Source organism: Elephas maximus, chromosome 5 (genome assembly GCF_024166365.1).
Source record: "Elephas maximus indicus isolate mEleMax1 chromosome 5, mEleMax1 primary haplotype, whole genome shotgun sequence".
Classification (NCBI taxonomy): domain Eukaryota; kingdom Metazoa; phylum Chordata; class Mammalia; order Proboscidea; family Elephantidae; genus Elephas; species Elephas maximus.
Window position 1 is genome coordinate 158670186 of NC_064823.1, and position 57852 is coordinate 158728037.

Here is a 57852-nt window from a genome sequence, read left to right on the forward strand (position 1 = left end):
AAATGATGAAGTAAAAGAGCTGAACGGAAGACTTCAAAGGGTGGCTCAAGAAGACAAAGTAAAGTATTATAATGACACGTGCAAAGACCTGGAGTTAGAAAGCCAAAAGGGAAGAACACACTCAGCATTTCTCAAGCTGAAAGAACTGAAGAAAAAATTCAAGGCTCAAGTTGCAATGTTCAAGGATTCTATTGGCAAAATATTGAACAATGAAGGAAGCATGAAAAGAAGATGGAAGGAATACACAAATTCACTGTACCAAAGAGAATTGGTTGACAATCATTTCAGAAGGTACCATATGATCAAGAACCGATGGTGTTGAAGGAAGAAGTCCAAGCTACACTGAAGGCATGAGAGAAAAACAAGGCTCCAGGAATTGACAGAATGTATCAATTGAGATGTTTCAACAAACGGATGCAGTGCTGGAAGCTCTCACTTATCTATGCCAAGAAATTTGGATGACAGCTAACTGACTGACTGGAAGAGATCCACGTTTGTACCCATTCCAAAGATAGGTGACCCAACAGGATTCGGAAATTATCAAAGAATATCATTAACATCACACCCAGGTAAAATTTTGCTGAAGATCATTCAAAAATGATTGCAGCAGTACATTGACAGGGAACTGACAGAAGTGAAAGCCAGGTGCAGAAGAGGATGTGGAATGAGGGATATCATTGCTGATGTCAGATGGATCCTGGCTGAAAACAGAGAATACCACAAAGATATTGACTATGCAAGGGCATTTGACTGTGTGGATCATAACAAATTATAGATAACATTGGGAAGAATGGGAATTCCAGAACACTTAATTGTGCCCATGAAGAAGTTGTACAAAGACCAAGACACAATCATTCAAACAGAGCAAGGGAATATGCATGGTTTAAAATCAGGAAAGATGAGCATCAGGGCTGTGTCCTTTTGCCGTACTTATTCAACCTGTACGCTGTGCCAATAGTCCAAAAAGCTGGGCTATATGAAGAGATACTCCACATCAGTATTGCAGGAAGACTTATTAACAACCTGCAATATGCAGGTGACACAACCTGGGTTGCTGGAAATGAAGAGAACTTGAAGTACTTATTGATGAAGATCGAAAACTTCAGTCTTCAGTATGGATTACAACTCAACATGAAGAAAGCAAAAATTCTCACAACTGGACCAATAACATAGGATAAATAGAGAAAATATTAAAGTTGTCAAGGATTTCATTTTACTTGGATCGACAATCAATGGCCCTGGAAGCAGCAGTCCAGAAATCAAACAACATGTTGCATTGGGCAAATCTGCAAAAATTCTCTTTAAAGTGTTAAAAAGCAAAGATGTCACTTTGGGGACTAAGGTGGGCCTGACCTGGGTCATGATATTTTCAGTCTTCTCATATGCATGGGAAAGCTGGATGATGAATAAGGAAGACCGAAGAATTGATGGCTTACATTATGGTATTGGCGAAGAATATTGAATTTACCATGGACTGCCAAAAGAATGAACAAATCTGACTTGGAAGAAGTACAGCCGAAGTGCTCCATAGAAGCAAGGATGGCGAGACTTTGTCTCATATACTTTGAACATATTATCAGGAGAGACCAGTCCCTGGAGAAGGACATCATGCTTAGTAGAGGGTCAGGGAAACAGAAGATGACCCTTAATGAGAAGGATTGACACAGTGGCTGCAGCAGTGGGCTCAAACATAGCAAGAATTGTGAGGATGGCACAGTACCAGGCAGTGTTTCGTTCTGTTGTACATAGGGTCGCTATGAGTCTGAATCAACAAGATGTCACCTAACAACCACAACGACAGATTTACTGGCCTTTCTCCCAAGGTGCCTCTCTGGGTGGACTCAAACCACCAACTTTTCAGTTGGCAGCTGAGCATGTTAACTGCTTGCACCATCCAGAGACAGTCCACTTACTCAGCCAAACACCCCCGATCCATATTTGGCTGGTCTCTGCATCTGCCTCCCTCTGGCCAAGAGCTCTCTGCTTTCCCATCACCCACTGGCACCTGGCCAGGATTCCGACGATTTGGGCTTTATTAAATACACTTAGTGTATTCCTCCCTAACAAATTGCCCAGTGTTAATCGCACTTGAAAAAAATAGGTTTCATTCCAGCCATTTTATTGGTTGTTGACACCTTCCTTGAGAAATTACACTTCCTTGATTCTGAAAATCTGATATGTCGTAATAATTTTTCCTTGTTTCATTGACTTTTTCTTTTAACTCTGAGATCTTGCCAATTCATGAATGACTGCTGCTTTTAGCATGTAGACATTGCTGTGTTTGAATGAAACTACAAGACTGGCATTGTAACGACAGCTACTTCTCAGCTGTGGGAGTAGGCCCCAGGGCTTCCAAATTCTTGTCTTTAAGATAAAGCAACCACGTGTTGTTTTTCATTAGCTGCTGGCCGAATTTGTAAAATTCTCTTGTTTTCATTGATTAGTACTGATATGGTGGTTTTGTTATTTTTTAAACCGTGAAAGAAACGCAAGGTCATTAAAAAAATTTTTTTCCAAGAAATATAAATGTATATAAGAGCAAAAAGTAAAAATTCCTTTTCCCATCCCTTCCTTCCCTATCCAACTCGTCTTCTCCCAGCAGAGAAGCACAGACAGCTGCACGTGTTTAACAGGACAAAGGACAGATTGTGCTCTACTGTCAAGGTTCATCCAGGTTGCAGCAGGTAACAGGACTTCATTTCTCTTTGTTGCTGAATAGCATTCTGTTGTGTGGATGGGGAAACCCTGGTGGCCTAGTGGTTAAGTCCTACGGCTGCTTACCAAAAGGTCGGCGGTTCGAATCCGCCAGGCGCTCCTTGGAAACTCTATGGGGCAGTTCTACTCTGTTCTATAGGGTCACTATGAGTCGGAATTGACTGGACAGCAGCACATTGTGGTTATCCATTCGTCTGTTGATGGACACTCGGGTTGCTTCTACCTTCTGGTTATTGCGGAAAGTGCTACAATGAACATGGGCACCTGTTTGCCACTCTGCTTCAAGTCTTTTGGGTATACATGCAGGAGTGGACTTGTGGTGTCATGTGGTAATTTGGGGTACAACTTTTGGGGGATCTACCAGGCTGTTTTCCACAGTCACTGCCTGTTTTTTAATCTTTTTTATCCACATTCAATGTGATTAGTTCTAGCCTTTTCTCCAAGTCTGCATTATTTTCAGCAGTCTTCTGTCCTATTGTATTTGTCTTAAATGATGCTGTTAACAATTATTAATGATGTTAATTATAACGATGTTAATAATTATATTGCTTCTTTGGGTTTGACATCTCCTCTTCTAATTGCCGTTTCATTATTTCCTCTTGAGCTCTTGTTCTCATTAAGTCTGTTTCTTGAGTGATTTTTCTTCAAGGCTGGGCTCTGTCCCTGTTTGCACTTAGCATTGGGGCGAGGACGGGGGCAGGGCTGGGGTGGGGAGGGGAGGGGCGGGGCCACCGGAGAGGGGCGGAGCCACCAGGAAGGGAGGGGCGGGGCGGGGCCACCAGAAGGGGCGGGGCGGCCGGGAGAAGAGGAGAACGGCGGGGCGGGCATCCTAGGGGTCCTCCCTCCGCTCTCCAGCTCCGGGCCGGCACCGGACTTTTTCTGGCTCTGATTGGCCAGACCCGGGCCACGTGGCCTTCTTGGAGCCAATCGTTGAGGCCGGCCCTGGCATGCGCTGATTGGCTCAGCTGGCGTGGGCTGGCCCGAGAGGTGAAGTCCGAGGTGGTTGCCGGGCGGGACAGGAGCAAAGTGGTGCCTGGACCCCGTCTCCTCCTGACCCGCCTAGGTTCAAGCTCTGAGATCCGACGTCCTTCCCTCCGGGTCCAGGGCTGGCTGCTGCTTATCTGACGCTGCCGTCCGTGGCGGAGTTTCGATAGGCAAGTTTGTCCAGATACTCACATGGGCGCCAAGGTCCACGGGCACAGAGCCCTGCCCTGATCCTCCCATCCTGGGGGCCGCACAGACTAGTTGTCACCTGGCCCGGCACTGGCTGCAGCCCGACACCTGGCTCCCTCTCTACCCTCAGCTCTGCCCCAACAAGATCCCCAGCCCGACCTCCATCCTGTCTCTGCGGGCAGCCTGGCTGCCCCTTCTGTCCCCAGCCGGCCCCCTCTTTGCCCTCAGCCCCGCCACCTCCCTGCCCCGGCCCCGCCCCCATCCATAGCCCCGCCCCTCTCCCCGGCCCCGCCCCTCCCTGCCCCGGCCCGCCCCCTCTCTAGCCCTAGCCCCGCCCCTCTCTAGCCCTAGCCCCGGCTCCCTAGCTCAGCCCCGCCCCTCTGTCCCAGCCCCGCCCCTCTGTCCCAGCCCCGCCCTCACCCTTCAGCATCCCAAGGACTTTCTCTCTTCACCCAGATCGCGTCCCCTTCCTTTCAGACCTAAAGGGGTGGAAAGGGCGGCTGACGACGGGAGTGAAGGCCATCTCCAAAATGTGCGGGCAGGTGGCTCAGACTCAGGCCTCACGACTCCTGGCTGCCTTCGATTTTGAACAGCAGGATTTGTGAAGCTGTGGCTTAATAACGGGGCTGGACAAAAGGGCCCTTAATTCCTGGACTTTAAGAAATTTCTCCTGATACCCTTGAAGGTTAGTGGCTTGTGGTTAAGATGTGAGTTTTGCTGGCTGCCTGCAAGTCACTGGCGCAAGCCTAGAACCGGTCTGCAGCTCGCTGGTGCTGGCAGCTCAGGCAGGAGCTGCAGGAGCGCCCGAGGCCCACGCCTCTCTGGCTTCGGGCGGCCGGCGTAGTTTCCCCGCAGGGAGAGAAACTGCCCAGAAGACCTTTGCGCTTGCGGAGCGGAAGGACGCCTCTGGGCCATGCTGAGCATAAAAGTGTGCTCTACTTTGTTCAACATGTCCAGAAAGGAGAGAGACTCCGCTAAAAGGTAGTGGGGTCCTAAAGCAGACGTTTGGGGCAAGACTGGGCAGCAGAGGCGGTCGGAGCACCCACCTCTTCACCCGTCCCAAACGGTGAGCAGCTCCTGCGTCAAGGCCTTTGCACTCTGCACCTCCTCCTCGGAGGCCTCCCTGACCACTCAGGAGAAGGCAAGCCCTCACCGGCACCCTCGGCCTCCTCATCCTGCTCAAGCCTCCTCCAAAGCAGAAACCACCCCTTGACTTACAGCATATTTGCTTACCATCTGTCTCCTCAACTGGAGAGGGTGCGGGTCCTCATTTATCCCCAGTGCCTAGAACTGAGCTCAGCACATCACATGGAGGGCCTGAGTGCATTTCCCTGGAGTCCCCAGGCCTGGCTGTGCAGGCTCAGGGCGAGAGGTCGGTCCGGGTTCTGATCCACCAATCACTGGAGGATGGGCTAGTCTTTGTGAGGGAAGGCATGAGGGACCCGAGGCCACTTTTCCTGCAGCCTGAGAGGGATCCAGACCGGGCTGTGGTGTGTGGGGTGGAGGCTGAGTGGTGGGTGGACTTTGGGTGTCTTCTAATTAGTAGCCATGCTGGGCTGACATGCGGGGGCTGAAGCCCCCGGAGTTGGCTGCAAAGACTTCTGTCCAAGTTTGGGGCCCAGGGAAAGAAGCACAGACAGCCGCTGCCTCCCTACCAGGTGGAAAGGTGCAATGGCTGGGAAAGGGTCAGGGGAGGCAATCCGGTGTGCATGGTCAAAAGCACGTTCTCTCCCAGGCCCTACCCAGCCTCAGAACCCAGGCAAGATGCTGAGCAGTCGTCAAGGTCAAGCACAGGGTGTTAGCTGAGACTGGGCAGGTTTGGCTAGGAGCTTCCCTGTGCATTCCCACCCAGCAGCATGGGAGGGTCACAGATGGCCCAGACTTGTTGCTTCCCTGGAGAGAGGCTCCCAGAAGCAGAGCTGCACAAGGCTTTCTGGGGACACAAGTGGCCACGGCACCTGGGGCTAGGGCTGTGCTATAGACAGAGGGAAGAAATGGCCAGGGTGGAGGCTCTGGGGATGGGAAGGACCAGGGTGTGCCCCTCCCCACAAAGAGACGCAGACTGTTCTCTGGGCCAGGCCAGGGTGCCCATCCCAGGCCAGAGACCCACGGGCACCTCCACTGGCCTCAGCTCAGAGCTGCAGACGTGCCCTGCAGAGGAACCAGGGCCAAGTGCACCCTGCCAGCCTGTTGGAGCCTGGCAGGTTGGGGGTGATGAGCAGGAAGACTCTTGCTGGCCCAAGGTATGGCCAACAGTGGGATCTGGGAACCAGGGCAGCTATAGCTGTGAGGAAGGAGAGGCCCCTGTTTGGGGGTAGGGTTGGGGGCACAGGACATGAATCTGTGCAGGTCGGTGCCTTGGAGACTCACCTGGGGAACCCTGAAGGGGCTGGTCTGTGTTTTCGAAGGTTACTCTGGCTGGGGCTGCCCTAGGGAGAATGCCTGGAGGGGGCTGAGTCTGGGGAGTGAGGTGGTGGGGAAATCCTCACAGTCGTGCCACAGAGGAAGGTGCTTCCCACCTGGCAGGGCACGGAGGGGAGTGAGCAGTGCCCTCATGCCCTGAGAGCCAGAGAGAGAGAAGATGCGGCTCCTCGTGGGCTCCGTCCCTTCCCACCAGGATCCCCCCCATCTCCAGCCGCCCAGACTCTGGAGAGAACGCGGTGTGAAATCACTGTGATGTTTATTGGCTGTGATTCCATCCAAGAGAACACACGTGAGGGCCCCCGTCATGCAGGAGGAGGCGCAGGAGCAAGGACAGACGGACGACGGACAGACAACATCCACGGTCTACGCTAGACTCGGCTGCCCCGGGACGCCCCATGCCCTGGGAACGGGATGCGAAGTTCCTACGAGAAACCGCCCTGTCTGCTTGGAGCTGGCTTTTAGTAATTGTGAAAACAGGCATTTAAAAAAGACGAGGACCGAGGGGAGTCAGAGGGTACGCGAGACTAGAAACACGGGCGCGGGGCGTGGCGCGCGCACACACGGGGCGCGGGCGGGTACACGGGGCCGGGCGCACACACCGGCCGAGCGGGCGGAACGGGTCGGGGCACCAGCTGGGGGCTCGCGGCAGCTCTCTCTGAACAGAGGAGCGTCTGTAGTTAGTATTGCAGTCTGTTATGGCTTCTCTAAAGAGCTATGTAAGGTCATGAAGGTCAATGTCAAGCCAAGCCCCTGCCTGCAACACTTGGAGACTGTGGACCAATCTTTTACGTGGGCAGAAAGGGCCCCAGGGGGACCGAGGCCTGGCCTTTCCGTCCAGATAAAAATCCTCAAATACAGAAGACCTCATTTACCTGAGATTCAACATATTGTAATGCAAATTAAACAAGGGGTGGGAGGATGGAGGGCCTCCGGAGGCTCAAGCGAGGAGGAAGGGACGCCTTCCCCGGGGGGAGTGTGACCAGGTCAAACTCCACCTAGGCTGTGCCCAAAAACACCTCAAAGGCCCCCAGCCCTGTGGCTGCACCCCTGCCCGGCACTGCCCACAGGCCTGCTGAGTCCCCAGGGCTCCAAGGAGGAGATGGGCTGAGTGATTTTTCTCCCTCCGTGCACACGTTCAAACGCAGGGCACCTGGGGCCCGAGGGCTCCTGTTGACCACGTGGGTGTTCCCAGGATGAGGGCAGGGGTCCCAGGCAAAGAGGGGTACCAACAGCCAGCCCTGGGACAGGACCGGAGGTGCCAGCCAGGGAGGGGAGTGGGCCGGGCTGGGGGTCCACTTGGTGCTGGGCCAGTGTTTTCCAGGGAGAGGGCAGAGGATGTGGGTGTGAGCTGTAGGAGGGGTTTGTGTGTGAGAGAGAAACTCCAAATGAGAGAAAGAGGGACTGTGTGTGCAGTCGCGGGGGGACTCTGTGTGTGTGTATGAGAGACAAGACTGTGTGTACCACACTTGAGGTATGTGTGTGACTCCGTGTTTGAGAGGGACTCCGTGTGTGTGTGACTCCATGTGTGTGTACATGTGTATGTCAGAAGGAATCTGTGGGTATGCGGAACTCCATGTGTGTGTGACTCCATGTTTGTGTGAGAGGGACTCCGTGTGTGTGTGTGTGTGACTCCGTATGTGTGAGGGGGACCCTGGGCATAACTCCATACGTGTGTGTGCGTGCACTTGCATGTGCCACACTCAGGTGTGTGTCTGAGAATTTCCCCCCTAAACTTATTGCTCCGTTCCTGTTTCCTCTTCGTCTGGCGAGAGCACGGCCACATTGGAAACCCTGGTGGTGTAATAGTTAAGTGCTATGGCTGCTAACCAAAGGGTCGGCAGTTCAAATCCACCAAGCGCTCCTTGGAAACTCTATTGGGCAGTTCTACTCTGTCCTATAGGGTCACTAGGAGTCTACGGCACTGGGTTGGGTGGGGCTGGGTGGGGCACGGCAGCCACAGCACCGCATTCCTAAGAAGCAAAGCCTTCGGGGGCGGAGGGAAGAAGAGAGGGAGCAAAGGACAGAGAGATTCAAGTGGACAAACAGGATATGAACATGGCACAGATGGACGGGCCTCAAGTGGACACAAAGACAGAGAACACAAAGAGAACACTCCAGAACAGGCAGATGCTGTCCGGCCAACTAGGTGTCGGTGTCGCTGGCGGGAAGAGAGTTGGGGCCCAGGCTGACCCAGAGGGGGAGGGGCTTCACACACCTGCCCCAGGGTGGGGCCCCTGCCAGGAGCTGCTCCCCCTCCCCCAGCCACATGATGCCCCTCCCCCTATGGCTGTGCTCCTGAGTTTGGGCCTGGACCAGCACCCACCAATGCAGGGGTGGTGCACTGAGGGGTGGTCAAGGGGCCGGTCCTTTCCATGACCCTGGCCTTGGGCGCTGCTGGGTGGGTAGTGAAAGGCCAAGCAGGAGGGGAGTCCGGGCTGTGGGGGAGAGGCCGATTCCCTTGGCCAGAGGAGTAGATGGGTTCCTCCTGGGCCTCCCGACACACTGCAGGTGGCCAGGGGCGCTGGGAGTCGGCTGCCCCTGGCCCAGAGGAGGTGTTGATGGCAGTGGCTGGGGGGTTGGGGACGGAGGCTCCCAAGGCGTGAGGGGGCAGGGCGGAGAGACCTAGGGCTATGGCTTATATTGGCATTGGGGGGGGTGCACTCTGCTCCCAAAATCCCTTCAGGGGCCTCCGTGAAGTGGTATGTACGGGGCTGGGGGCGGCGAGCAGGGCAGTGGGGCAGTGGGGGTCCACGCCCAGGGCATTACTTCCTGAACATGTCCTGGAGCGGCCCTGGCAGGTACTTGATGACCGTGTCCAGGATGCTCTCGTCCTCCTCCTCTGGCTCGTCCCCGCAGCCCGGCGGGATGGCCTTCTTGGGCCGTGTCAGGCTGCCCTCCGAGTTGGCCTCCATGGCGGCCTGGGCCTCGGCCTCACGCTCCTCCTTCTTCTTGATGCCATACTGTGAGGGGAGAAGGTGGGGTCAGGTGGGGAACTGAGCGCACCCCACAAAGGGCAAGACCCCCATGTCCTGGAACCCCAATACCCATCCTTGGCTCAGGGTGCACCCCGTACTAGGGAGGGCTTGGCGTGGGTTCCTGTATTTGGGGGACTTACTAAGGAGGCATGGAGCAGTGGGGAGAATAGCCCAGTGGCTCCCTGGCTGACCCACCTCGCCCAGCCCGGCCCAACTCCTAGCTGGGTGCACCCACACATGGCCAAGGCCCCCCCAGTCCCTGGCAGGAACACTCTGCACTCGGTCGGCACGTCAAAACTGGTGGACATCTGGAAACCCTTCCAAGCTGTGGCCTTGGGCTAACACACCTTGTTTTAGACTGAATTGTGTCACCCAAAAAGATGTGTCAAAGTCCTCCACCTCCGTGAACAAGTGACCCTGTTTGAAAATATGGCCTTTGAAGATGCTATCAGGTAAGTTAATACAAGGCCTGACCAGAGCAGGGTGAGTCCTATCCTATACATAAAAAAAAATACCAAATCCATTGTTGAGTCAATTTCTACTCATGGAGACCCCATCTGTTAGAACTGCCCATAGGGTTTTCTTGGGAAGATGGCCACATGAATACAGAGGCAGGGACTGGAGTGATACAAGCCAAGGAAAGCCAAGGATTACCGGCAACCTCCTGAAGCTAGGAGAGTCTCCCCTAGAGCTCCAGAAGGAACCAGTCCTGCCCACACCTTGATTTTGAACTTCAGGCCCAAGAGAGGAGGAGGCTTGGGGTTTGTCTGTACTTCCTCAGCAGGGATCCCAGGCGACCTTTGGCCCTGCTCTGCACCCTCAACAAGAGCTGAGAGGGTCCCGACGAGCCCGTGATGTGGTTACCAGGAGCATCATTGAGCATGCCACCTGCATGTCACAGCACAGTGGGGACACAGCACTCCAGCTGCGGAGGGTCCTGCAGATCCCGAGGGCAGGAGGGCTGACGAGAGGCTCACCAGTGTCCCCAACACCGAAGCGGGCATGTCTGGCACTGCAGGCCTCTTCCCGGGACTACCTCCCCTCCTGTTGGGCAGCAGCCCCTGGGCCCAGAATGGGGACAAAATGCAGCCTGTGTCCTATGGGGCTGGTGGGGCTGTGCATGGGCAGGAGGCAGACACCACCAGAAACTAGGTCAGACAGAGCTTCCCTGCAGCCAGAGCCGAGGAGGGGGAGGCTCCCTGGGCAGGGAGGGCTGTCTGTACACAGAGAACAAGCAAAGGATGTGGGCAGGTCCAGGAGGCACGCGTGGGTAACAGCGGGAACAGGTGCTGGTGGGAACATGTGTGTAATAGCAGGAACACATGCTGGCACATGACCGAGCAGGGCACCTCCCTGACCTGCCGGCCTCCGGAGGTCCAGGAAAGAGACCCCAGTTCCCCCTCAGCAGGTCACTCTGAGCTTGACCTGAAACACCTGTCACTCCACTGACATTCAAGGTCATGCTGAGGTTAAGTCCACCCTGGGCTGTACCTAAAGATCATGGTTACTGTGCCTGGGGCTAGAGGTTCCTGAGTGGGGAACCACCAGAGGCATCTAAGCTCTAGAGACAAATGCCCCTCAGCCCTGCTGTATCAGCCATTGCCCCTTGGGGTGACTTGTTGGCTTTTCACCAGTGTTATGGATTGAATTGTGTCCCCCGAAAACATCTGTCAACTTGGCTAGGCTATGATTCCCAGTATTGTGTGGTTGTCTACCATTTTGTGATCTGATGTGATTACCCTATGTGTTGTCAGTCCTAACCTCTATGAGTCACAATCGACTCAGTGGCAACGGGCCGGGTCTAATGATGTTAATGAGGCAGGATTAAAGGCAGTTATGTTAATGAGGCAGGACTCAATCTATAGGATAAGGTTGTATCTTGAGTCAATCTCTTTTGCAATATAAAAAGAGAAACGAGCCAAGAGGAGAGGGACCTCATTACCGCCAAGCAAGAAGAGCCAGGAGCATTACTCATCCTATGGACTCAGGGTCCCTCTGCTGAGAAGCTCCTAGACCGATGGAATATTGATGGCAAGGACCTTCCCCCAGAGCCGACAGAGAGAGAAAGCCTTCCCCTGGAGCTGGCGCCCTGAATTCAGACTTCTAGCCTCCTAGACTGTGAAAGAATAAACTTCTGTTTGTTAAAGCCATCCACTTGTGGTATTTCTGTTACAGCAGTGCTGGATATCTAAGACAACCAGAACACTGGCCACAGGAAGCGCCCAGCCATCCTCACCAACCACTAGACGTTACTTGGAGGAGCCAGCCTGAGACAGCAGGGACCCCCACCCCACCCCAGAAGCCACTGCTGGGAGGGGAGCCCAGGGCAGCCAGCGCCAGATGCCCTGAGAACTTGACATTCATGAGGGAAATACTAAGTCCTGACAACAGGGCATTCAGAAAAGAAGGGCATCAGAAGCAATCAATGGTGAACATCAACAGCGGCTGTCATCATTCTACAAACCTCAGCCCGAGCCCCAGGTGATCTTAGGGGAGTGTGGGGAGAGCCAGGAGGCTGGGTGGTGCTCAGGCCCACAGCTCTGTGCCTGGAGGAGGTGACTGGGCCTCAGCCCCTCCCCAAACGCGGTTCTGGCTCAGAAGCTATAGACCGTGGGTGGCTGGAAGCATGGAAACCAGGTGGCGCATATGCAAACCAGGTGGTGGATATGCAAATTTGGCGATGCGTATGCAAATGAGGCAGTGAACATGCAAATCAAGCACAGGTGGGCCGAGTCTCCCCTCCCCTAGCCTGGACCTGCCTAGATGGCCTTGTGATGGGGCAGAGGAGGGAAGACACCTCTTCCTCCTTTCCGGCACTGCCCGCTAGCCCCCAGCACCCACCTTCTGAGATGGGAAGTCATGCCTGCCCACTTCCCTCAGATAAGGATGTCTGCTTCCCTGGGTACCCCGAGTGGATGCATGACCTCAGCAGGGCCCCATGGCCCTTCTGCAGAGGAGGGCATCGGAGCAGGTGGCGTGGCCCCCTCCACCTGTCTGACCAGCAGTGCCAAGCTGCCGGGGAGGGGACCCCCAGAGCAGGGCCGGGCAGGAGGCAGGAAGTGGTGGTGAGGGGGCACCCCGCAGAGAGCAGCGGAGCAGCCCAGGAGGAAGGTGTCTTTGGAAAACAGGGAGAGACAGTGTCGGGAGGTTGGGGTGCCCAGGGTAACTGGGGCTTCCATGAAGCGGAGGCTGGTACTTTTAGGACATGGGGCTCTGGCAGCTGTGTGGAGCCTGGTGGGCTGATGGAGGAAGTTTCCAGCATCTTCAAATGGTTTTGTGAGCAGCTGTGAGGCTTGGGAGCTCCCTGCTGGGCCCAGATCAAGTCAGGAAAGGAGGCTGGGGCCGGGATGCCAGTTCCTGCTGGGTCGCTGTGGGACCCTGGCAATGGCTCCCTCCCTCCCCCGGCTTCCCCTCCTTACCTTTGCCATGGTTCCCAAGGAGCCCTGTTTTGTTGTTTTAACTTGTATATTTCCTGTCTTTATATTTTCCCATTTCTCTTCCCCACATCAAGTCCATCACAGACTTGTTGAATTTGCTGATAAGATCAATTTCTTCCCAATTTCCAGGAAAATAAATGAAAACAGGGTGGTGGAGAAGGTGAACTTCAGGGCCTTTCCTTGGACTCTGAAGTCCAAGGCTGGGAGGCAGGGCGGGCACCTGGCCGGTGTCCAGAACCTTCCCCCCTGGGCAATGAGACCCCAGACAGAGGCAGCCAGGCCAGGCCCCCTTCTGAAGCCTGCCTCAGTGATTGCAGACTGCGGGTGCCGGAGTCCTTCGTCCGACTGGGGACTGAGCTCATGGGGCCCTCAGAGTCTGTGCCTCTGACCCCTGTGTGAATGACCTTGAGAGCAGGACCCTTTCACCAAGCCCAAAGGCCATGGCTGTCTCACAGTGACCCTCACTGCCTGAGCCCCTCGGTCCCCTGGCCCTGATGCCAGGCACAGCCCTCATCACTGTTCTGCCCACCCTGAGCTGAGGACGCAGCTCCTGGGACAGGGACTGCATGGGGCTAAAGCAGCCTCTCCCCCACATGGCGGACCTCAGGGGGCTGGGCAGGAACCGAACTGAGCGTGGCCACTAGGGGGTGCCCTGCTCTCGCTGGTCACTGGGCTGCTGAGGTGGTCAGTAGGGTGGCTCTGCCTCTGCTTCCCCTGCACCCCCCCACTGTAAGGCCCACCCACCAGCCTCCCCCACCACTAGGACCGCTACCCCGTTCTATGGGGTGGGCGGAGGCACCTCCCTGAAGAGCTGGAGACTCCTTAGAGGGAGGGGCAGAACCAAATTCTGGAAGGGTCCAAGACATGCTTGGGTCCAGAGTGAGGCCTGCAGAGGCATCCCCTACCTGGGATTCCGACATCCAGGACACCCCCTCCCTCAGCTTCCTCAGACCCACACGCCAGGAAGGGGGCTCACCATCATACCCATCTCCCTGCACCCTCCACACCTGGCTCCCCCACCACCAACGGCCACCATGGATGCCTGCAGGGGCCATCAGTATCCACCCACAGACAGCTGAGGGGTGGGCACGGCGTTCAGGGCACTCAGGTAGCCCCACCTGAGCCTGGAGCTGCATGGGGCTCCCCCAGGGTGGGGGCCCAGGAAAGGCCTGTTCCTCCTGTCCTCCCCTACTCCCCAACCCCACCCACTGGACCCCACCACACGGCTGGCTCCGACTGGGTGGTCTCACAGGTCAGATGAGGTGCCCTGAGCTTGGACTAGGTCTCGAGGACCCCGGGGCCCACTTCCTTTCCCTCAACCACCTTCTCAATAAGGCTGTAATGTGGGGGCCCTTCCCTTCCACCTGCCTGTGTTTTGCCCTGGGGCTTGTCTGCTGCAGCTCTGCACGCCAGAGGGACACCCTACCGTCTGAGTCTGCCCATCCGTGGTGCGCCGGGGGTTCAGATCCCGAGGGACACCTTGGCCACACAGGGACCTGGGAGGTGACGGGATCGGCACATCCCCGTCCCTTCCCAACACTAACATCTCTGTCGCCTGGCACAGCGGCCAAGAGTCCGCAGTCTCACTCACTGCAGCCAGAGTCCTGGGCGCGGGGGCCTGTCCCAGTTTCTACAAGCCCTTCCAGAAACCATGTCCAGTGAACGTGCTGGTCAGGGTGCTACCCCACTGCTCCCACCCAACCATCTGCACCCTGGTCCACAATGGGAGGGGAACCAGTAGGCGGCTGGCACCGCCCAGCTAACCACTGGCCACACCATTCTTATCTCTGACTGTGCCCAATAGCAGGTGTGATGAGGGGGGCTGCCGCACTATAGACACCCAGTCAGGCTGCTCTGAACCAGCGTCTGCCTCCCCCACCTGCAGGGAGCCCCTCCCAAGGAGGGCCGTGCTAATGTGATCTGTCCACAGCTGGCACCCAGCCGCACCCCTATGAGCTGGGGGAAGGGGTCCCCTGGTGCTGCCCCCTAGCTGCAGTTGAGACACTTGGTGATGGCTGCCGACCCCCTTTGCCCATCAGCATGGGGCGGGGGCAGACTTCTGTCTAGCCTTCAGCCCAGCTAACCCATCTGCCTGACCAACCACCCATCCATCTGTCTTTGCAGAACTAGTCCATGGAGACTGAGTGGGGAGAGGGGGGCCTGGCCCCTGGAGGCCCCTGACTGGTGGCCACGGGGAGGGGGTGGGGGGGTGGGGAGACGGGACAGCAGAAAGAAGGCCCAGGGCAGCTCCTGAGCACTAAAGGCTCAGCTCAGCACCTGCCTCTCTCACCTCAGGCCTGGGTCAGCGCTATTCAACCCCAGCAGCCAGGCTCACCGATGCTCACCATCTCTGCACGGAGCACTTTCCTTGGGGGTCAAGGCCGTGAGCTCCCCTGGCCAGCAGCCCTTGTAGTGAACTCCCCAAGTGTGCCCTACACGCCCACCTTGTCCTAGACGCCCAGGTGTGCTCACATACTCGCCTTCTCAAGGACGCCCCGGGTGTGCCCCACGCCCACCTTCCCAAGGATGCGCCGGATGTGCCCCACGCCCACCTTGTCGCGGATACCCTGTCGCATGACCTCGCGCTCGGCCTCCATCTTTGCGTACTTGGCCTTGCGCTCCTCCTCCTCCTGCCGCAGAGCCTCCTGACGCTCCTCCTCCTTCTTGGCCGCATCTGGGTCCTTCTCCTCGTCACCCCCAAGCATCTTCCCCATGTCTTTGGTGGCCCCTGGAGACGAAAGGCTGGTGAGTTGGGACAGCCCCCACGAGGTCGGGGCCCAGAACAAGCCGTTTCCCGTCTGCGGGTGCGGAATTTCTGCAGCTGAGCACAGCCCTACTCATCCGGGGAGACAGCAAGCCCCATGTCCAGGGCCCCTCCGCTAAAGTGTCTCTGGGTCACTCACTCCCTACCCTCCCAGGCCCTTCTGCCCTCCCCAGGTTCTAGCATTTTCTATTCCATCAAGGCATGTGCGACAGGCACTTGGTGTGTGTCAAGGGGTGGGAAGAGGTGTGAGTGTGCAGAGATGTTGGTTTGCGAGTGAGTCAGAGAAGTGTGGTTGTGTGTTTTGTATGTGTTTGTGTTGCGGTTCTTTCGTGATTGTGTTTGTGTGTGTATTTTGTGCGTATTTTTGTTGTGATTGTGTGTTGTGCGCATGTGTGGTTGCATGTGCCTTTGTGTGTGGCTGCATGTTTGTTTTGTGGTTGCATGTTTCTGTGTGTGGTTTCATGTGTGTGGGTGGGGTTCTGTTTGGTTGTGTGTGTGGTTGTGTGCACGTATAGTTGCACGTGTGTGGCTGTGATCTAGTTGTGTGTGTGTGGTTGCATGTGTGTATAGCTATGTACAGTGCACGTGTGGTTGTATGTGTATCTGTGTAGTTGTATGTATGTGTGGTTGTGTCTGTGTGTGGTTGTGCGTGTAGCTGTGTGTGTGTGGTTGTGTGCATATGTGGTTGCATGTGTGTGGCTGTGTGTGGTTGTGTGTGCAACTGTGTGTGTGTGGTTGTGTGCATGTGTGTGTAGTGTGTTTTTGTTGTGGCTGTACAGGTGCATGTCTGTGTGTGGTTGCATGTGTGTATGTTGTGGTTGGATGTGTGTGTGGCTGTGTGCATGGCTGTGTGTGGTTGCAAGTTTGTGTGTGTTGTGGTTGTGTGTGTGTGTAGCTGTGTGTGGTTTGTGTGTGTAGCTGTGTGTGTGTGGTTGTGTCTGTGTTGTTTGGCTGTGTGTAGTTGTGTGGGGGGGTTGTGTGTGTGTAGCTGTGTGTGTGTGTGGCTGTGTTGTGCGGCTGTTTGTAGCTGTGTGTGTGGTTTGTGTGTGGTTGTGTGTGTTCGTGGCTGTGTTATGTGGCTGTGTGTAGTTGTGTGGGGGGTTGTATGTGTAGCTGTGTGTGGTTGCGTGTGTGTGGCCGTGTGTGGTTGCATGTGAGCTCCTGGGGGCTCTGTGTGTCTTCTCTGTGTCCCACGTCTGGCAGAGGGTCAGTCTCCTGAATGGCAGTGGAAGGTGTGGATTGAGGGGCAGAGTGTGGGGAACGTGTCTGGTGGGCAGGCCTGCTGGGTTCTGACTACTAGCCTTCCTTGGCCCTGACGTGGATGCCGGTGGGCAGGGGCTGGGCGGTGGCCATGCCCTGGGCTGCCAGCTGCTGCGTGCCACCAACACCAAGGCTCCAATTTCTCTGCCGTGCCAGCCACCACTTTTCTCATGAGCTCTTGATTCACAGGCCCCACAAACCTCCCCGACCGCCCTCTGACTCCGCGAGCAGGACAGAGACGTGTAATTACAGCTCGGGGCACGCCAGCACCACAGCCAGCCTGGCCCTGGTGACTACAGGGCGCGGAGAGGCGCAGCTGTGTCCAGCTCCTTCTGGGCCACCTTCGTGAGGGGACTCAGCGCCAGGGTCTCTCCCTGTCTGTCCTCCACCCCAGCGATCCTGCAGGCAGGGACTGGTGCCCACCCCACCCTGGTCTGATCCATGCCCTCCAGCCATTAACTCCCTGGTCTCTCCAGGTACTGGCCACTCACCCCTCCTTGACAGCCCTAACTCTGTCCTCTGACCCCTGGATGCCAGACCTCAAAAAGTCTGCCCAACTGACCCATAGAGGCTGACTGGGTTCACACCTCGGGATAAACCATGACACATAACCCCCCAAATACATCTGTGTGGGTATGGTGCTGACACCACCCCTCACCCACCATGTCCAGAAGTCCCCCCAACCCACCCCTGGCTTGCAGGCCTGGCTCTGCGCTGGCCCCTTTGGTCCCCCTGAATTCAGTGACCCCATGTGCTGAGTCTCCATTCTATGTCCCTGGAGCTCCCAGGCTACCGTTGCTACTCTGATACTGCACAAGCCTAAGCAGCACTGAACCTTGGGGAGAACGCCTCCTGCAGGAGTCTGTGCCAAACGCTGCCTTTTCAGGCTCCTCAGTAGCCACCTCCCTCTTCCTGTGGGCAGAGAGTTGTTTGGAAGGCTACCAGCTGTTGGTGGGAAGGGAACAACTTTTTTGTTGGTTGTTCTGGGCTGAATACCGGATGTCCCTCAGGCTGGGCCATGCCTACACCACGTGCTTCTCTGCCCTGGATCACCCGGCTGCCTGAGACTCTACCACAGAGGTGTGGGGTGTGGGGGGACCAGGGCCAGTGGACCCGTTGTCACTGTGGGGACAGGAGCAGCCTTGAACCGGGTACTTGGCTGATGCTGCACAAATGCTCTTTACCAGAAAAACATTTTGCAAAGCCAATTTCAGGCCAATGACTCCAGGGAAACTAGGTCACTGAGTAGATGCTTAGACATTTCTGCTAACAGTCCCCCAGATAATGAGGCCGGAATCACGCTGCCTTCAGGTGAGAGGGGGAGGCAGGGACAAACCCCGCAATCCCAGGAGTGGTTAGAGTTAAGGTCTCCTCAACTATCCTTGGCCTGTTTGCAACTCACCGTGTAAACTAATTCACACTGAAGTGAGAGTGGCCACTAGGTCTTTCTCCTTGCTGGAAGTGCTGGCATCGTATAGAGCATGAAAGCTGAGTCAGTCTCTTACCCACCTCTCTCTCCTGAGAGAGAAGGAGTGTGGAATGGTTACAGGGGGAGCTGGAGACAGCACCCTGACCTGGGAGCTGTGCCTCTAAGCCTGCCCCTTCCAATGTATCACATGGACTTTAGGTGGTAGCCTAGCGGTTAAGAGCTACAGCTGCTAATCAAAAGGTCGGTAGTTTGAATCCACCAGGCGCACCTTGGAAACTCTATGCAGCAGTTCTTCTCTGTCTTGTAGGGTCGCTATACGTCAGAATCGAGTCGATGGCAATGGGTATAGGTCTAGTAAGGAGTCCTGGCGGCACAAACGTGAAGTGCTTGGCTGCTAACCGGAAGGTTGACAGTTTGAACCCACCCAGCAGTTCCAAGGGGGAAAGGCCTTCTGTAAAGATTTACAGCCTTGGAAACCCTATGGGGCGGTTCTACCCTGTCCCATGGGTTGCTATGAGTCAGAATCAACTTAATGGCACCCAACGACAACATAAGCCTAGTAACTAAAATAAGCATATATTGAGCACTGACTGTATGCTGAACCCTGCTGCAACTGGTGCCTGCCAGGGGCCTTACCTGGAGTCCCACTGGCTCTGCAGCTATAAACCCCAAGGCCTTCTTGAGCCCTGGGCTGACCCACTTGGCCAAAGGGGGGGATGAGAAGGACCCCCTATAAGAAGGGGCAAGCCAACCAGCTGACCGTGGAGCCATGGGGATTAGAGGTCATTTCACCTCAACATGGATTCCTGCTCACAGGCAGGCCCAAAGCTGCTAAACGTCCAAATGGGGCCCTTCTTAGGACACCCACTGAGTAACTGCGGCAGGGTGCTGAGAACCCGCCACGAGGTCCCCATTACTGCACGCGTCATGCCTAGAGAAGGTCCTTGGGACTGGCAGTTAGAAGGCACAGCCAGGAACGCGGCAGAGACTAGGAGAAGCTTGCTGCTGACACAGAACCCTGAACGGGCCATTTGCTCTCCTGGCACAGACCCTGAGCAGCTGGGTGGCCACAGCGTCTGGGTGCTACCGCAGGTAGGGTGGAGGTGCACAGATCCACGCCTGGGGGTCCCGCCCCACACCCCCCACCCAACACCCCATATCCTCTCCTGGAACCGCCACCGGCCTCCCCTCTCTGGAGTTCCTCCTTCCACCCCACGTCCCAGGGAGGGAGCACTACCATCCTCACCCCATTTACAATGAGGAAACTGAGTCACAGAGTGGTTCTACATGTTGTCTAAGGTCAGGACATCCCACCCACCGCATTGGCTACTGTCATTAAGAAGCTACAAACAGAGATGGGGACAGTATCCCACTCACAATAATGCTAAAAATATAAAACCCCTAGGAAGAAATTTAAGAGGAAAGGTACAGAGCCTATATGAAGAAAATACTATCAGCTTTTTAAGTTTTATGGTTTTGGTAAGATACACCAGACTCATGACCCAAACCCACTGCTGTCAAGTTGATGTTGACTCATAGCGACCCTATAGGACAGAGTAGAACTGCCCCATAACATTTCAAAGGCTGTAAGTCTTTAGGGAAGCAGACTGACACACCTCTCTCCCATGGAGACCTTTCGAACCAACGACCTTTTGGTTAGCAGCTGAGTGCTTTAACCAATGCCCCATCAGGGCTCACGACAGACAGGCTTAATATCATAACAGTGTCAGTTATACCAAAATTAATATGGAATTGTACATTGGTTGGCACTTCTTATTCAAAACATCAGCGTTTTTTTTTTCTTTTTGGATTTGGCTAAACTTATCTGAAAGTTTATATGGCAGGATAAATGTAAAAAGCGATGCAATCCAATTGTCCGGTGTTGCTGTTGTTAGCTACTGTCCAGTCAGCCCCTGGCTCATGTCAACCCCACGAACAATGGGACAAAACGCTGCCTCTTCCTGCGTCATCCCCGTGATCAGTTGTGGATTGGACTGTTGTGATTTTCATTGGCTAATTTTCAGATTTTTTTTTTTTAATTTTCAGAAGCAGACCGCCGGGCCTTTCTTCCTAGTCTGTCTTAGTCTGGAAGCTCCGCTGAAACCTGTTCAGCACCCTAGCAACACACAGGCCTCCACTGACAGATGGGTGGTGATCACGCATGAGGTATGTTGGCCAGGAATCGAACCCAGGTTTCTTGCATGAAAAGGAGCCAAGTGGTTAAGCACTTGGGTGCTAACCAAAAGGTCAGCAGTTCAAACCCACCAGCCGCTCCTTGGGAGAAAGATGTGGCAGTCTGCTTCCGTAAAGACTTACAGCCTTGGAAATCCTATGGGGCATTTCTCCTCTGTCCTAAAGGCTTGATATGGGTTGGAATCTACTCAACAGCAATGGGTTTGGTTTTTTGGTTTGGTTCCTGAATGGAAGGTGACAATTCCATTACTGACCCACCAATGCCATAAAGGTATGGAAATGTGTCCCTCGCTGGGAGTGCCAGAAATGCCCCTAGAGTAACACAGCCAGCCTTGGGGGCCGTCAGATTGGAGACATTTTAAACGTGTTAAAGTCTGTTGCTGGAGAAAAGGGCACTCTCGTGTTCTGTGGTGAAAGGTGAACGCTGACAGCTGTTTTGGAAAACAATCTGACGTCATTGGCCACATTTAGAATCCACCCAAGCCAGCCATCCTACCCCTAGAATTTCATCCCGTGAAAATAAACGAAGTCCGTGTACAGGTGTGCGCCCACAGAAGCTGCTGCAGCCTGCTCGTTTTGCCTGGAAATGAGGTGAGAGTCATCTTGGGGACGGCTGTCATACGGCCACGTGTACCCACAGCGTGGAATCCCAAGTAATGGTGAAGGGATGGCTGTGACATGAGCGTAGAGTCGATTAAGGCTCATGGCGACCCCATGTTGCCATGGCGATGAAAACAGAATGCCATCAAGTCAATTCCAATTCATGGTGACCCCATGAGTTAGAGAATGGAACTGCCCCATAGGGTTTTCTTGGCTGTAATCTTTATGGAAGCAGACCATCAGGTCTTTTTTCCGTGGCACTGCTGGGTGGGCTCGAACCCCCAGTCAGGCGTAGATATGTGTGTATGTATGTGTATATCTGTATATCATGGATCCCAGTTTTTGAAAACAAGGAGGGGAAAAAACCTATATGTGAATATACTCCAATTAATAAAGAAGACCAAAAAAGAATTGGTGCCTTTGAATTGTGGTGCTGGTGAAGAATATTAAATATACCATGAACTGCCCGAAGAATGAACAAATCTATCTTGGCAGAAGTACAGCCAGAATGCTCCTTAGAAGAAAGGATGGCGAGACTGCGTGTTCCATACTTTGGACATGTTGTCAGGAGGGACCAGTCGCTGGAGAAGGACATCATGTTGGTGAAGCAGAGGGTCAGTGAAAAAGAGGAAGACCCTCAACGAGATGGATTGACACAGTGGCTGCAACAATGGGCTCAAACATAGCAACAATTGTGGGGATGGCGCAGGACCGGGCAGTGTTTCTTTCTGTTGTGCACAGGGTTGCAATAGCACCTAACAACAACGTGAATATACTCATGTTTTTATGATTATCCAAATATATATTTTTTTAATGATCAGAGGAATACATGCCAGGTTAACATTAAATCTAAACACTAAAAAAAGAGCCTGCTCCTTTTCAAGCACTCATGGAATATTTATAAAGATGAATCAAACGTTAGGTGCAGAGATAGCCTCAATATGCCTTTCAAAGTAGAAATAAGGTCACATTCTCTGGCGTAGTCTAACAACACTGGGTACAATGTAACAAATGACTCAAGTAGGAATTTTTTAAAATCTACTTCCAAGGTCCTTGTGGGAGCCCGAGTGACACAAAGGGTTAAGTACTCGACTACTAGCTGTAAGGTTAGCAGTTCAAATCCACCCGGAGGCGTGTTGGGAGACAGGCCCTGCGATCTGCTTCCGAACGTCACAGCCTTGAAAACCCTACGGAGCAGTTTTACTCTGCACACATGGGGTCACCATGAGTCAGAATCAACTTGACAGCAACAGGTTTGGTTTTTGGGGTGGGGGGGTGGATTTTGATTAAGGCCCTTGTAAATTTAAAAGATCTTTTTACCAACTAATGAGCTAAAAAATATTCTTAAAACCACAGTTACCAAGAGGGCAGTGGTGGTTCGGTGGTAGAATTCTGGCCTCCCAGGCAGGAGACCCGAGCTCAATTCCCAGCCAACGCGGCCCATGCCCAGCCGCCACCTGCCTGTCACTGGAAGCGCTCGCGTTGCCGTGATGCTGAACAGGCTTCAGCGGAGCTCCCAGACTGAGATAGACTAGGAAGAAAGGCCGGGTGATCTCCTCCCAAAAGGCAGCCAGTGAAAACCCTATGGGTCACAATGGCCCAATCCACGAGTGATCATGGGAACGGTGCGGGACTGGGCAGCGTTTTTTCTGTTGTGCCTGGGGTCGCCATGAGTCGGGGGCTGACTTGACAGCAGACGACAACAGCACTCAGGCAAAATGGCAAAAATAAGACGTCATCTAACAGTGGGAGGATTGAGGAGAAGGAGAAACAAACACAGCCACAATTAACAAATATATAGGAACTAGAGATAATGAGACTTTGATACGGCAAAATTTAAAGGGGGCGGCCAATGTGGTAAATTACCTTAAACATTTACATTCTTTTTTTTTTTTTTTTTTTGAGATTACGCACAGTAAAGCATACACCAATTCAACGTTTTCTATATGTGCAGTTCAAAGACGCTGACAGAGTTCTTTAGGTTGTGCAGCCATTCTCACTCTCCTTGTTGTTCCTCCCCATTAACATCAACTCACTGTCCCCTAAGGTTCCTATCTGATCTTTTGAGTTGCTGCTGTCAGTTTGATCCCATATGGATAGCCCTTCAAAGAGCATAATGCTCAAGGCAGACATTTTTTACTAGCTAAGCTAAACTATTGTTTGGTTTTAAGAAGATCTCAGGGGATGTTTTTGGTTTAAGGTTTAAAGATTATCTCAGGGCAGTAGTTTCAGGGGTTCATCGAGCCTCCATGGTTCCAGAAAGTCTGGATTCTATGAGAATTTGAAATTCTGTTCTGCGTTTTACCCCTTTCAATCAGGATTCTTTTATAGCATCTTTGATCAAAACCTTTAGTAATGTGTCTTGGTCCTCTAGGGCTGCTATAACAGAAATACCACGGGTGGATGGCTTTAACAAAGAGAAGTTCATTCTCTCACAGCCTAGTAGGCTTCAAGTCCAGATTCAGGGTGCTGGCTCCAGGGGAGGGCTTTCTCTCTCTGTCGACTGTGGAGGAAGGCCCTCATCATCAGTCTTCCCCTGGTCTGGGAGCATCTCAGCACAAGAACCTCAGGTCCAAAGGACACGCTCTGCTCTTGGTGCTGCTTTCTTGGTGGTATGAGGTCCCCATGTCTCTCTGCTCACTTCTCTCTTTTATATCTCAAAAGAGATTGGCTTAAGACACTATCAAATCTTGTAGATCTCATCAATATAACTGCCACTAATCCGTCTCATTACATCATAGTGATAGGATTTACAACACATAGGGAAATTACATCAGATGATAAAGTTGTAGACAGTCATACAAGGGAAACATGATCTAGCCAAGTGGACAGATATTTTGGGGGACATAATTCAATCCACCACATAATAGTAGCCAGACACCATCCAGTTCTTCTGGTTTCATGGAGGCAATTAGCCACACATTCCATTTCCTTCTCCTATTCCTGACTCTCTTTCTTCCTCTGTTGCTCCAGGCAAATAGAAACCAACTGTTGAGCCTTGAATGGACTCTTGCAAGTTTTTAGGACCCCAGGTACTGCACAGTGAACTAGGAGGTAGAACAAAAGCACTGAACACGTTATTAGGACAATTAATTAAGGGGAGAGTGGCACAGCTGATTACTGGAAGTGCTGTCAATAAGTGTTACACCTATGAAAAGTTGAAATGGCAAAAGTTGTGTGATAGGCATATTTACAACAATGGCAATAAAAAAAAAGAGTAGCAGCTGAGGCTGCTTATGTACAGCTAAACACCTCATGGGATTTGGTTCCTTGGTTTGGAGGTTTAAACACATTCTTAAGCAAGTGAGAACGTACACCTCTACTTTCAAGGGAAAGAACAACAAAACAAACCAAGGGAAGCAGAAGGAAGGAACACATGAAGCTAACAGCAAAATTCATACATGAAGAGAGAAAGCAATTGTCAACAGAATCAAGAACCCAGAAGAGAAGCCCTGAAACATCCATAAAATAAGCACTTGCCGGTCTGCTCAAGACGAGAAGATAGAAAGAAAGCATCAAAACATGCAAAACTGGGGAAAATGATTGAGAAATAGCCTCAGATCAAAAGGAAATTAAAATGATCAAGTAACATATTCCACACTCTATTCTAATACATTTGAAAACTTGAGTCGAGTAGATTTTCTTAAGAAATGATGTGAGAAACAGAGAAATATGTCAAAGAATTCGCAGATGGGCTCTTCTAGACGTGCAAGAAGCAGACAATTCCAGTGGTATTTAGAAAGTCTTTGGAAACGGAGGAAATGAAGGAAATCCTCTGGGTTATTCTGGGACGTGAGCATAACAGTGATGCCAGAAACCAGCCGAGACAGACAGCGGTAGCTGCGCTCCGCTGTGAATATCGGTGCGGATTGCTAGACCCGAGAAGGGGAAGTGGAGTTTGGCATTTGTTTCAGAATTGCCTAAGAAAACAGAACGTGTGCTCAGTGGGGATCATTTTAGGGAAGGAAAGATGGCTCAATATTAGGAAATTAAGATGCCCACCGTAAGCCCAGCTGGTAGTTCCAGAGCGCATCTCAGAGGTGGGGCTGGGCCGGGCGCACTGTGTCACCTTGCCGAGGCCTGCCTCCCAGCACCATGCTGGGTCTTCCTTCCTGCCACCACCTCCAGCTGACCTTGCACAAGCCAGGTGGAAAAACCCGTTGCCGAGCAGTCAGTCCTACTCGTGGCAGCCCCGTGTGTGTCAGAGCCAAACTGTGAGCCACAGGGTTTTCAGTGTTTGATTTTTGGAAGCGGATCACTAGGACTTTCTTCCGAGACGCCTCTGGATGGCCTCGAACCACGAACCTTTTGGTTAGCAGCTGAGTACATTAATCATTTGCACCACCCAGAGACTCAATAAAGGCAGAGGCTGGAAAGTAATGATTCTTCCCCACCCTCGCAGTCCCAGGAGGACGAGACCGTCCTGGCCAACGGGGTAGGGCAGACGTTGCTGTGTAGGGCTGTGCTAAAGATGTTTATTCTCCTGTAGAAGGGGGACTCCTGTGGCTGCTGAGAGGGTCCTACGCGTACCCGTTGCCGTTGAGTCAATTACGATTCATAGCCACTCTATAAGACACAGTAGACCTGCCCCATAGAGTTTCCAAGGAGCAGCTGGTGGATTTGAACTGCCGACCTTCGCCACCAGAGCTCCGAGAGGGTGCTGGGTGGTGCAAACGTTTTGTGCACGACTACTGACTGAAATGTTGGTGGTTTGAACCCATCCAGCAGCGCTGCCACGGGAGAAAAGCCTGGCGACCTTCTTCCATAAAGAGTACAGCCAAGGAAATTCTATAGAGCAGTTCTACTCCGCACACCTGGGGTCACCATGAGTCAGAATTGACTCGATGGCAACGAGTTTGCTGCTGACACCCTCTGCCTTCCCCCTGTTCACTCCCCAGCGCTGGAGTGAAGGGTGGGCTGTGGGGGGTAGGGCAGCTGCCCTAAACACCAGGCTTAATGGGGCACCGAACTTGATAGGTGTCAAAAAATAATCTGGGTGGTTTCAAACCACCAACCTTTTGGTTAACAGTCAAGTGTTTAACAGTTTGCACCACCCGGGGACACCTGCCTAACACAAGGCACCCTAATACTGGGTGTCCTACAAGCGATGGTGTACTGAGTTCTGGTTAATCATTGCAGATTGAACGTGTGTGCTTATTTACACCCTTTCCCAAAGCCCCATTACGATGAGTGTATAATGGCGTGGTGGTTAAGCGCTCGGCTGCTAACCGAAAGGTCAGTGGTTCTGTGGCAGTCTGCTTCCGGAGGGATTGCTTACTCATCCAGCTGTGAGAATTTTTGTTCTCTTTATGTTGAGGCGTAATCCATACTGAAGGCTATAGTCTTTGTAAAGATTACACCCTTGGAAACCCTATGGGGCAGTTCTACTATAGGATCACCAAGAGTCACTAAGGCTGGAATCGACTTGATGGCGATGGGTTTGAGTTTTTTTGGTTGTTGTTGTTTCGTTTGTTTTTTGTTCCACAAGGACAAATAGAACAGGAGAGGAGAGAACACTAAGATATCAAATTTGGGAAACATGTAAAGTAGATGTGGGTGAAATAGAAGAAAAGGAACCTGAGTAGCTGCAGAGGGAGATGCTGCCAAGAAGCTGATTTGCGTGGCAAACCCCAGGAAGACTCTGGAATTGGAGGCACTGGGTGCTGTGGGAGGCGGGTGTAATGATGACGAGGTGGATGGAAGGTCTATGTAAGCGGGTGGCGGGGGGCTGGACTTCCTGCCCTGGAACTCACCTCTACCCCAAGCAGTAGCCAAGAATCAAGAAGTCATCTCTCTGGAGAAACTATACCAGAGACACTCCTGACAGAGGATTACCAGGTGTTATGGAGAGCAGGGTGAAATGTCCAGCTGAAAACAGGGGAGTGAGTGAAATGGTTGTATTCTAAAAGATGAGACCTCAGCCAAGCCCTTTCCCACTGCCCTGCTGCCTGATGCCATCATCCGGACATGTAGGTTCCATTTCTGAAGGAATACAACTACCCTCCAAAGAAGACTTAAAAGGGGGTGGGCGGGGGGAGAATGTAAAACAGAATTTCAAACTCTAATGGACTCTAGACTTTCTGGAACCATGGAGGCCGGATAAACCCCTGAAACTATTGCCCTGAGATAATCTTTAAACCTTAAGCCAAAAATATCCCCTGAAGTCTTTTTAAAACCAAACTACAGTTTAGCTTAACTAGTAAAAAATGTCTGCCTTGAACATTATGCTCTTTGAAGAGCTATCTATGTGGGATCAAATGGACAACAGCAATTTGAAAGATTAGATGGGAACCTTAGGGGACAGTGAGTTTATGTTAATGGGGGAGGAACAACTCAAAGAAGGAGGCTGATAATTGGTTGCACAACTTGAAGAATATAATCAGTGTCACTGAGTTGTACATGGAGAAACTGACGAATTGGCGTATGTTTTGCTATGTATGTCCTCAACAACAACAAGATAAATAATAAAAAAGATGTAAAAATCCTGACATTTGGGTGCAGGAGAACAGTGGGATGCAGATCTCGAATTCTCGTAAAAAGACCAGGCTTAATGGTCTGACTGAGACTAGAGGGGCCCTGGAGGTCATTGTCCCAGACCCTTTGTTAGTCCAAGACTGGAACCATTCCCAAAACCAACTTTTCAGACAGGGATTGGACTGGCCTATAAGATAGAAAACGATACTGGTGAGGAGTGAGCTTCTGGGCTCAAGTAGACACATGAGACTATATGGGCAGCTCCTGTCTGGAGGCAAAATGAGAAGGAAAGGGGGACAGGAGCTGGTTGAATGGACACGGGGAATACAAGGTAGAGAGGAGGAATGTGCTGTCTCATTAGGGGGAGAGCAGCTAGGAGTACATAGCCAGGTGTGTATAACTTTTTGTATGAGAGACTGACTTGGTTTGTAAACTTTCCCTAAAGCACAATAAATTAATTAATCAATTTTTTAAAAAATCCTGACATTTGGGAATCTGCAATGTTTATCCCACAGTCCCACCCATATACACAGGACTTCAAACTTATTTTTTCATTACTCTGAAATATGAATGTGCATCCAAGAAAAGCCTCCAACGTGAAGGAAAAAACAAAATAGGCAAGAAAAGGAACTCAGAGGAAAAAGATAATACAAAGAACAGCAAAAAACTTTTAAAAAGAAGGGAAGTTTAGAGAAGACAAAAAAAAAAAAAGACCTTATAAATTAAAAACTATAAAGGCAGAAATTAAAAAATAAATAAATTGAATGGCTAGAAAATAAAACTAAGGAAATATTCCAGAAAGAAGAACAGAAGATATAAGATGGACAATAGGAGATTAAATACAAGGGAACGGAGAATCAGTGCAGGGATCCCAACAGCTGAATAGCAGGAGTTCCAGAGAGAGAGGGGAAGGAAGAGGGAAGAGACGGAATTACCAAAGAAACAATACAAGAAAATTTCCTAGAACTGAATAACACACACCAGCAAGGTGGATAAAAGAATACCCACAGAAAGGTCTTAAAATCTTAAATTTTCAGAATTCCAGGGTTAAAGACAGAACATTAAAAGCTTCCAGAGAGAAAAAATAGTTCATTTAAAGATCGTTGGAAATAATGGCATTCGACTTTTCGACAGCAACATTAGACCGTGGGAGACAACAGAAAAAGGCCATGATTCACAGTATTGTGTGGTTGACCACTATTTCGTGATCTGATGGAATTATCCTATGTAGTGTAAATCCTAACCTCTATGATATTAAAGAGGCAGGATTAGAGGCAGTTATGTTAATGAGGCAGGACTCAATCTACAGGATTAGGTTGTATCTTGAGTCAATCTCTTTTAAGATATAAAAGAGAGCAGTGAGCAGAGAGAGAGGGACTTCCTACCACCAAGAAAGAAGAGCCGGGAGCAGAGGGTGTCTTTTGGACCCAGAGTCCCTGCACTGAGAAACTCCTAGACCCAGGGGAAGACTGATGACAAGGACGCTCCCCTAGAGCTGACAGAGAGAGAAAGCCTTCCCCTGGAACTGGTGCCCTGAATTTGGACTTCTAGCCTCCTAAACTGTGAGAGAATATATTTCTGTTTGTTAAAACCATCTACTTGTGGTAATTCTGTTATAGCAGCACTAGATAACTAAGACACCACCTAGCTATCAGTCATGCACGAGGGCAGAAAAAAGATAGAAGCAGTCCCCGGCTGACAAACGAGATCCCTTCCTGTGTGTGTCTTTAAGAATTTGTAGTTAAGTGGGAATAGGTGCATACAGTTCTTATTTAGCCTTGCTTTAGTGCAAGGGGAAACCCTGGTAGCCTAGTGGTTAAGTGCTACGGGTGCTAAACAAAAGGTCAGCAGTTCGAATCCGCCAGGCGCTCCTTGGAAACTCTATGGGGCAGTTCTACCCTGTCCTATAGGGTCGCTATGAGTTGGACTCGACGGCAATGAGTTTGGTTTTTGTGTTTTTTTGTGAGTTATCAGTAAGCGGAATGTTCATAACCAGGACTGCGTGTATCCATGTACCTCCCAGTACCGGGGGGTCTAACCCAGGAGAGAAGAGAAGGCAAATTCCGGGGCAATGATGAAGAACTGCCTAAAGAGCAACCAGTTAGTTCCAGGCAGGAGTAGAAGGTGCTGGAGTCTTGGAAGATCTTCTCCAGAGGAGAAAAACGCTTCATCTGGTATAACTGACCACATGAAATATTGTATTGAGGGGCTCCTGGAGGGCGTGGAAAGGATCAGGGCTTGTCGTTGTCGGTTGCTGTCGAGTCAGTTCTGACTCACAGCGACCCCATGTGCGCAGAGTAGAACTGCTCCCTAGGGTTTTCAAGGCTGGGAAAAAGCAGATCGCCAAGCCTGTCTCCCGAGGCACCGCTCGGCGGACTCAAATCTCCTACCTTTTGGAAAACTAAGCAAATGAAAAACAAGATATATGTTAACTATAAGACAAACAAAACGTCGTATAAGAAAGAAACATAATTATAGTGCACTGGTTGACTCCTCAGTTTCCTGAGCGGCACAAGTCGTTTGCACTTGGCTGCTAACGTAAAGGTTGGCGGTTTGAATCCCCGAAGCGGCTCCGTGGAAGAAACGCCTGGTGTGCTTCTGTAAAGATCACAGCCAAGAAAACCCTCCGGAGCGGTTCTACTCTGTAACGCATGGGGTTGCCACTGACCTAACAGCAACAGTTTTGGTTGGTTTATCAATGAACACTATTTACATAGTTATAATAATAAGGCACCAGTGATTGGTATAGCCATTGCCATGGATTGAATTTTGTCCCCCCAAAAATGTGTGTTATCAACTTGGTTAGGCCATAATTCCCAGTATTGTGTGGTCGTCCTCCATTTTGTGATTGTAATTTTATTTTGAGAGAATTAGGGTAGGACTGTAACACCACCCTTACTGAGGTCACCTCCCTGACCCAAGGAGTTTCCCTGGGGCGTGGCCTGCACCACCTTTTATCTCTCAAGAGATAAAAGGAAAGGGAAGCAAGCAGAGAGTTGGGGGCCTCATACCATCAAGAAAGCAGCACCAAGAGCAGAGCGTGTCCTTTGGACATGGGGTCCCTGTGCCTGAGAAGCTCCTCAACCAGGGGGAGACTGAGGGCAAGGACCTCCCTCCAGAGCCAACAGAGAGAGAAAGCCTCCCCCTGGAGCCGAGACCCTGAATTTGGACTTGTAACCTACTACACTGTGAGAGAGGAAATTTCTCTTTGTTAAAGCCATCCACTTGTGGTATTTCTGTTATGGCGGCACTGGAGGACTAAGACAGCCATGTAGGGAGCATGGAGAGGGAGTCTATAAGGAGCTAAACCCTTGTAGGCTATTGTAGTAAATTACCAGATAATGTTTGAAATGATCCCGTACAGGCATGTTACTTCAAAATATAAAGGGACGCATGAACACCAAGACTTTCCTGAGTGCAGCGATTTGAGGAAGAAATTATTTTAAACTCTATATTATTTTACTCAGTCTCGATTAAAAGTACGACTGATTTCATAGGTCATAAATCTCAATAAAAATCTCAATGGCACTTAATAAAATACAATAAGAGGCTGCTGACACAAGGGTTTTGCAATTGCAAAACCTTTCCCTCACCCCCAACCTTTGTTAGGACGGATGGGGAAGAAGTTTAGCAAATATTTATTTACATAGCACCCCTGTCAACTTGGAGTTAAGTCTATGCTCATTCTGTATTTCATGACCTAAACATTGAGTTTCCATCTAAATCTGTCTGCAAAATTGCCGAAGTCTTCCCTGGAATATCAACGGTTCAAAGATCTGTCAACGTCTGTCCTTGAGACTGTAAACACCTGTTAAAGGAAATTACATTTGTTATAATGTTTATTGTTGAAGGTTATTTTCAACCACATGAGCCTTGGGAGGCTGATTCTTTTCACCAAACTTGTACGGTCAACCTGCTGACTGTGACTCACTGAACTAGTTCTAACAGATCGACAACATAAAAGACGTTGCAGATACTCTTAAAATTAGAAATGCATCTAAAGGCATTCCTCCTTGAAAAAATATTTTCAAGTAAAATAAGTGATTCTAGCAGATGAATTTTAAAACAACGCAGTATCTCATTTTTTTCGTATCACTTCGTTATACTTCCCTGTATTGTTTCAATTCTCTATAATCAACACTTGCTATTTTAATGATGTAGGTCCCTGGGTGGTGCAAACCATTTGCACTCAGCTGTTAACTGGAAGATTGACAGCTCAAATCCACCCAATGGTGCTGTGAAAGAAAGTCCTGGTGACCTTGTTCTGTAAGATTATAGCCATTAAAAGCCCTATCAAGTGCAATTCTACACTGGGGTTGCCATGAGTAGGAATCAACTTGACAGCAATGGGTTTGGTTTGGTTATTTTAATTATAAGAAAAAAAATTCACTTTCTTATTAAAAAGTAAATGTCTATAAATATTGTTTGTAAAATGTAATGAAGATATAAAAATATTTTTTATAGAAAATGAAAACATAGACTGTAATATTAATCACCCAGATCTAAATCACGACAAAGACCAAAAGATGGGAGGGAGTGTGGGAAGAATATAAAAGTGCAGAGAACTCGAGTTGTCAAGGACTCAAAATACGTTGCATCATTCTTGGCACTGAACTATGCAAATAAGATAAATTTTATTTTTTGGAACATGTAGGTTCTGAAACACTGGGGAAAGTTTTTAGAAAGAAAATTTAGTCTATACATTAAGAAAAAATAAATGAAACAAAAAGGAAGTATTTTTAAAAAGACAAAAGTTAAAATGGCAAAAGTTAAATGGAATATGTTAATTATAATGATACATTTTAAATGACTTACATGTTCTTGCTAAAACAGAAGTCTCAGATTAGATAAAAAAGTGAAATCCGCTGTACGTGCTTTCTGAATGACTATCCCAATAACTAGTCGATGTTCAACCATTTCAAGAGGTGGCATATGATCAGGAACCAATGGTACTGAAGGAAGAAGTCCAAGCTGCTCTGAAGGCATTGGAGAAAAACAAGGCTCCAGGAATTGATGGAATATCAAGTGAGATGTTTCAACAGACAGGTGCACTGCTGGAAGTGCTCACTCATCTATGCCAAGAAATATGGAAGACAGCTTCCTGGCCAACTGACTGCAAGAGATCCATATTTATGCCTATTCCCAAGAAAGGTGATCCAACCAAATGTGGAAATTATAGAACAATATCATTAATATCACACGCAAACAAAATTTTGTTGAAGATCATTCAAAAACGGCTGCAGCAGTATATCGACAGGGAACTGTCAGAAATTCAAGCCGGTTTCAGAAGAGGATGTGGAACCAGGGATATCATTGCTGATGTCAGATGGATCCTGGCTGAAAGCAGAGACTACCAGAAGGATGTTTACCTGTGTTTTATTGACTATGCAAAGGCATTTGACTATGTGGATCATAACAAGCTATGGATAACATTGCGAAGAATGGGAATTCCAGAACACTTAATTGTGCTCATGAGGAACCTTTACATAGATCAAAAGGCAGTTGTTCAGATAGAACAAGGGGATACTGATTGGTTTAAAGTCAGGAAGGTGTGCGTCAGGGTTGTATTCTTTCACCATACCTACTCAATCTGTATGCTGAGCAAATAATCCGAGAAGCTGGACTATATGAAGAAGAACAGGGCATCAGGATTGGAGAAAGACTCATTAACAACCTGTGTTATGCACATGACACAACCTTGCTTGCTGAAAGTGAAGAGGACTTGAAGCACTTACTAATGAAGATCAAAGACCACAGCCCTCACTATGGATTACACCTCAACATAAAGAAAACAAAAATCCTCACAACAGGACCAATGAACAATATCATGGTAAATGGAGAAAAGATTGAAGTTGTCAAGGCTTTCATTTTACTTGGATCCACAATCAACAGCCATGGAAGCAGCAGTCAAAAAATCAAAAGACACGTTGCATTGGGCAAATCTGCTGCAAACGACCTCTTTAAAGTGTTGAAGAGCAAAGATGTCACTTTGAGGACTAAGGTAAGCCTGATCCAAGCCATGGTATTTTCAATCGCATCATATGCATGTGAAAGCTGGACAATGAATAAGGAAGACTGAAGAAGACTTGACGCCTTTTAATTGTGGTGTTGGCGAAGAACATTGAATATACCACGGACTGCCAAAAGAACGGACGAATCTGTCTTAGAAGAAGTGCGGCCAGAATGCTCCTTAGAGGCAAGGATGGCCAGACTGCGTCTTACATACTTTGGACATGTTGTCAGGAGGGATCAGTCCCTGGAAAAGGACACCATGCTTGGCAGAGTACAGGGTCAGCGGAAAAGAGGGAAACCCTCAACGAGCTGGATTGACACAGTGGCTGCAACGATGAGCTCAAGCATAACAACGATTGTAAGGATGGCTCAGGACCGGGCAGCGTTTCGTTCTGTTATGCATAGGGTCGCTATGAGTCGGAACTGACTCGACGGCACCTAAGAAGAACAACAACAACATCCCAATAAAGTGACACAGAAGATTTCAAGTAAAGGTGTGAAAACAAAAAAAATAAAAAGAAGCAAGTTCACAATATCAGTCAAGGTAGAATTCTAGGCAAAACTAAAATTACATCAGCACAATTGGGGTAATTTTAATTAAGAAACAAATTGTAAATAAACATAAAAAGATCGTGAATTTCCACGCATTGGATGCCACCAGACTAAAACCCAAACCCGTTGCCATGAAGTCGATTCTGACTCATGCAATCCTGCATGTTATGGAGTGGGACTGCTCTACAGGGTTTTCTTGGCCGTAATCTTTATGGGAGCAGCTTGTCAGGAGTTTCTTCCATGGCACCGCTAGGTGGGTCTGAACTGACAACCAGTTGTGCCACTGTCTTAGTTGTCTAGTGCTGCTATAACAGAAATACCACAAGTAAATGGTTTTAACAAACAAATTTATTATTTCACAGTTTAGGAGCCTAGAAGTCTAAATTCAGGGTCCAAGCTCCAGGGGAAGGTGTTTTCTCTCTGTCAGCTCTGGGTGATAGTTCTTGTCATCAGTCTTCCCCCCAGCCTAGGAGTTTCTCAGCACAGGGATCCTGGGTCCAAAGGATGCGTTCTGCTCCTGGCTCATCTTGCTTGGTTGTAATGAGGCCCTCCTCTTCTCTGCACTTTTCTCTCTTTTGTATCTCCAAAGAGATTGACTAAGATACATCCTAATCCTGTAGGTTGAGTCCTGCCTCATTAACATAACTGCCTCCAATTCTGCCTTATTAATATTATACAGATTAGGATTTACAACACATAGGTAATTACATCAGATCACAAAGTGGTGGACAACCACACAATACTGGGGATTATGGTCTAGCCAAGTCGACACACATTTTTGGGGGATACAATTCAATCCATAACAGCCACTCAGGGACCTTTTGAATAGTAGAAGATTGCCTATAAATATGGCCAATAGCCCCTCTCATCCCTTCATTCATGGCCCTTTGAATGTGACTTTGCCACTCCTCCCATCATAGGTGGAGTCCATTTCCCCACCCCCTGAATTTAGACTGGTCTTGTAACTTGCTTTGACCACAGAAGTGACATTGTGCAGCTCCCAAGACCAGGCCTTGAAAGACCTTGCAGCTTCTGCTTTTGCCCTTCCAGGATACTGTCTTGAGACTGCCATCTAATGACACCCCAGAGAGCCTATTGCAGGACAAGAGGCCACATGAGGCAGATACAAGGATGTGAGCAGAGTCATCTGAGACCATCCAGCCCCAATAGTTGAGCCAGATGATGGCAGCCACATGATAGATTCCAGGCAAGACTAGCAGATAGCCACACTGCTGAGCTCAGGCTGAACTGCTGATCTATAAAATTGTGGGCAAAAAAAAAAAAAAAGTTTTGCTTAAGCCATTAAGTTTTATGGTGGCTTGTTACGTAGCAATAGATAACTGAGATGTATTAAAAAAAATGTTAGAAATTCAGGAAGAAATCAATAGAATTTTATGTCAATGTATCCCGTCATCTTTCACAGCAGATGGAGAATAAATAAGGATATAGAGAATATAAACAATGTAACTAATAAGGTTAGCTTACTAGATATATAATTAAACTTCACAGGGAAAATTATACCTCATAGGGAATACTTTATTTTTCAGCATGGAATACCTATAAAAACTGAACAGGAATTAAGCCGCAATGAAAATTTCAATAATGTTTAAGTAAATACTGAATAGACTGAATTCTTTGACAACAGTGCATAAAAATGAAAAGCTGAGGTTTAAATTCAACAAATCTCGAGTGAATAGGAATGAAAAACGTTTCTTTGAATAACCCTGGAGTTAAAAAAAAATCAAGACTCCAGTCTCACACTATGTATAAAATAATGACAATTAGAGCCTATATATTGGAAACAATGGAATAGAGCCTGTCATGGATTGAATTACGTCCCCCCAAAAATGTGTGTATCAGTTGGGCTAGGCCATGATTTCCAGTATTGTGTGATTTTCCTATATGCTATAAATCCTGCCTCTATGATATTAATGAGGAAGGATGGGTGGCAGTTGTGTTAGTGAGGCAGGACTCAATCTACAAGATTGGATTGTGCCTTGAGGCAATCTCTTGAGATATAAAAGAAAGAAGTGAGCAGAGGGACATGAGGACCTCATACCACCAAGAAAACAGCACTGGGAGCAAAGCACGTGTATTGGACCTGGGGTCCCTGCTCCTGAGAAGCTCCTTGACCAGGGGAAGTTTGAGGATAGGGAATCTTCCTCCAGAGCCAACAGAGAGAAAGCCTTCCCCTGGAGGTGACACTCTGAATTTGGACTTAAACCTACTAGACTGTGAGACGATAAATTTCTCTTTGTTAAAGGCATCCACTTGTGGTATTTCTGTTATAGCAGCACGAGATGACTAAGACAGAGCCAATGATGTACTCAGAGGAAAATTCATGGCCTTGAATGCTTTCATTATACACACAATAATGAAAATAAAGAAATGGAAGTAAATGAAATTGTCAAAGTACTTCTGTATAAAGTACTTGTCTTTGGGGGAGAGTTTCCGAATGTATTTTCTCATTCTTTTAAGAAACAGAAAAGTCCTGACATTTAAACAGTTTCATAGGAGAATGCCTTGTGTCCCCATTTTCCTGGACCCAAGACTGGATCACCCTCCCCAGGTTGCTCTCCTATACTGACACACCTCCCCAGCTGTATTCCTCTACACCCATACACCTCCACAGCTGTATTCTCCTACACCTGTACCACTCCCCAGATGTATTCTCCTTCCCCCTCACCCCTTCCCAGCTGTACTCTCCTACACCCACATCTCTGCCCGTGTTGCTCTCTACACCAGCCCTCTCCCAAGGTGGCCTTCCTCCCCAGGTGCCCTGTGTGCCTTCTTCTCCCCACTGAGAACCTGGGCTTCTCCTTCCCTTCCTGGATTTCCTTAACCCTTTTCAGTCCTCTGTTCATGCCCCTTAGTCAGGCTCCCTGGATTGCCCACTAGGTGCTGTACGGCCCTGCCTGGCCCCGTAATAGGGGACCATCCTCTCCATCCTGGGCCCATGAACAAATTGCTTCCACAGAGAATTACAGCTTCCCTGCATTGTGGAATCTATGTTTTTCCCTAAAGCAAGAAGGGAGACACATGCGAAGGCCAGGGCCCCAGGCAGCTGACCTTGATCTCTGGGGATGCCACTGTGCTTGGGGCCTGGCTTCCAGTATGGAAAGCTGAAATGGTGTCTCTCCTCCTGTCCGCTGACCTCCATCCCAATTGGCCAATCCCAGCAGGAGCTGGAAGGCACAGGATGCTAAGACGTGCCCCCTCCCTCCAGCAGAGCTTGTTGGTCAAAGTCAGAAAAGCGATCAAGGGTGAATTCAGTATTTAAAAAATGTTTTTTCCTGGTATAGACAAAGCCCACTCACTTCCTGAGTGTCTGGGCCTGGCCTGGTGCCCGCCCAGCTATGCCCTCAGGAAGGGGAGAACACAAAGGTACCAGGGGAGGGGGGCACTTTGCAGGACTGACCTCACTTTGCGCTGCTGACTGGGCTGGCTCTAGTCACTGTCTTGTCTGGGAAGCTGGCATCAGAGGGGCCCCAGGATCTGGCCTGGAGGATGGCTGGCTCCTGGCCACTCTCTGCCCTATCCCTCCCCTCAGGCCCACCACTTGGTGGCCCTATGACTGCCCCCTCAACTCCAAAGCCAGGGAGTCTCTGCCTCAAACATCTTTTGTCGCCGGCTCAGCCTGGATCCTAACTGAATACATTTTCCTGATGTCTGTGAGGCTTTCCTTGCTCTTTCAATGATGCTGAAGTGACAAAAACTACCTCATCTCGGCTCATCCACTCCTTTTGTTACTCTGCAAACCTTTACTAGGTTGTCTGGGAATTTTCCTCCCACAGTGAACAAAGCCTACCCCCTTGCCCGGGAATGATCAGATGCTCCACACCCCACTGGGCGGGCTGGGGGCGGGCAGGGCCTTGGGGACAGTGGCTGTGGCCTCTGTCAGGCTGCTGCTGGTCCAAGACAGGTGGACGGTGTCTGATCTTGGCTTTCGAGAGAGGACAAACAGAGACAGACACAAGATGAAAGCGCCAATTAGTAAGCCCAACAGAGCAGGTGCAGTGGCAGATGGCACGCTGGCCCAGCTTCCAGGATGATTGTAGTCTCTACACCTCCATCCCCCAGTCATCCGTCCTGCCACTCACACAGCTGCCCATTCACTGGGCATCAAGGACGGGGGCTCTAGACACAGCCACATAGGCCATGAGAGGGAGCACCTGGCAAAAGCTTTCACGTGGTCCATCTCACATGGTCCATCTCAGGAGTTCCAAATCGGGGATCCGATTTGGGGGTCCATCTGAGGGGGGTCCATCTTGGTGGTCTATCTCATGTGGTCCATCTCAGGGGTCCATTTTGGGGTTCTACCTTGGGGGTTCCATCTCAGGGGTCCATCTGAGGGGGGTCCATCTCAAGAAGTCCTTCTTGGGGAGTCCATCTTGGAGGCCCATCTTGATAGGTCCATCTCTGGGGGTCCATCTCAGATGGTTCATCTCAGGAGATCCATCTTGGTGCATCTTAGGGGGTTCATCTTGTGTACTCATCTTGGGTGGTTCATCTTGGTGGCCCATCTTGGGAGACGATCCCCAGACCATGGTCCAGCTCTAGGAAATGGCCTGGTGTGGCAGTGGACATCATTCCCATGATGGAGGCAGCAGCCTTACTGGGTGCAACCGCCATCAACCAGAGAACAGGCCTGTTGCCCAGAGGCCAGCAGCACCCAACAGGCCTTTAGCTGGGGGGGGGGGTGGGTGAAAGCCTCTGAAGGACAAGGATGAGGGCCTTGCTGATCCCCAGTGCTGCTCCAGGTTCCAACAGATCCACAGTGTCATAGAAGTAAGACTGGGCCCCGGGGAAGGAGCAGGGGCTCCTCCACCCACCTGTGAGCCAGCTTCCTTGGTAGTAATGCCAGGGGCTACAGGTGGGAGGACAGTGATGCTACAGATGTAGCATTGTAATGTTACAGGCAGGAAGATGATGATGATACAGGGGGAAGATGGCGATGCTACAGGAGGGAAGGTGGTAATGCTACAGGCACAAGGATGATGATATAGGAGGAGGGACTATTGATGCTACAGGTGAGAGAACAGTGATGCTACAGGCAGGAGGATGGTGATAGTACAGGAGGAGGACATTGATGCTACAGGAGGGAAGGTGGTAATGCTACAGGCAAAAGGACGATGATACAGGAGGGAGGACCATTGATGCTACAGGTGGGAGAAAATAATAGTACAGGTGGGAGGATGGTGATGCTACAGGAAGAATGATGGTCATGCTACAGGCAGGAGGATAGTGACGCTACAGGCAGGAGGTTGGTGATGCTACGGGTGGAAAGATGGTGATGGTACAGGCAGGAGGATGGTGACGCTACAGGAAGGATGATGGTCATGCTACCGGTGGGAGTATAGTGATGCTACAGGCAGGAGGACAGTGATGCTACAGGCAGGAGGACAGTGATGCTACAGGCAGGAAGATGGTGATGCTACAGGCAGGAGGATGGTGATGCTACAGGCAGGAGGATGGTGATGCTACAGGCAGGAGGATGGTGATGCTACAGGCAGGAGGATGGTGATGCTACAGGCGTGAGGTTGGTGATGCTACAGGCGTGAGGTTGGTGATGCTACAGGCAGGAGGATGGTGATGCTACAGGTGGGAGGATGGTGATGCTACCTACAGGTAGGAAAATGGTGATGCTACAGGCAGGAGGATGGTGATGATACAAGCAGGAGGATGGTTGCTACAGGTGAGAGGACAGTGATGCTACAACCAGGAGGGTGGTGATGCTACAGGTAGGAGGATGGTGATGCTACAGGTAGGAGGATGGTGATGCTACAGATGAGAGGACAGTGATGCTACAAGCAGGAGGACAGTGATGTTACAGGTGGGAAGGAGGTGAGACTGAAACGGCAGAAAGGGCATCAGGGAGTCCACCATCCACCCAGCCTTACTGGTCCAATCCCACAAGGTGGGTCACATCCTTTAGCTTTCAGCCCTCCCCAACCTCTGGGTGAGTCTCCAGGATCCCCCCACACTGTCTTCACCACAGACATGGGGCCCAGGGTCGAACGGGCTCTCCTTCCACTTGGCCCTTGTGGATGGAAGGAACAACCACATCTGAGGCCTTCTGCTGAAAGCCGCCCTGCCTGGCAGACTCCGCTGGGGAGGATTCCTCCCTTGGCCGGGGCTGCCGCTTCTGTCCCTGGAGATCTGTCCAGGATGACTTCTGTCTTCCTCCGGTTAAAGCTGGTGCTATTTTTCCCCTCAGGCTCTCCCTCCTTTCCTGTGTACGCAGCATTGATTTGCTGTTCTCCAAGGAGGCCACCAGCTGCCTTGCTTCTGCGGCCTCCCCACGGGCCAGGGACAGAGGCCTGGGGCTGCAACCCTGGAGACAAGCAAGGGTGGACTGAGCCCTGCCCTGGAGAATGGCTCACTGCCACCCAGCGCCCAGGCGGCACAGCTCAGCAAGGGTGCCCTGATGACTCTGCCAGTCAGCAGCTCAGCAGTGTTCACGCGGGGTGGATTGGCCACGTCTGCACGGGGTGGCAAGCCATGTCCTTGGGGTGGCAGAGGTGCCCCTGTGGAAATGCCAAGCCGCAGAGAAGCTCTGGGAGCAGTCAGGAGTGCTGAAAGGAGTTGTGGCTGTGGACACCTGCCACAGGCCCTGTCCTGCTCCAGCCCCTACTTGTGCCTCCTGGTTGTTGGTGTGCCAGGAGCTTAGCACCCTCGGAGGCTCCAGCCCCCTCTGCTTGGACAGCTGAGCCCCTGGGATCAGAGGGACCCTGAGAGGGTGGGGTGGGGACTCCCCTTCCCAGCCCTGCAGGCTACCCCCTTTAAAGAGAGGAAGCCAGAGGCCCAGACCCCTGTGGGGGCAGAGAGGGGCCATGTCCTCCTTTGTCCAGAAGATAAGAAAAGTGCAGCTCAGATGGGGCTGGACATTCCCAAGCCACCAGCTGCTGAGGGAGGGGCACCAGCCAGTGAGAAGGAATGACAGTTCAGGAGAGCTCCCTCTCTGCCCAGGCAGAATTAGGGTCCTCTGTGTAATCACGGGCCAACAGCAAGAACTCCCAGAAGCATCCTAAACCAAACCCGTTGCTGTCGAGTCAGTTCCAACTCATAGCTACCCTAGAGGACAAAGTAGAACTGCCCCATAGGGTTTCCAAGAGCGCCTGGTGGATTTGAACTGCCGACATTTGGTTAGCAGATGTAGCTCCTAACCGCTGTATCACCAGGGTTTCCAGAAGCACCCTGCTCCCCTGCGATTTTCCCACCCAAAGCACAAACCCAAGGCCAGAGGCCAAGGATGGTGGGTGGGTGGGTGTAGGCACAGAAGGGGCCTGCCGTGCCCCAGGGGTGCAGCCTGGGGAGGGGCCGCTCCAGCCACAAGGAATTCGGTATGCCCCCCTCGTACCCCGTTGACCCTCGGTTTAAACTTGGGCTTGGATCTCCTGCAGTAGATGTCTCAGAAATGCTTCAGTATCTGGGTTTTCCTGGCCTTGGCATTCATTCTGAAGCTTCCATTCATTCTCATTCCATTTAACATCCCAGCAGGAAATGCACAGTTCTCCCCGAGCCAAGCTGGCCACCTCCAATGTTAGCACAAGATTCGCGAGAGCCCTGTCATCCAGGAGCTATTAAAACTAATGCTCTAATCCCAACCATAATTTCTTGCCAACCAACAAGGTGAAAAATAAACAACTTTCTCCTTTGGAGTGCATGATATCCATTTTATTCCCAAGTTGGGGCTAAAACATTGATAATTGAGCTGCGGTTTAATCAACCATGAGCATCCTCTCTGGAGGAAAATGCTGTCCTTCAGGGTCTTAGGAGAAAAGGCAGCTTCTCTGAAGTGCCCTTCCAGCTTCTGCAAGAGCTGGGGTAAAGCCCAGGAAAGTGAGCCAGCGCTTTCCCCATCCAAGGCAGCGTTTGTGAAATATGGTCTGAACCAACATTGGTATTTTATCATCAAGTATTTGCCGATCATCTGCTGCAGACAAACCCTGTTCTAAAGCGTGAAAAGGGAAAGGAGATGGGCACCACTGCCCTCTTAGGGCTCATGGCCTGGGGGGGTTCTGCACCTGGACACTAAGATTTCTCAAGCTGGGTCTGAGCTAGGCCCTGTGAGCCGCCCACCCAGTACCCTGTCCCCTTTGTTTGGAGAGTGATATGTTCACACTGGCTCTCACTTCTGGCTTCTTCTTGCCTGTCACACGTAAGTGGAAACCCTCTGGGAGATTCCACAGATGTTTTCCCTAAACAGATGAAGGGTTTGTCCCTCAGCTCCCTCCTCCACTTTGTCCTGCCCTGACTGTGAGTGTGACGCTGGAGCAGCAGCAGCCACTTTGCAAGCTGACCATGAATGCTTCGCTGAGGATGAAAGTGACACAGAACAAGAGATACAGCCCCGGTCCCTGGTGGCACCATTGAGCAGCTGAGCCACCTCCTGACACCCCGCCATCTAAGAAAAATAGACCTATTCAAGCCACTGTCCATCTGGTTCTCCATTACTTGAAGCCAAAACCACAGTACAGAATTGGAGAGCTTCCTCTCCAGATCTGCCCCTTCCCCTGCACGCCCAGCTTAGCCTGTGGCTCCACTGTCCTCCCAGATGCTGGAGACTTGAGAGCTGCAGTGTTGACCACTACCACCTCCCCACCCCCCATCTCCAGGCAATGGGCATGGAGCCCCTCAAGTCAGCTCACTGAACACGCACTGAATCCAGTCACTTCTCTCTGTGACCACTACCCCATCAGTGCCCCGCACCTGTCTCCTGCATCCACACTGACTTCCTCCCACAGTCCTGAGTCCAGCTCACAGTGGGCCCAGCTGCCTCCTTGAGAACCTTCCAGGACCTTTGCAAAAACCCAGACTCCCCTGGGGCCTTCAAGGCCCTGACCCACCCCGCTACCTCCCCTATTCACTCGGTGCCTGAAACACAAGGCACACTGGCTGCCCCCTCAGGTCTCTGGAACATTCTCCCCCAGCCCCAGCCCCCACAGGCACTGAAACAGATCCTGCTGTCTGTACATCTCGGGAGGCCAATCTGCCCCCGGCCTAGGCCAGACCCTGTGTGGCCCACAGACCTTGCCCATCTCCTTATTTCATTTTCACCCCCATTTTTTTAAACTTATGTAATATGTTTTTTTTAATGGTGGTAAAATGTTTACAGCATAAAATTTGCATCTTTAACCATTTTTAAGCTTGCAGTTCAGTACCATTAATTACATTCACCATCTTGTACCATTACCACCATTCTTTGTTTCCAAAACGTTTTTGTTGCCCCAAACAGAAACTCAGTACCTCTTAAGCAGTAATGCCGCATCCTCCCATCTCAGCCCCTTGTAGCCTCTAATCTACTTCTCTCTCCATGTAAGTGAGATCACACGGCATTTGTCCTGACCGATTTCACTCACTTGGTAGAGAGTCAGCGGAAAAGAGGAAGACCCTCAACAAGATGGACTGAGACAGTGGCTGCAACAATGGGCTCAGGAAGAACAAGGATTGTGAGGATGGCGCAGGACCGGGCAATGTTTCGTTCTGTCGTGCACAGGGTCGCGGTCAGTCAGAACTGACTCGATGGCTCCCAACAACAACGATTTCACTCAGCCTGTTTTCAGGGTTCATTCCCGTGGTGGTATGCATCAGGGCGTCATTTCTTCTAAGCAACATTCCATTGTGCGTGTATAGCACACTTTCTTCATCCATTCATCAGTTGATGGAAATTTGAGTTGTTTCCACATTTTGGCAATTGTGACTAGTGCTGCAATGAACGTTGGCGTGCAAGACTCTGTTGGAGTCCCCTCTTCCAAGTCTTTTGTTTACCCGTTTTTTTTTTTTTTTAAATGGTCAGCCCTAAGAAGAGCTGAGAATTCAGGAGGAGCACCCAGGCCCCTTTGGTCAGGCTCCCCGCTGGTTACAGCACAGCCACCCTTCCTTTCCACACGCTCCTCACTCGCGACATGTATCTCCACCACCAGTCTGTCAGTTTGTCGTCCTATGGTGGCTGTGAGGCTGGAAGCTATGCCACCGGCATTTCAAAGACCAGCAGGGTCACCCATGGTGGACAGGATTCAGCAGAGCTTCCAGACTAAGACATACTGGGAAGAAAGGCCTGGCAACCTACTCCTGAAGATTGGCCCATGCAAACCCAGTGGATCACAACAGACTGTCGTCTGGTAGAGTGCTGGAAGATGAGCCTTCTAGGTAGGAAGGCACTCAGTTTACACAGGGCGGCAGCAATGGACTCAAACACGCCCGTGGTTGTGAAGACGGTGCAGGACTGGGCAACGTTTCGGTCCGTTGTCCATAGAGTCGGGTCACTGTGAGTTGGGATGACTCAACAACAACAACGATAATGACACATGCTTACATACATTCTGGCTGTTGTCCAGCCATCTGAAAGAAAGTCGTAGATGTCAGGACACTCCCTGCTCAAAGCACCTCTTCAGCCCAAGGACATTCCCCTAGAGCACCACACCTAGGGACATGAACAGCACCCCCAAAACGCACTCACCCTCACCTCTGACCTGGAACCAGCCTGGTCAGTGTTCCAGGAGAGCAGGACTTGGCCCAGCCCTCAAGGGCCTAGACCACTGGGGCTAAGCCCCATGCTTGGGGCAACCTGCCCTGCCCACAGGGCCTCGGGGCACCTGGCCTCCCCCTCAACTTACACATGTCCCAAGGGTGGGCACTAGAGGTCAGAACGGGACCATTCAGGACCCAAAGCTGCATCTTGGCCCTGACTTGAGGTTCCAGGTGGTGAGGGGTGGGGGTGTCTAGGATGGCGAGGCCTGAATCCCACTTTGGAGAGCAGATACTTCATGGGGTGCCAGGTCTGACCTGCAAAGACCCCAAGGGACAGACCCCTGTGCTGCAAAAGGCCTCAGCCTGAGGAGGGCTGGGCTGGGGGCATTCTGAGCAGCCAAGAGCCAGCTGTGGGGAGGGGGAGCCAGGGATAACACCAAACGGTGAGCAGGGCTCTGGCTGCTTAACAAAGGGAAGGGCCTGTGTGGGTGAATGGGGTGTACCTGGAAGGTGAGGGAAGTGGGTGGGGATGGTGACCTATCACAGTGTGGCCGAGAAAGGGGGCTTCTATTGGCCCCAGACTCCCAGGCCTGGAGGTCTCCAGTCTCAGAGGGAGTGTCTCCCCGACCCCAAGTCTTCTGTGAACCCCGGCCCCCGAGGTGGACAGCTGAGTCCCCTCTCCAGGATTCTGGCTCTTGGCTGCTCAGAATGCATTTGGGGACAGATCTCTCATGAAACCTTCCAAGTGTCCTGGCCAAGAGCCCGCAGCCCACACCCACTGGGGTAGGAGGGGGTTCCCTAATGGCAGGCAGCTCACTGAGGCTCTCCCACAGGGAGGACCCTAGCTTTGTGACCTACACTCTGCGTAGTGTCACTGCTCATCCAGGAGGTCCCTGGGCACGCCTGCTATGTTGTTGTCTGTCCACAGCTGTCAGGTTGACAGTTCAGAGACCCCTCTTCTTCCTGCATGGGGCTGCTTTCACCACTCAGCCAGCGCAAGCCACAGGCAAACCAAAACAACACACCCACTGCTGTCAAGTCGATCCTGACTCATGGCCACCCCGTGTGTGACAGAATAGAACTGCTCCATAGGGTTTTTTAGAATGTAACTTTTATGGAAGCAGATCTCCAGGTCTTTCTTTCACAGTGCCAATGGGTGGGTTTGAACTGCCAGCCTTCCAGTTAATAGTTGAATGTGAACCGTTTGCACTGCCTGGGGACCTAAGCAGGTGGGGGGTGGTTATTCCGTTCTTCCTCCCTAAGTGCTGGACACAGGACTCCAAGCATCCCTACTCTCCAGGGACCTGGAGGACCCCCCCCACCCCCACCCCAAATTACACCCAGCCCTGCTGGAGCAGTGGTTAAGAGCTCAGCTGCTAACCAAAAGGTCTGCATTTCGAATCTACCAGGCACTTCTTGGAAACTCTATGGGGCAGTTCTACTCTGTCCTACTCTGTCCTATGAGTTGGAATCAACTCAACTTCAACAGGTTTGGTTTGGTTTTGGTTTACCCAGGGGGCCCTCCCTGCACTGACCAAGCCCGCAGAGAGTCGCCAGCCCTGCCTGGGGCACAGTCAGGTTTAGGTGAGAAGACCCAGCCATGAGCGTGCCTGTTGGGTCCTGTAATGAGGCCTCCCTGCCATTTCCTCTTCCTCTCCCCAACCCCAGCTCCCTGCTCTTGCTGCCAGAGTGGCCGCTGGGCCTTTGCACCTGCTGTGCCCTGCCTTGTCTGCTTGTCCTTCAAGGTCCATCTCCTCCGTGAAGCCTCCCACCCCACCTGCCCTGAACCCTTTCCGAGTTTCCAACCACCTGATCTGATCGTGTTTCGCGTTCTGCGTCACACCGAGTGGGAACAACGGGAGAGGGAACAACAAAGACGCTGGATCCTTTGGGCCCAAACAGCCACTTCGGCGCCGGATTTAGCCTGCTGATTTGTCTACACGGATCCCATTAACCCAACAATTGCCAACACTGTCCTTCATGGTGTAAATATAGCCCAAGGCCGTTTGCTGCTTCCTGACCTTGGGGAAAATCGTTGCTTTAAATTATACCCTTCAGGACCCTGAGTCCCAGAGTCTGCAGATGTGGAATGAACAGCTGGCTCTGGTTCAAGGCCGGCTTTGCTGCAGACAAGCTTCCAGCTCCGCCGCGCGCAGTCATTACAGAGGGAACGAGGCTGCCAGATGAGCGCGGGTCTGTTTGCGTCTGTATTTCCTTCTTTCATAGCTGAGCGGCTCACGCTGATGCTGGCTAGTTTAAATCGGGGCAGCATCTGGACAGACCCGGGAGCGGCCCAAGACCCATCAAGGCTGCAAGTGCATTTTCTTGGCAGGAAGAACACTTTGCTAACAACCAGACACTTTTCTCCATGATTTGACCCTCTGGGAATTCTCATCTAGCCAACCCTGGGGAGTCCTGAGCGGTGGAAACGGTTTGCATTCTACTACTAGCCTAAAGTTTGGCACTTCAAATATACCCAACGGCGCCACAGAATAAAGTTCTGGGGATCCTCTGTAAAGATTACAGCCAAGAAAACCCTGTGGAGCGCAGTTCTCCTCTGTAATCTGTGGGATTACCGTGAGTTGGAATCGACTCGACGGCACTGGGTTTAAACAACCCTGGGGAGTCCCTGGGTGGTACAAATGCTTAATGTGGTCACCTGCTAACTGAAAGGTTCAAAATTCAAGTTCACCCAGAGGTGCCTCAGAAGAAAGGCCTGGCAATCTACTTCCAAAAAAATCAACCATTGAAAACTCCATGGAGCAATTCTACTCTGACACACAAGGGGTCCCCAGGAGTCGGGATCTACTTGACAGCAGCTGGTTAACTGCTTAGCCAGCCCTGCCTAACCGGGCTACCTGCTCGCAGGTGTGTGTACCCGCAGCTGCCTGCGGCTCCCTGGCTTTGGTGATCGAGTCCAGGTGAGCTGACCCAGCTGTGGGCATGACCGTTGGGGTCCTGCAATAAGGCTTCCCAAACCACATCTCCCGCAGCTTCCTCTCCACTACCCCAGCTCCCTGCTCTTGTTACCTTAGCGCCCACTGGGCCTTTGCACATGTTGTGTCCCTGCCTTGTCTACTCGTCCTTTGAGGCCCATATCAGATGTAACCTCCTCTGTGAAGCCCTCTCTCCCCAGCTGCCCACACTCCATGTCCCGGGGGGCAAGTCTCCTACCGAGCTTGAAGAAACTGGAGGCGCAGACAGCCAAGGAAATCACCCCAGAGAAAGCTCGAGGCCCAGAAGCAGACACATCCCACTGGCCCACTTCGGCCCTCTCAGAGCTGCATGTGAAGAAGGAGGTGAGCACAGGACAAAAGCCTCCTGTTTGTCCACTCCCTTTGTCCCTGGGCAAAGCCTGGCCATCTCTATGGAGAGGAAACCTCGGGGGCTGAGCTGCCTGCTCCGGTTCTGTGACCCATGCAGCCGGTCTCAACTAAGCACCCAGCACTCGTGCCAGGAGCCCCGGGAGGCCCTCGGGTCAGTGATGCTGGCCTTGTGGAGGGGCCCAGAGCTGACAACTGGGACAGGACTGGATGGGACAACTGACCAGTTGACCAGGGGGGAGCTGTGTCTCCAATACTCTTTACCCACCTCAGAGCCCACACACTCGCACTGCAGAGGGCAGCCCCTCCGATCGGCTGTCCCCGGTCCTGGGCCACGTGCCCCATCATATTTACACCAGTCTACCTCACAGCCACTACTGGGACAACCACCACCATGGCAGCGGTCACCACTTTCAAGGCCTACTATGCACAAAAACCCACTGCCATTGAGTCGATTCCGACTCAAAGCAACCCTGTAGGACAGAGTAAAACTGCCCCACAGGGCTTCCAAGGAGCGGCTGGTGGATTCGAACTGCTGATATTTTGGTTAGCAGCCAAGCTCTTAATCGCTGTGCACCAGGGCTCCCAAGCCAGGTTACAAAACCAGTTGCGGGAACACAATAGAGAGTCCCTGATGGAGCAGGAGAAAAGTGGAATGCAGAACTCAAATTCACATAAAAAGACCAGACTTAATGATCTGACTGAGACTGGAGGGACCCCAGAGGACACGGCCGCCAGCCTCTCTGTTAGCCCAAAACTAAAACCATTCCCAAAGCCAACTCTTCAGACAAAGGTTAGACTGGACTGCAAGACATTAAACGATGCCGGTGAGGAGTGTGCTTCTTAGCTCAAGTGGATGCACGAGACCAAATGCACAGCTCCTGTCCAGAGGCGAGATGAGAAGGCAGAAAGGGACAGGAGCTTGTTGAATGGACACAGGAAATACAGGGGGGAAAGGATTGTACTGTCACATTAAAGGGAGAGCAACTAGGGTCACATAACAAAATGTGGATAAATTTTTGTATGAGAAACTAATTTGAATTGTAAACTCTCACTTAAAGCAGAATAAAAAAAAAAAGTTGTTAACCTAAAAAAAAAAAAAACAGTTACCATGGAGTCAACTCCAACTTATGACGCCCCCATGTGGGTCACAGCAGAACTGTGCTCCGCAGGGTTTTCAGTGGCTGATTTTTTGGACGTGAATTGTCAGGCCTCTCTTCTTAGGCGCCTCTGGGTAGACTCAAAACTTCAACCTTTAGGTTAGCAGCTGAGTGGGATAGCCACTTGTACCACCCAGGGACTCCATCAGCCAGGTCAAGTCCAGTCTCTCCTTTTACTCTGCAGACATGTGCTGAGCGCCTACTGTATACCCGGCACAGCACTCTGGCCGCGGTATCAGCATGAGCAGAGGCAGCCCAAGTCCCTGCAGCCTGGAGCATGTGGTCAGAGCAAATCACTGGAAGAAGATGTGTGATGGCTCACTGAGCAACAGTCAGGTGGAGAGACTGTGGGCCTGGAGGTCCCCCACACGGAGAGGCCAGGGCTGGGGGGAGGGAGAGTGAAGAGGGTGGAGAGGGGAGCTGTCTAGGCAGACCAAAGTTACCTGGAGGCAAAGGGCAGAGTGTGTGTGAACAAGGTAAGGGATGGGGGAATGCATTGGGAGTGAGAGAGGAGGGCCAGAGGCTGCAGATCCCGCTCTGCAGCCCACAAGCTGGAGGACAGGGGAGGACGAACCCAGGGGTTGAGGAGCCTGTGGTGCTGGGGGGGACAGGGCACAGGCAGAGGAGGGGGCAGGGAGAAGGAGCTGCACTGATGGGGGGGCTAGTAGTGTGATGCCAGGACCAGGCTGCCACAGGAGGAGGGAAGGAGACCTGGGAGACACGGAGGAGGTGCCATGGGTGGGCTGAGGATGGGCTGGGGTGGAGCTGAGTGATGGGCTGGAGGACCCAGGTTCCTGTGGGCAGAACTGGGTGCCTGCACAGGTCCTGGCTGGGAGTTGGGAACTGTGGGCTGCCCACCCACACCTGGGAAGTGCTGGGAGGGAGCAGGGAAGGGGTGCTCCAGGGAACACTGCTTGGGGAAGGGCAGTTCCCAGATGAGAAAGGCAGGTCTCCAAGGGCTGGGCTCACATGCCAGAGTTCTCACTGCTGGGCATTTGCACAGGCTCAAACCCCCAGCTCTGTGCCTGCACCACTGTGACCTCACTGGGAGCCCTCTGTCCTCCCCACCTCTCTTTTATTCCAGGAAGCACTGCTCCGGCAGGAAGGGGCCAGAGCCTGCAGAGGTGCAAGGAGGGAGCCTGGGAGGGGAAGCCTGCTGCACCCCCTCGTCGCTCCCCCACTTCCCTCCACAGATGCAGGCAGCCTCATCTCTTCCTTTCCTCACTGCCTCCTCCCTGCACTCCTGCAGAGACGCCACATTGCCCGAGGGTGCTGCCAAGGGTGCTGCCCAAGGTGCTGCCCGAGGGCTCCAGGGGTCCACGAGTCCCCACAGCTGACAAACCCCTGCTCCCTGGTGACCTCATGGTTGGCAGGGTCGGGCTCTGGGGCCCACCAGACAGGCCAATGGAGGGGTGGCTAAGCAAGGGCCCCCAGCAGTCTCCGCAGCTCAGCCAGGACTAGAACTTGCCTGGGCTTTGAGCAGCTGGGCAGCCCTGAGGGGCTCCATGCAACTGAGTCAGCAGGGTGGAGGTAGCTACACAGATCATTATGGGAAGTGCCTGGGGTTGCCTGGAATTTCATACCCATCCCAGCTGGCAAGATCCTTTCTGAGCTTGTCCTGGTCTGAATTTCAAGGTCATTGCTTAGGTAGTCCTGCCTGAACACACTGAACACCTGGCAGTTTGTCTGGCTCCTCTCTAGGGCTCACCTGTGGCTTAGTCCCCACCTCGGGACGGGTGGCCAAATGTGCAGGTGAGTTCCACAGGCAGAGCGGAAGCAATGCTGGCAGGTTGAAACCTTGGCTCAGCCCCTCCCGGAAGAGTCTTCCCGTCAGCTCTGAGTCCCAAGGCCCCAGCAGCCCAGCCCCAGCCCAGCCCCAGCCAGCCGCAGTGTGCAGTTGTGTTCCTGGGCAACAGACCCTGTGAGGCTGGCCAGGCAGGGCTGCACACTCCCCAAGGCAGGTGTGGAGCCAGAGTGCAGAGGCATTCAAGATCAAGGTCAGGTGGCTTGTCCATGGAGCCAGACCTGGCACCAGGGGTCCTCTCTGGGTTGAGAGCCCTGCCCAGGACACCAAACCACACCTTCCAGTACCCCAAGCCCCAGAGTGGACAAGGACAATGTCCTTGGCTCTGTTGGCCTGGCAGACACGCCGTCCCCTTGGGGAGCCCGTGGACACTTCTGCTTGCCTGTCCATCAGACACCGGATTCCTGAGCCTAGCAGCTGCTTCCGCACCAGGCACAGGCGCCTGCAGACTCTGTCCCCACCAAAGGCCTTGCCTGAAACTCGGGATCAGGGACCAGTGAGAAGACGTGGAGAGGTGTATTTCCTGGCCGTTTCCTCCTCGGGCAGAAGACTTGCTCCTCCAGCCCATCCAGCTGGAAACGGCCTGGGTGAATGGCCATGATTTAATCAGACAGTGTCACATCAGGGCTGTCTCCAATGCCAGTCAGCCCAGAGGCTCCCTCCGCATCTCTCCGGTCCTGTCTGTGTGTGCCTTTCTCTGACTGTGTGTCTGTGCACTGTATGCACATGTGAGAGTGCACATGTGTGTGTGAGTGTGGTGTGTGCGTCTGTGTGCACATGTGCACGTGTGTGTGCACGTCTGTGTGCATGTGTGTGTGCACGCGTGAGTGTGCGGGTGTGTGCATGTGTGTGTGCACATGGATGAGTGCTGTCCGTGTTTCTTGCCCTGTTTCTCAGTCTTTCTGACACCTCTCTCTCTGAGTCTGTCCCTCTCTCCTCTCTTTGTCTCTGTTTCTCTCCCTCTCTGCCTCTTCCTTTCCTTCTCTTTTTCCCTCCGTCTACATGTCCCACAATCACTTCTCTGTCCTGTCTCTACATTCCCCTCAGTCTCTGTCTGGGTCATAATGTTTTAAGACCTTCTTAATGTTTCCTTCTCCGGCTGGTGAAGCCTCTGTCCCCCTCAGTCATCTTCTCTCCGTGGCTCTTGGGGACTCTCGGCTCCTTCTCTCCTCTGGCCCAGCTAGGCCTGTTTCCACGTCTGTCTCTGTGTCTTTCTTGATCCCGGGTGTTTCTGTCCTTCTCTCGGTCTGTTTCTGGGCTGTTCTCTGTCTCCCTGATTCTCTCCCTGCCCCTGTTTCTCTGGCTTCTCTCCAAATGGCTTCCTGGGCCACTCCCTGCTCCCTGATTGTTCGCTGGTTCTCTGAGTCTGGGACTCTGGGCCTGTGTCTCCCAGAATAGTTCTCTTTGGGTCTCTGTCTGTCTCTGCCTCTGACTAGAGTTCCCCCTTCCTCCGTCTGTCTCGCTCCCTCTCCCTCACACTCATCCTGAGAGGCCAGACATGACACCGCCCACCCCAGAGTGGGAGAGAAGACAGGAAGTCCGATGCATAGCCGCCCCCAGCAGTGTCAGGGGACACATCACCTGCTCCCCAGAGCCACCGTGGAGCCATCCACAGCCCCCCCCGCCCATGCACGCACCCACGTTGCCCTTGGAAGCCCGCCCTGTTGCCCCTGCAGGAGAAGCTGTCTGGGCTGACACTGCACAGAGAGGGAGGCCAGACTGGCAATTACCCGGCTAATTTCAGTCGTGTAGACAGCCAAATCAGATATTCCAGTTTTCTTAAAAACCCACCTCAGGGCCTGAATTAGCCACCTAATTAATTATCTGTAAGAGCCCGGGAGTCGCTGGGTGGAACACGGGTCCCTCCCGGTGCCAGGACGCTGTCCCTGAATCATGTCTTGGTGACGTAAGCATTACAATTAGGCGGAATCTGCAGACTACCCTTGGCCATGAGGCTCAGGCCATGTGGCCCCGGGCCAGGCTCCCCTGTCTTCTGATTTAATTTGTGTTGATCAGAAATGCAGCCATGTTCCACAAGACAATCTGTGTCAGCTCCTGTCCTAGGCGGTAGGAGGAATGGAGGGAGGGAAGACAGCATGAGGCCAGGGGAGGGGTCAGGCACCAGACCTGGGGGTAGCGGCGCCCCCCCTTGTTCTTGGCACATCTCTCACCAACTCCCTCTCCCCCATCACAGTAGTACTGAGAGAAAGGTTTACATATAGATCACCTGATTCATACTAGGCTGTGAGTGAAATGCTCCCCTACGCAGACCGCGTGTGAGTGCAATGCCATCATACCCAAAGAAGACATTCCTAACGGTGGAATCGGCCCCTGAGAGCTGGTGCAGAGGATGGGTTGCAAGGTCTTCGGTGCCATTGTGAACCAACCCCATCTGCAGGGCTTCCAGTCCTGGGCCAGGGCCTCTAGCCATGATAATGGCCTTGGGCCATGTATAGGCTCTTTCCAATAGGAGCCAGCTCTGTTGGAGGGGGAGTAGTATGTCCCCCGCAAACACGCACACATAAGAAGCTGAACTGGCTCCTTGGAAGATGGTGGGATCACATGAGGTGTCCCTGGCCTCTTCTTGGACCTCTGTGTTCAAACATACATGTGTCCTGCCAGCCCTGGGGGCAGTGCTTTCCCCCATATCCTGAGTGAGAGCCACTGAGTTCTTGATGAAAGCCACAGGTCCATCTCTGTCCCTATGCCCCATGCAACCACTGCAGTATCTCTGCAGCTCCTCCTTGTCCACAGCTTGGCTCACCAGGAGCAAAGCCCTGTGAGGGTCACTCAGCCTGACCACAGTTAGGGCCGTCCTTTGATACTCCCACCCTGGGGACTTCTTCCTTAGGTTGAGTGAGTGTATTTATTACTGGTCAGCCTTTCCAGTGGTCTCTGCCCTGACAGTGCTGGGGTCAGGTTGAACTTACACACACCCTCCCGCCTTCCCTGTTCCCCCTGTACTCCCTCCCCTCCCTGTGCTGGCAAAGGAAATTCAGAAAGGCTCAAGTCTCTGTCAGGACATAGCCTTCTTGTTCCCTGTGCTTCTGCTCCGTGTCTGCAATGATGCCTCTGGGGGTGTCTCTGTGGGTCAACAAGCAGCCCCTGCCCCCGCCTCCTACCTCCCAGGGCCTGTTTCATCACGAACTCCATGACAATGGCTTTGATTCCTCAGTGGCTCCTCGAGGTCGAAACTCACATGCACGTGAGGCCAGGCAACCTGTAACTGGGGGAGGAGAGCAAGGTGGTCACAGTTGCCCTGACTAGGCTTGGAGGCAGGGGCTCTGTGTGGGGAGAGACCCACTTCCTCCTTGCCTCTGCCAAGCCTTTCCCAGAGCAGAGCCTGGGGGTCTGGGGGATCAATGTTTGCACCACATCCCTTGTGGGGTGGGCCTCTGCCTATGTGAAGCATTTTTCCACACCCTGACTAGGGCGGACAGGTTACAGGACCCCAGCTAGACCTGCAAAGGGGTCTCTTTAGGTCCCTGAGCCTTCTGGGGTCCAGCTTTCAGCTGCTATTACAGGGAGGGGAAAGCTCTGACAACTCCAGGGGGTGAAGTTCCTAGCAGCCTGGCGACAGCCTGTGCAGAGCAGAGGCGGGCCCAGGGGGCATTTGAAGGTGACAGGATGTGCTCAGTGGCTCAGGATCCAGGCTGCCACCACTGGAGTGATCTCAGGGCCACAAGAGTGGGGTATGTCTAAGGGATGAGGAAGGGACAGGGCAGGCGGGGCCTGAGTAGGTGCTCTTCAGGGGAGGCCCCTGTGGCTTCTGAAGAGGGGTGTGTGGGAGCCAGGCTCTATCCTGGGGAGTGCTGCCTCCACCCCGCCTGCAGCAGACAGGGGGTGGAAAGGAGAAGCCGCAGGGGGCCCAGTCTGCAAGGAGCCAATGGGAATGATGGGAAGGAAAAACCCCTCCATGCATCTTTGTGGGGAGATGCTCCAGGGTCCCAGTCCCCAGCCCAGGCCAGCTGGGGCCCTGGTGGGGAAGTGCTTCCTGGAAAATCACAGCAGCTTCAATGCCTCCTGTACCTTGTGCGACTTCTCCAGGAAGGAACCCCAGGTCCCTGGAGACCTGCTGTTTTACTGTTTTCCTCTTTGCAGATGAAGGAGAACCTACTGTGCAGGCGTGGGGTAGGGAGGGGTGGCCGGGCCAGGGAGTGGAGACTGCAAAGCGCTGGCTCACAGGGGCGCCTTTGGCGCAAAGCAGATTCTCTCCCAAACTTCTCCCCTGGCTCCAAGGGAGGGAGGGAGGGCGAGTGCTGCAAGGGCCCAGCCTCAGAGAGTCTCGGGGTGCTGCGGGACCTTCCTGACGAGATCCAAACCAGCCCCGGGGCCCAGACCCCCCACACGCGGGCCCGGGGCTCCTGCCGCCGCACCCCTCGGCTTTGTGGGCGAGTTGCCCGGCTCTGCTGAGCGGCGTGAGGTGGGAGCGCTTCAGGAAAGAGAAAGAAAAAAAGCAGAGAGGACGGGAAGGAGAAAGGGAGACTAGAGAGGCAGGGGAGACAGAGAGGCTGGAGAAGGGAAGAAGCCAGGAAAAGAGAGCGAGGGCGGAGGAGGGCCCGGGACTGCGGGGCTGCTTCAGCACCACGACGACGGACAGCGCCCGCGCGCCGGACAGAGTCCTTGCAGAGGCCCTGCACAGCCAGGGCCGGGCTGGGGGAACCGGGCCGGGGTGGGCCGGCACCTGGGGAGCAGATATCTGCGGGATCAGGGACCTGGGGAAGCGTAGATTTGGGGGGACCGGGAGCTGGGGGAGCAGGGCCTGGGGAGCGGGCCCGGCCTGGACGGGCTGCGGGCGGGGGCGCCGGTTACCTTCTGGGGCCCAGGAGCGAGGCGGGCAATCAGCGGCGGAGTGAGCGCGGGCCGGCCAGGTCCATGTGGCGCCGGCAACTGCGGCGGCTGCTGAAGGGCACCGCGACGAGGGCGCGTCACACGGAGGCTGTCCCCGCCCCCCGCCCGCGGCAGAGCATGACGAGGAGGGCGGGGGAGGGGCGCGCTGAGGGGCGGGGCGGAGGCTTGGCGGGGGCGGAGCGGGAGCCACGGAGCCGCGCCCCCAAACATTCCGGATTCCCCGGCCATCCGGGAGCGAGATGCCCCTACCCGGCCCTCAACTTTTAACCGCAGACCTCCCTCCCCCAAGTATGAGAGCCCCTTCCATGTGGACTTGCCCGGGCGGGGGTCCCGCCCTCCTCCCCCACAGGGCCCCCCCTCCCACCCCCTCCTGCGGTGAGGGACTGGTAGGTGCGGAACCCCGGGGAGCAGAAAAATCCCTGCTTGTTCAGCTGGAGCGGGGCAGGGGTTTGGGGATCTCTGCCCCTCGCAGTTCACTCGGCCAAGGCGGGAGGGGAAGCACTGTGAGAGATTTTCCTTGCGCGGGGGGTGACCGTGGTCCTGACCGGGCTGGGTGTCCTGGGCGCCTCCCAAGACCCAGACCCCGCCTCTCTTGGGCCCACTCACTGCAGGGCGGGAGAAGGGCACTCCCAGAACCCCGAAAGCCCACCCAATTCCCCTCGCGGGGACAGACCTGCAGACCAGCCGGGAGCTAATTTGCATGTATCCCAGTCGCAGACTTAGAAAGAGCACCACAGAGTTTCACTGTAGTGGAACAGGCTGAGGGACCCCCGAGGAAAAGAGACCAAGGGACCGTCGCAGCCCCCGGACGGGCAGGCCCAGGGGGCGCTGCTGTGGAGAGGCGGCTGGAGAGAGGGCTGTGTGGGGCGGCCCCCTTTCCAGGCAGGGACTCGTGAAGGTCACTGCGGACCGGGACGCGGCGCGGGACAGGGTTCCTCCGGACGGGGGCCGGTGGCCGGGTCCTCTCCGCCAGAGGGGGGCCCACTGTGGCTCCGAACCCCGCACCCCGTGGCCTCCCCCTCCCGGGACCTCCGGGATTTCGTCTGCCGAGGGTGCGCACTGCGGTGGGAGGGGTCGGGGTCGCTGCAAGGTCAGAGCGCTGGGCCTCCTGCCCGCTCCTCCCTCAATGGCTGCAGGGGATCCTGATCTGAGCACCTGCATACAAGAACTGGGCCCCTCTGCCGGCAGGGACTGCAGCCCAGCTGGCTGTCTGAGTCACTGGGGGGGCAGCCCAGTGGTGGCCTTCCGCCGGCACCTTTGAGCAGGTGGCCACACTGCATGAACCACGCACTATCCTCTCCTGGCTGAGTCATGGGGACTCCTCCAGGCCTGGAGTAGAAGGGACATCCTGGAGCTGCCCCAGACCCTCACCAGCCCCAGGAAGACCACCCTTCTGGCTCCTATCTGGTGCCCTGGGCCTCCCTCTCTAGCCCCCAGGAAGCTTAGCCTCCCTGCAGAGAGCCTGGACACCTGGATCCACGTGGGACCTTGTGCCCTGTTCCTCTCCCTCCGATGACCACCTCCAGGCCCGGCAGGGTGTCAGTGGCCTGACTGGAGACCCTCAGCAGACCAAGGATGAGGGCAGGGGGATCAGGGAGGCCAGCACTGCTCCTTTGTGGTGGGGAGGTAGTTGGGTGGGGTCCCACTCTGGCCTCCACTGCAACCAGCGTGAATCTGAAGGGACCTGGGGGCCAGGAGCAACTTTGGACAAGAGGCTGTGTCCAGGGTTGTGGGGTCTCCCTGCCACATGGAGCTGCAGCCTCTTGGGAACTCAGCACTGTCCCTTCTCTCACTGACAGCTCCCGTCACCTGTCACCTGGAGGCGAGACCCACAGGCCTTGCCCTGGAGGTGCCAGGTGAGAAGCAGGAGTGAGGGGCACCAGTTCTGCCCTCAGGAGCACCCAGGCCCAGGGTGCGGTTCGCAGCCAGGGTGGCCCGAGCACCGCTCTGTGCAAGGCTAGCTGCCTCTCCCCTGACTGTCCAGGAACAAGGGAAGATGAGACACAGGGCCCTGCAGCATCTTTGGAGCCTGGGAGGGATGGTGGTGGGAGGGTCCTGCAAAGAGAGAGATCACTTCTCCCCATGGAGCCTCCTCTCTCCACCGTCACTGCTAGAAAGGGCCACAGCTGACCTCCCAAGTGTGAGTCACAGAGGCTCCTAGAGGTGAGCCACACTGAGCCACAACCACCCCTCGCCTGCCACACAAGCCTTCTGCAAGGTGCCCAGTGACCTC

The 57852-nt window shown here is 52.7% G+C and overlaps 1 protein-coding gene across 1 annotated transcript; it reads right to left on the reverse strand.

Annotated features, from left to right (window-relative positions):
- Positions 1–8272: 8272 nt before the first annotated feature.
- On the reverse strand, positions 8273–55668 carry CPLX1 (complexin 1). Its single transcript, XM_049886563.1, has 4 exons — positions 55581–55668; positions 53891–53994; positions 15277–15452; positions 8273–9272 (listed from the first exon to the last, which is right to left on the reverse strand). Exons 2-4 carry the CDS (start codon positions 53919–53921, stop codon positions 9075–9077), a joined length of 405 nt encoding a protein of 134 aa, XP_049742520.1. The 5' UTR covers positions 53922–53994; positions 55581–55668; the 3' UTR covers positions 8273–9074.
- Between the last annotated feature and the right edge of the window lie 2184 nt (positions 55669–57852).

What these genes read in the sequence shown, in the direction of transcription:
- CPLX1 (XM_049886563.1), bottom strand. Translation starts at nt 53,921, where the DNA reads ATGGAGTTCGTGATGAAACAGGCCCTGGGAG. An exon ending in GATGAAACAGGCCCTGGGAG is followed by an intron (nt 15,453 to 53,890) that starts GTAGGAGGCGGG and finishes TTTCGTCTCCAG; the next exon opens with GGGCCACCAAAGACATGGGG. An exon ending in GACAGGGTATCCGCGACAAG is followed by an intron (nt 9,273 to 15,276) that starts GTGGGCGTGGGG and finishes CTCCCCTCACAG; the next exon opens with TATGGCATCAAGAAGAAGGA.